The 71,580-nt window shown below is 48.1% G+C and overlaps 1 protein-coding gene across 2 annotated transcripts; it reads left to right on the forward strand.

The window, feature by feature from the left end:
• The first annotated feature begins 17,961 nt into the window (after positions 1-17,961).
• ST8SIA2 (ST8 alpha-N-acetyl-neuraminide alpha-2,8-sialyltransferase 2) lies at positions 17,962-50,236 on the forward strand. Of its 2 annotated transcripts, XM_042941079.1 has the most exons (6): positions 17,962-18,201; positions 18,321-18,383; positions 22,142-22,270; positions 26,179-26,436; positions 32,195-32,488; positions 48,135-50,233. In XM_042941079.1, the coding sequence occupies exons 1-6, from the start codon at positions 18,176-18,178 to the stop codon at positions 48,418-48,420; spliced, it is 1,056 nt and encodes a 351-aa protein (XP_042797013.1). In that variant the 5' UTR covers positions 17,962-18,175; the 3' UTR covers positions 48,421-50,233. The 2 variants fall into 2 exon arrangements, with proteins under 2 accessions (XP_042797013.1, XP_042797014.1); XM_042941080.1 differs by lacking the exons at positions 17,962-18,201; positions 18,321-18,383; positions 22,142-22,270 and adding an exon at positions 24,589-24,659 and having other exon boundaries at positions 48,135-50,236.
• Positions 50,237-71,580: the final 21,344 nt, after the last annotated feature.

Genomic DNA, 71,580 nt, shown 5'->3' on the forward strand with positions numbered 1-71,580 from the left:
CACAAAGCTGTGTGAGTAAAATGCATCCGACTCGGTGTATACAGGTGCTCACAAGCCCTCTGTTGGATGCTGGCGCCGTGCAAGGCTGAACCCAGTACAGAGAAAGGACTCAAGGCGTTTGTGGTGTGACGGGGCAGAGAATCCTTAGGGGTTGATGACAGGCGTGTCTGGAGTGAGCAACAATTTGGAGACAGGGCTTTGGTTGTGGATTCGCCACCACTGGGCCATTACCTTAACGGCAGGCCCTAAGCTTTCTGGGCCTCAGTTTCCCCATCTGTACAATGACCATTCGATGAACTCACACATCACAACTGGGTGCCTCCCTGGATGAGCTTCCCTGCTGGATGGAGTCCAGACTCCCTGGAAACAGCAAATCCTCTTGCTATGCCTCTGAATTCCTTGCCCTGAAATTTTAGAGCGGGGCAGTAATAGGTGCTGGTCTATTTTCACCCACCATCTGCTCTCCGTTAAATAGAATAAAAAGGCCACTGTCAGAGCGGGCAAGCTAACACACGGAGCACCTGCCACATGCCAGGCATTACAGTAGACACTTTCACATGTCAACAAAGCGCCTTGATAAACTTGCAAGAAAGGTGCAGTAGCACTGTTGTTTCCCACCTTCCAGCACCACTTGGAGACTCGTTCTATTACGGCAGGATTGGCGTTCCAGATAAATTATGCTCAATATTCCATGTTTCAGAAAAGCGCCTGAGTGTGTGCAATAAAATACGAAAAAGCTATTATCGAACATAGCTAGGTTGGCGGATTTGGAAAGCCTTCTTCCTTTGGTTTTCAGGAAGATTCATCGTCACCAACCAACCTCTCGGGTGTGCAACGGCAGAGCCTGTCCTCAGCGGTGAGCCCTGCCTTGTAATAAAAATGAAAGTGACATTATTATGCTAACGGTACTGATGATTCGTACTATAGGAGTTCCAAAGAGGGAGTCCCCACCAAGGGCTGGGGACAAGGTAGACATTTTCTAGAGGAGACAGGATCAGGGTGGGACTTACAGGAAGGGTCCAAGGACTTAGCTGGAAAAAAAAATGAAGGTGGTGATCCAGATGGGGAAAATGGCCCAGGGCAAAGAAGGTATGAGTGACAGCAAGGGGCTTGGCTGGAGTGAAGGCTTCTGGGTGCCTGGAGGTGGAGGGAAATATGCCAGGTCAGAGGGCTCAGAGCCAAGCTGTCTGTGCTGAGGAACTCACACTTGGTTCTTTGGGGAGTCACTTCAGCTTAAGCTGGGGTCCAAAGACCTCTAAAGAGTCCGTGATGGATCTCAAGAGATCTGTGAACCTCCTGAAATTGTAGGCATTTTTCTGGGCAAAGGATACATGTATTTTAAAGGATTCTCAAAGGGATCCACAAAACTGAAGACAAGATGCCATGGACAGTGGGGACCCCTGAAAGGTTTTGAACAGGAGTGTGCAGAGAATATGTGAGTTGCTCAGAAGGGGACAGGCTGGGGAGGCCACTCAGGTCGTCTACAGGAGCAGCTTGGAGGGTGTGGGGTGTGGTCATGTCAATGGAAAGGAAGACAGAGTTAGGGCGTCTTGGTACAGAGAAGAAGTGACAGCACTTTGGGGACCATCAGTGGTGGCCGGGACAATGGCTTGGTCTTAAACATGATGGTTTTAACAAGATGGAGTTTATCTATGTGGGAATGAAGACATTTAAAAATAACTGAATCACCAATTATTGGAGCTCAGGGACAAAAGGCCAGGTGGTCCATTCTCCTTTATGTTTCAAGTATGGCCACAAAGGCGCTGAGATGGTGAGAGATTGTCCATGGTCACCAAGATGGTGAGCAACAGGGGACCAATCCATGAGAGAATTATATTCAGGAGGGAGGTCATGGAAGATGGAGATGGAAATTGGAAGCCATTTGTAGGGAGACATTGACTGAAGCCACGAGTAGAGATGAAATTCCTAAAGTAGCAGAGACCCTAGGATTAAGCCTTGGCCATTGCCCTCATTTAGAGGGTGGGAAGGAGAGGCCAAGACAGCAAAGGCCATGGAGAAGGATGGCCAGAAAGATGGGAGGGGAACCAAAGGAAAGGCAGTGAGCACGAGAGGTGAGTGCTCCTGGCAGGAGGACCACAGGAATTAGTGTCTCGGCTGTTGTCAGGCCCCTGGTGACCTGTGAGACAATGATGAGGTGGAAGGAGAGTTCGAATCACGGGAATCTACCCCCAAAACCAACAGCACACTGTACGCACTGTATGTCAGCCAATTTGACAATAAATTATATTCCAAACAAAACAAAACAAAAAGAGGTCCCTGATCAAAGGAGCAGTGATCACAGTCTGGCCGCGCCAGAGGTTTGAGAAGGAAGGAGAAGCAGGTCAGGGGCGGGGAGACCAGGCAGGAGGACACTATTTTACAAAGGGAAGAATGCGTTTGTAAAAATAAGGCAGAGAAACCAGGAGTGGAAGGAGAAATGGGAGGTTCTACGATAAAGCCACAATGTTGAGGTGAAAACAGGCCCAGTATCAGAGGTGGGGAGGAGGAGGGGAGTGGGAATGAAGGTTCAGAGACCATATTCTGGAGTGGGGAGGGTCCAGAAACATGAATTTTAAAGGAGAGAAGGGGCGCCTGGGCAGCTCAGTCGGTTAAGCGTCCGACTTCGGCTCAGGTCATGATCTCACGGTTCGCGAGTTTGAGCCCCGCGTCGGGCTCTGTGCTGATGGCTCAGAGCCTGGGGCCTGCTTCGGATTCTGTGTCTCCCTCTCTCTCTGCCCCTCCCCCACTCGCACTCTGCCTCTCTCTCTCTCTCTCTCAAAAATAAATAAAGATTTAAAAAAAATTAAAGGAGGGAAGATTCGGGATCCACTGACCCATCAGAAGCTTCTTGCCTGCATGCTCTGGCCTCAGCTGACCCCTCTGCCTGGGGCTCTTCCCACAGTCCTTGGCAAGGCTGGCTCCTCATCAGATTCTAGGATTCTGACAAAATGCGGCTCCTTCAATAGCTCTTCCCCGACCAGTGCCAAGTCTCCCCCCAGTCCACAGGCTCACCACTCCCCCTGTTTTGTTCTCAGGGCCACTCTTCCTTTGCTGGGACATTTGCTTTCCTCGGGTGTGTATGTGTGCACTTCCCGTCTCCAAATGGAGATGCTAAGCACCTTCAAACGGGGAGCTCCCTGTCTATCCCCACTGTGCCCCCAGGGCCCAGCTCAGGAGCCTGTCACATAGTAGGTGCTCAGTAAGTGCGTGCTCATTGGCACAAAATGACAGGAAGGCAGAGGAATTCAGCCGTGACCAACCTCTCCTCTCTGAAAAGTTTTAACGAGAACAATAATAAAATAAAACAAAGCATCTGCCAAGCTGTTTGTATGTATTCACCATCTCAGTGACTCTTCAGAGTTTACTCCCTTGAAGGAGTGAGGAGGCTCAGTTTTAAATACTCTGCTTGTGAAGGCGAAGCTAGGGAATCACCCTAAAGCCTGTGTTCTTTTGCTATTCATTTTTTGACAGCATTGGATCAAAGACGCCTTTCTGTCAAAAAAAAAAAAAAAAAAAAAATGCCAGGCGGCGGTAGGTGCCCTGTCCCCACTCCTCCCCATTCCGAACATGCCATGCAAAACCCTTCACATGCCGGGGTGTTTTACCAGAGCATGAAAAGGGTTACATTCCCCACCCACTTGTCAGTCCGCTCTGGTCACATGGAGAGGAATTCTCTTTGCCTGTGGATTATTCTCAACTCCAGGGAGGGGCAGACTAGCCCCTCCCCCTCCACTTCACCCTAGCTTCTTCCCTGGCATATTCCATGGGAATTTGGTGGCAGGAGAAGTGGGGAGAGGGTAGTGCTCTCAAGCAGCCCCAGCACAAAGCCCAAAATTGTACCTTGAACCACTGTTCCCAGAGCACCATGCAGAGCCACCAGCCCAGACGCTGGAGGCAGACAGGCCTGTGACTGTGATGCTCCCAGGCCCCAATCTCCCCCTCTGGGAGTCTGGACTGAAGCTCAGGGCAAGAGGAAAAGCAAAGGAGGGGCTAGTTTCCAGTCCAGCGTTGCACCTTTCATTTGTGCATATTCACAACAGACACCAGACACAGCCTGAACTCCCTGAAAAGCTGCTAGAAACATTCCATGCATGAGGGCCAAAGCCTTCTAGAATGAAAGGGGAGGAATCCAGTCGGATGGACAGTCCCAGACCCCTGCGCGCACACCCGTTATAGGACTTGGCTTCATGCTTCCTCCTCTCCACTCTGCCCGGTGACGTTTTTTGGGCATCTGTCTGCAGTCAGGTGTAGTGTCCCAGGTACAACGACTGCCTGGCCCTGCTCTCTGGATTCTCTTCTGGGTTTGTTCCAGTCACCCTAAGCCCCAGTTTGGACTCCACTCAGGCTTTGCCAGGCTTTACCTGCCCCCTCACCCCAACCCTTTACACCACGTTCCTGATTTGGAGACAATCTGTCAGACAAAGCCGGGTTCAGATCCTGCCTCCAGCCCCTCCTTGCTGTAAATCCTTGGATTCAATGCTTACCATCTCTAACTGAATGGGAATACTAAAAATGTCCAGCTCACGGGGCTGTGATAGAGATGGAAGGAGAAAATCCTCAGCGAGGGCATGGCCTGTGAGTGCTGCATGCTAGGTGCCCAGCAGTAGTAACTCTGCATGATCACTCCTCTGGGCTCTGTCCACCCACACAAAGTTCTTCTTAAGCCCCCATCCAGACACCTGTTTCTAGATCAACCTGACACCCCCTCTGTTGCCACCATCCTCCCTACGCCTATCCCTACCCCACCCCCACCTGCTACAAGCTTCAGTGATCTTTGTTGAGTGGACTCATTTTTCCATGCCCTAACTCAGCATGGCTGGAGGTCGTGTTTTCCACCCTGAGCACCATCTCTGGGCTTTTCTCTAAGGCAATCAAGACTGGGCTCACAGAGAGGACCGAAGGAGCAGAACCCCACCGCAATCCCTCCCCAGAGCCCCAGACTCCTGCAGAACACAGGGCAGGGTTGACGATGGAGGCCACGACTGTCACCTGAAGACAGTGGGGCTAAGTATCCTTCCGGAGCGTGGGCTGGCTTCCTCTTACTGTTCTATCAGTTGGCGATTCAATCAGTGAGCCTCAGGGAGCAGCCTTGCACTGTACTGTAGGAAGAACAAGGCTCCCAGATATTCCTTTCCAGCAGCTTCGTCTTCTACACGTTGCAGGGGGCAAAGGGCTGGGGTCCTGGGTGTTCCTCTTCTGTCTACGGTTGACTTGGTCAATAAGCATCTTGTCAGTTGTCCCTGAGGAGCAAGAAATTAGTACCCCCCAGCCACTCCCTGCACATCATCAGGTCCGGCAGGCTTACTCTGCCTGGCATAAGATGGGCTTCTGCATCAGGGGAGTTAATGGAGAAGGTGACGTGCACGTTGCTACCTGAGTAACAAAGAGTCGGTCCAGGGATCTCAAACTTCAGAGTCAGGTGGGACACATACATAAGTGAGGCAGCTCAGTGTAATACAATGGGGAGTGGAGAGGACTGTGGCATATCCCCCGCCCCAACTCCAGCCAGTGTGAGGCATGGCTGCTTCTCCTGTGTGTCCAGTACATGTCACTGCAGTCCCACAAAAAGACCCCACTTTATCAAGAAGGGCATCAAGACCTACAGAGGTCTAGAGCTGCAAAGGTAGAACCATCAGGAGCCAGAACCCCTAGTCCCCTAACTGATGGTCCTGGCTGGCCTCCTTCTTTCTTTTTTTTTATTTTATTTATGTATTTTGAGAGAGACAGAGTGTGCAAGTGGAGGAGGGGCATAGAGACAGGGGGAGAGAGAATCCCAAGCAGGCTCCATGCTGTCAGTGCACAGCCCGACACAGGGCTCGAACTCATGAAGCCACGAGATCACGACCCGAGCCAAAACCAAGAGTTGGACGCTTAACCAACAGAGCCACCCAGGTGCCCCGTGGCTGTCCTCCTTCTGTATGACACAAACACTCCCTGCTGTTGACCACTGGGCAGGCAGGGTGGGGACACATCTGACACCCAGAAAAAAACGTGACTTCAAAGTCCTCTGTGACACTGGTGCCCTCGGGGGGTTTCCTCGGGAAAAGGCCACAGCTGGCATTAATGGGGATGCTGTTTCTGAATGTGGCTCTATCAAGAAGTGAACAAAAGACAGGGAAGAAAGGCCGGCTTAAGGTAGAGGCCTTTCAAGTGCTGGCGAGGTGGGTTCAAGAGCAAAGCACGGCACGGTGGACGGGCATTCTGCTTCTCTTTAAAGAGCACGGATTTATCCACAGCAGGCCACATGAATGAAATGAGAAGTCTTCAGAGCTGCCAACCTCTTACCTCAGGTTTTGCAGGAGTATGTTTCCAACACAATGCGAAAGGGAAAAATGACGGCCAAGTTTAACACTGCGTCTGCAGCAGGAGGCCCAGGGACTGCCGATGATGGACGCCAAGTAACTGGCCAGGGGAGGCACTACCATCTGAGTGCGTGTGTCCTCCCCCAAATTCACAGGTCACAATCCTAACCCTCAATGTGATGCTGTTAGGAAGTGGCACCTTTGGGAGGTGATCAGGTCACAAGGGTGGGGCCCCCAGGATGGGATGAGTGCCCTCCCCGTAAACCCCATGGAGCACCCTCGCTTTCCCCACCACGCAAGGCTAGAACAAAGAAGGGGCCTCACCTAACTGTGCTGGCTCCCTGATCTCAATCTTCCAACCTCCAGGACAGTGAGCAATAAATTTCTGTTTATAAGTTCTGTTTATAAGTTCTGTTCTAGCAGCCCAAACGGACTCAGACAGTAGGATCGAATGAATTTTCATATAAAACCATTCCTGACCGTAGCTTCCAATGGCTGGATCATGTTTTGTCTTTACTGGGGCGGTGTGGGTAAAGAATCCAACTTGAGTATTTCCCCAGTTAGCTCACCAGCTGCCTCAAGACTACTTGTTGAGCTAACCTTTGCTTCCTCTTAACCCCCTGGAGCCCCCTTGACAATATATTAAATCCTTACTTGCAGCTGGTGAAGGGTGGGGGTCAGGGACTGGCTTCTGTGGTCACAGGAGATCCCAATGCCTGCTCTGTCAGTGTTTGCACTGGGCCAAATCTTTTGGGGCCCAGTGGATCTTATTTTTAAAACCAAAATATGGAAATTAATATGTCTCTTGTACCCAGCCTGGCACATGGTGGGCTCAGGCAGATGAGGTTACTAATATTTTGCACTGATCTCTTGGAATCTGCATCCCCGTCCCAGGAATATGTTTGTTTTTTTTTTAAGTTTATTTACTTATTTTGAGAGAGACAGCGTGAGCAGGAGAGGGGCAAAGAGACAGGGAGAGAGAATCCCAAGCAGGATCTACCCTGTCAGCGCTGAGTCCAACACAGGGCGCAAACCCATGAACCATGAGATCAGGACCTGAGCCGAAACCAAGAGTCAGACACTTAACCAACTGAGCCACCTAGGCGCCCCAGGAATATGTTTTATTTATGTGTCCACCTGGGACAGGGATTATCACCTGGATTGGAGAAAGCATCACTCTTAGGAAGTAAATTTTGGTGGGAAAAGAGACTTTTTCATTTGGGAAAAAAAAAAACATATTCTGCTATACTGTGTATTTGAAAATTTTACATAACTCATATTTTGTGAGAAAAACCATAGAAAACACTGCTGGACAAAACCTTGCTGAGTTTGAATATAGAGAAAAATCAAGACTTTTAATTGGGGGCACCCTGTCAGGGGAGCAGTGAGAATCAAGGAGGGATTTTACGTCAGTGTAAAGTGGAACCTTAAAGTGTTCAGAGGACATGATTTAATATAATAATGGATTTTCTGAGCCAGAAGGAATCTTAACGATGCCCTGAGGACTCTAACCCATCTCTTCATTGAGGATCATTCATCATGTCATTATCTAGTAGCATATTTCCTCCAGAGGGAGAAGGTCTGTCCCATGGCCAGACCCAGGAAGCCCTGACTTTACCTCTTTACCTCTCCAGGAAGGACGCGGCCACTGGCGTCACACAATGACGGGGTTCAAATAAGACGGGGAATGAGTAACGTCCATTGCGAGATATTCACACAAGAGCTCTTCTGATGGTGTGATGAGGACGTAGACCAGATGGGAATGATGCCAGGAGGGGATGGAATGAGGAACACAGATGGTTAGCATAGACAGTGCATTAAGAAGTTTGCAAAGTGCTGGCAAGACACAGAGAAAGAACTGAGGGGAAATGTCAAATTAAGGTTGGGGTGTTTATTTCAGAAAAGCAAACATAAGTATATAAATGCTAGTGGGTATGAGCCAGTAACTTGGCAGAGTAATCAGGAGCTGGGCTCCTGAGCCAGTCTACTGGGATCAAATCCTGGTGTCCCTACTTTGTCCCAGTGCTACCCTAAAAAAAGTATTTCAACTTCTCTGTGCCTGGGTGTCATCTTATATAGAATGGATAAGATAAATATCAGAAGTATTACAGAGCTGAAAGGAGGCTGTTGAATATAAGGAAGGGAAAAGAAATAGTAGAACAAGAGTCTCAAAAGGCAGGAAGCAATGCAATTCAGAGCCCAGGTGGAAGCAGTGGGTTTGGATAAGAGATCAGCGAGCTTCTCTGTTTTAACAAAGGAAGGGAGGGGGCAGGCTCCTTCTATTTACAAATATTCATTGGGCCCTGATGACGTCCTGGCACTGTGCCCAACACTGGGGGCGCAGCAGTCAACAAGACAGACACAACACTTCCATCACAAAGCTTACATTCCAGGGGCAGAAGCAGACAGGGCGCTTAATACACAAACATGCTGATAAGAAGACAAAAGGAGATAAGAGTGAGAAGGGCCAAAATGGGGGAGGGGGGTGGGAAGAGCAGAGCAGATGCTATTTTATGGGATGGATGGAGAGGTCTCTCTGAGAAGGTGACATATGAGCCAAGGTTTGAACTAGCAGGGAGAGAGCCATGGAGATATCTGTAAAAAGAGTGTTCTAGGGAGAGGGCACAGCCAGTGCAAAGGCCCTGGGACTGTAGCACCCCTGGGGGAACATGGGTAGGTGGGCAGTAGTATTGGAGGTGAGGCTGGGATTTCCCTTCTTCTTCCCCAAGCCATGCTTCTGGGAGGCTGAATCCTCTTCTCTACAGCAGAGGGACACTTTTAGCTTTTCTGACTCATCTATTCATTCAGCAGCACTCTCCAGAGCATGTTTCATGTGCAGGAGAAACACACCCCACCCCTCGCAATATGGAGATGAGCAGGACCCTGTCCTATGCTTGGCCGCGTTCTGGCAAAGCCACATGCTAGGCGACACTGCAAGTGGTAGGGAACACTTGGGTGCAGATACAACCAGGACACTGAGTAGGACCAGTGCACTGGCTCGCTGTAAAGTGGGGTCTTCAGAATGGGGACAGGAGTCCGGGGGACTTAGAAAAGCCTCCATAGCCATGAGCAACTTACAAAAGTCTTCTCTGCCAACAGCTTTACTATTTCCAGCTCAAGCAACACAATAAATATGTCTCCTCTCTGACTTACAGCTGCTTTGGTTTCTGGGTTTTTTAGTGCTCAGGATTTTGGAATGAAGCATTCTCTTAGAAGTCTTTCTATTATAAAGTCCATCGCCTTTATAACATGGGTGTGTTTGGACCATCGATGAGTCCCACACGGATTGGTAATCGGTGCCTCAGTGTACTCTGAAAGGGATCTGGTTTGGATGATAAGTCATATGGCCCCCCTCTCCCCCACCCCATTACAAGGGACAGTTCGACGATGAGAAAGGATCAGGAATAAACATGGTACAAAATGTTTGGCGTCCGAGTGACTTGTTTACTTGAATTTTGATGTGCAGATGCCTCGCCGCACCTTTATATAAAGATGAGGGAAATTGGCTGGCACATAATCAAAGCCCTAAGTTCACACAGATGTTTTCTGAAGTTGAGCAAAGGGAAGAGCCATGAGCTGGTTGCTTTTTGTACACCGACAGAAGCTGAGTAACAAGCAAAAGTTTGCTGAAATCAAAGCAAATGGATAAAATTTAATAATTTAATCATAAGCTAATATGTAAAGTGAGGACAGCAGAGAAGGGAGCTGAGTAGCCAACAGGGAGAGCGCAGGGGCATAAGAGAGACACCCACAGGGGTGTAAGAGCGACACCTGCGAGCTTGCTGACATAACCCTCCTCCCTGGCATCTACAGCAGATATCTCAATCGCCATGGCAACACCATGATCAAGGTGGAACCCCACACAGGTGTCTTCAGAGCTCTGTGCCCAGGGTGTTTCAGTATCTGTGAGGTTCAAGAGCTTCTGTACAGTAAGACTTGCTGTACAGGAAAAGGTGTCTCAGAGACTGTTGGGCACATCAGTAAAATTTTAGGCTTACCTGATGAGCAAGAAGCTGAGTTTATGGAACCAGAGGGGAGGGACAAACTGGTGACAGACATGGGTGGCATGGAAAATAAGTCTAAATTTGATGGAAATACCATACCCAAAGCGTCACCTGCTGCCTATAAAGTCAGAGCTGCTGTGACCTTTACCGTGACACGCAGTCCTGGCTGGCAATCCAGAAGTGATTGGTCAGTTCCTGCTTTCTATGTGATCCACGGTAGTTGTCATGGTGGGGAAGAGCTGGCAGTGCAGGAGGACACAGTCCTCCTGGTTGGAGCTGTGCCCAATCAGAAGGACATCATCAAAAACAAATATGGCAAAGACATCTCCCATGTGCAGGATGAGGGGCATTTTGCTCTTGACTTCCTAGAGCAGAGGTCAGCAAAGTATGGCTCACAGGCCATAATCCAGCCAACTACCTGTTATCACGTGGCCCTCAAGCCAAGAATATTTGGACATTTTTTAAAAGCCAGGGTAAAAAAAAATCAAAGGAAGTCTAACACTAATATCAAGTGCTTTATAATATTCTGCAGTGTTCTAAAGCCTTGCATTCATTAGCACATGCAATCTTTACAAAAACCCCATGAAGTAGGTAGTGTTACTCATTTTGTAGACGGGGAACCCAACGGAAGCTTCTAGATAGGTTAAATAATAGTCAAAGGTCGCACCACTAACGATTAGTCCAGCTAGAAGTCAGACCCAGGGAGTCATCCCAGAGCCTGTGTTCTCAACCCGCATCCCCATACAGAGTAAGGGTAGGTAGAGTAGAAGTCTGAGAGATTCGAGTCTCATGTTCCAGTGGGTTCATGGGAGGGAAGATAACAGTGTGGTGGAGAAGCAAGAGAAGGTTTTGTGGAGGAATGATACAGGAAGACTATTAACTCTGAACCTCAATTAGGCAAATTCTAATCTCCCCCAAAAAGAACTATATTCTTCTCATTGACAGACCTATACCAAAAAAAAAAAAAAAAAAAAAAAAAAAAAAAAAAAAAAAGTAATTACTTTTTCTATTTCATCAATGAGAAATATGTGGACATTTGTTTTTTTCTCTTGTTTAAGTTCTTCAATTTTCCCTCTTGGACCACAAAGCCTAAAATATTTTCTGTCTGACCCTTCAAAGGAAAAGTTCGCTGACTCATATCCTGGAGAATATAGAACCTTGGAGCTGCAATGAAATGTGACTAGAAAGGCTGGCTCCATTGGGGCACCTGGGTGGTCCAAGCAGTTAAGCATCTGACTCTTGATCTCAGCGTTGTGAATTCAGGCCCCACATTATGAAGGGAAAGAAAGGGAAGGGGAGGGGAGGGGAGGGGAGGGGAGGGGAGGGGAGAGAGGGGGAGAGAGGGAGAGAGAGAGAGAGGGAGAGAGGGAGAGAGAAAGAGAAAGAAAGAAAGAAAGAAGAAAAGAAAAAAGAAAAGAAAGAAGGAAGGAAAGAAGAAAGAAAGAAAAGAGAGAAAGATAGAAAGAAAGAGAAAGAGAAAGAAAGAAAGAAAGAAAGAAAGAAAGAAAGAAAGAAAGAAAGAAAAGGGGGCTACATTTACATGGTGGTGAATGATGTGAATGCAATAGCCTCTAGTTCTTAGAGTTTGGAAAGTATGACCTTTAACTTCAGGTTTCTTGATGACCCCAGCCATTGCCTAACTCCTGACTAGCTGGTGACTGGGTGCAAGTACTTCATCAAGGACTACCCAGTGGTGTCTACTGAAGATGCCTTAGACCAAGATGACCAGAAAGCTTGCAGGTAGTATACAGGTTGTAGGGGATGGTCTCACAGCAACCAACCCAAAACGGATTACTAAGCCTATGGACAAGAAGGCCTGCAACTACCTTCTGCTTAGAGTGAATCAGAGACCAGTGACAGAGAATCTTCAGGAATGCAAATTGGCTTAGTCCAAAGGATGGGGTGCCATGTTTCCCACTGTGCTAGGGCAACTGAAGATACTTTTATTGCCAGACTCATAGTGATGATCTGCACTGGATCAACAAGGCCGGGCCCCTTGCCCATCTGAGCACTTGGCCAAGTACAACGAGCTCCATGGAGGAGGAGATGGACAGCAAAGCTTAATTTTCTGGCAACAAAGTCAGGAAGCTCCTGGGCAAGAGAGCCCCCGAGCCATTCAAACACTGGTCAACCGGTAGAACCTCTGCTCCTATTCTAATCACAGGTGCTCAAGGATCAAGACATGAACGCTTTGGAGGGGTCTTTTCTTCTCTGGTCTCGATAACGTTCTGCCTCCTTACAACTGCCACATCAAAAGCCAGGCTTCTGATACATGCAAGTACATGGAGGAATCTTGAAAACATTATACTAATTGAAAGAAGCCAGATACAAAGGACAAATATTATATGATTCCATGCATATAAAATATCTAGAATGGACAAATTCACAAAGATAGGAAGTAGAGGGGCGCCTGGGTGGCTCAGTCGGTTAAGCGACTCACTTCAGCTCAGGTCATGATCTCACAGTTTGTGAGTTCGAGCCCCATGTCGGGCTCTGTGCTGACAGTTCAGAGCCTGAAGCCTGCTTCAGGTTCTGTGTCCACCTCTGTCTCTGTTCCTCCCCTGCTTGCGCTCTGTTTCTCTTTCTCTCTCTCTCTCTCTCTCTCTCTCTCTCTCTCTCTCTCTCTCTCTCTCTCAAAAATAAATAAACATTAAAAGAATGTTTGGGGGGGAAAAAAGGAAGTAGAACAGAGGTTGCCAAGGGCTGGGAGGAGGAGGGATTGGGGAGATATTGTTTAATGGGTACAGAGTTTCTGTTTGAGGTGATAAAAAAACAAACAAACAAAAACCTGTTTCTGTGTGAGGAGAAAAATAGTGCTGATGGCTACAGGATTTTGTGAATATACTAAGGCCACTGAATTGTACACTTTAAAAGGGTTAAAATGGGAGTTTTATGGGAGCACATTTTAGCACAATAAAAATATTTTTTAAGAAACCTGCTCTTGAACTCTGTAGGGAAGCCCTAGCTCGGTCCATGTGATTGATCCCAAATGATTCATCCCTTTCCTGACTGTCCTCCCAACCATGCGTCTGTGGAGCCATATACTTATAGTGTGTCCCTTGGATGTCAACAAGTAGGAACCCCAAGTGGTTTTAAGGAAAAATTAAAAAACAACAACAACAACACATTTAATATCCTCCCAAAACTCTGAAGGAAGAACCATCTGCAAATTCATGAATTATGCTTTAGTTTAATCTTTTATTCTCAAGACTAGTCAATTGCTTAAGTTGGGTCTAGACTCTTAATTAAAGCTGACAGTTTGTTTACTGAGCCTGACTCTCCAGTGAAAAACAGAGAACACAGGAGATTCTCACACAGCTACAAGACCCCAACGTGCCGGGTGTTACCTTACCCATAAACAACTGGGCTTGGGTGAAGAGGCAACACAGAAGTGCAGTGTTCAGGTTTGCTAATTGCTTTTCACTAAAAACAGAGCTAACTGTGCATGATGTATTTTTTTTAATATGCCATTTTTATGTATTGTCTTAGTTGACCACATACACTGTACTCAGAGGAAGTATTAGGTCAGTGGTGGAAGGGAGATCACTGTGCTAAACTGTTAAGCTTTAAAGCAGTCAATCTCTATTGTCGCTGTGGCTGAGAATATTTAGCAGGGTCAAATGAACAGTGCTTATTACTAGTATTATACCTTGTTTTATAGGGTTCTTTATGTGTGCGGAGTGCTTTCCCATATATTTTCTCCTTTGCATGATCTAAGCGCCTTTGTTTCTATGACTTAAGCACACTGTGAATTATCTTTAGCAAACCTTTCCCACTTGATCACCTTCTTATGTCACTCACCCAAGCAGATATCAGCATTCCCCTAGCATAAGGAAGGTAAGCTTATTTTAATAACATTGAAGGCAAAACCTAATGAGGAAAAAAAAAAATCCCTTCTTAATTCATGTGATTCTTGTTGAGCCAAAAATCTGCAGTCTGTTTCTTTGAATGTCTGTCTGCCCCATTCTATGGACATGTGAGAGGTAAAACTATGTCTGGTACAGGTGGAAATAATATGCAGGAACACAGTGTGCACACTGAAGAGAAGGCTTTGGAAGAAAAGTCCCACTAAATCTTGAAGTCAGATTTGATTCACTGAGCCCCAGTTGGGTAAGGCTGTGAAGGTGAACAAGGCAGGATCCCCCCGTTTTAATATAGGTTTTATTATTATTTAGATATGGTCAGGCCAACAGATCAGGGGACAACTGCCATTAAAAAGATACTGGTTATACTCCTAGACCCCAAGAGGAGAGGACATGGTGCACCATGCAGGGCCACATGGACGAGTGCCAGGTCACTCAGGAGGCAGGAAAATGGGGAAAACTGTGGACAAGAGCCTTTACTGTCATTCTCACCAGAAGGAAGAGTGAGGCAGGGCAAGCAGGCTGAGGGTTGGCTAATTTGAATAATTTCAGCAAGCTCTGGGACATAAGGGCTGTCCTTAGAATCTGACACCTAGCTCTGGGGTAATTAGGGCAGGGGAATAGTAGCCCAGAGTATGAGACTCCAGTAAGGGAGGTGGCAGGGGTGTGGGCTCCAGATTGGTTGGTTTGCACTCCCGGGTGAGTTGTTTACTGTCCCTAGGAATTGGCTAACCCTGGGAGGGGCAGTCCCTCCAGAGTCCACAAGACCTCAGACATCAAAGCATCAGAATAGAGAAAATAAAAGATGTGGTTAATGCATGCCCTCCAGGGGCTTACATTCTAGTGTGGTGAGCAGCCAAGAAAGCTGCAACTAGGACCAAATCTCTAGTCCCTGATTTCAACTCTAAGAAGAGGAGTTTAGATGATACAAATGAGATTTTTTTTTAAAGCCTCCCATCTGTGAGTCCATGATATAATTAAATACGGAACTAAGGTGACAAATGCTATAAGAGAATTGAATGCTCTGGGAGAAGGAAAAGATGGTGGAGAAATGAAAATGGAGATGGTTCAGAAGGAAGGCGCAGGCATTGGCTTGGGGTTTAGCATGGGAAGGTGATGTGGATGGGCTGGCTGGTGGGGGATTCATCTTCCCAGGGGCACCAGGCAGAAAACAGGAGTTAGAGCAGAGATCCTGAAATGGAGACAATTTGGCCCCACGGCCCCAGGGGACATTTGGTGATGTCCAGAGACATTTGGGGTTGTCACAGCTTAAGGGGTAGGGAGGGAGGCCTGCTACTTGCCGAAAGTGATGGAGGCCAGGATGCTGCTAAACACCCTACCCCAGAACCCGCCAACAAAGAAATATCCCAACCAAATGTCAACAGTGCTAAAGCTAGGAAGACCTGAGGTAGAGGAAGGCTTGGTAGAAAGAATGCATGGAGGTGTGGTGCCACGTTGGCAAATCTGGGTGCCACTCAGCACCTGGCCTGGAGGCAGGTGAAGAGAAAGACCAGGGGCAGCTGTTGTCTGGCATATGGTCCTCTCTAAACTCGGGTCACATTAAACCAGAGGGTTCATACAGACAGTGCTCTCTCACCTGGTGCCTGCTTCCATTTCATGAAAGACACTGTGCATGGAGTTTGTTGAGGACTGTTTTTTGTACAAGCAGAGTTTTACATTTTTATGAAGTCAAATCTGTCTTGTATTTCCTCTCATGATTTCTTCTTACCCTTCTGAATGTAAAAAGTCCTTCATATACACTCTTCATACCTCAACAAGTATATGATAAATATTCTCTTCCATTTTCTTACCAATTTCTTATGGGATACCCTCCTTAAATATGTAACTATTCAATTCAGTCTTTCCCAGAGGGTGCTATAAGTATTCTTGGGGATAATATAAGATGCTTCTAGGAATTCCATTGATAAATACTTTTGTGTTAATGATTTTGTGTTGTCAAATAGATATATAACCATCATATCAAACCTGTATTTTCACAGATGGCATTGCCTAGGATAAGGAGTTTTTAAAGATGAGTCCATTTTAAAACTTAAGTAGATAATGGTGTGAGTGATAAACAAAATCCAGCAAACTGGTGATAGGGGTATGAGAATGGCTGAAGTTTAGGAAACACTAGTTAAATCACTTGAAATTTATTTCACGGTGTAGAATAGAGCAACACTCAACTGACTTCCCTCCACCTCACCTCCTGGTTGTTAACCAACTACTCTGAACCATTTATTGAATTTCTCATTGATCATGATTTTTTAAAGTCGTAAATCAATTCTTATATGTAGCCTTTTTGGATGATCTTTTTTGTTCCATTAACATTTCACTAGTCTTGAGCTATTACCACAGTTTGAATTACTGCATTTGACTTAATATCTGGCCATGCAGGTCTCCTCTCCCCACAAGGAGTACTGATTTTGAGGACAGGGGTCAGGGTGGGGGTGTGAAAGGTCAGTGACATGTGGACAGCAGTACACCCAGGAAAGCCCTTGGGGTTTGACCTGAGTAGCTATAGTTACAGGGCCAGAGCCCTGAGTTACAAGGACCAAAGATCTGTCATCCCAGGGAGAAACCAGGAGGAATAAAAAGGAAATATGAGACATTGATTTAAAATGTGAAGAACAAATGATATTCCATGTAATCAAGAACCAGACAGGAAGTGATGAAATCTGAGATCCGAGGGAAGAGCTGGGAGGAGGCTCTGGGTAGGACATAGCATGCTTCCTCTTGTCTGGCTGGCTGTGAAGTAGGAGGACATTGCCATTGCCAAATAATGCTAAAAAGACATTTCAGTCCATCAGGAAAAGCCATGTATGTTTTCACAGACACACACACACACACACACACACACACACACACACACACAGACTTATACCTATAGATATGCTAACCCTAAAGAAAGTAGACAGAAAAATTCAGATGTAAAGCCAGCATAGAGATAGGCATTAACATCCCCTGAAGAGTTCTCATCAAATCATAGGATCCCTCGAAACACAGAGCTTTGCTAGTAATTTAATCATTTCTTTGGATTGTACCAACACCCTGACCAAAAAGCTAGATGGAATTTTAAAAAAATGAGAAAAGTATGAAGAAATAGCTCTTCAAACCACATAGCCTATATAGATCAGTGGGGAAAAATTGTTCAATTTAATAAAAATAACTCATCTCACAACTTTTTAAAAACACACACAGAGCGCAAAGTGGACTAGGTACCGGGGATGGATGGATTCATCTGTTCCCTGGCCCATTATGATCGCAAAGCGGGGTGAAACTTCATGGCCTGAGAGTCCCCTGAGAATGGAATTTTCCAGAACCGAAGGGATCATGGGGCTAGAAAGGGCCTTAGAAAGCTTTTATTCCAAAACTTGATATGCCAGAAGCAGCAAAGGACTCCATTATTCCCCCAGCTCCTGCTCCCCCCACAAAGTGACACCACTTAGTATTTTTTCTGCCACCAAAAAGCAAATCATTATTACATTCGGTTGGAGGCAATGACTGAGTCGATCACTGCTGCCTCTGTTGAACTTCCGGTGTCTCAGTTTTGGAAAGAATGCGATGGACCACATCCTAACACATGTGAGTGAGAGCAAGAGAAGACTAGGGGCAGAGGCTGAATCATGCTAGCGTGAATGCCAAGCCATGCTGAGTCATACTAGAGCAATGCTGAGTCATGATGAGTCATGCTAGAAAGATGCTGAGTCATGATGAGTCATGCTAGAAAGATGCTGAGTCATGATGAGTCATGCTAGAACAGATCCTGAGTCATACTAGAGCACATGCTGAGTCATGACGAGTCATGATAGACCACATGCTGAGGTGTACCTGTCCTGTGGGATTAACTACCGGAGATTAATCTCAGAGGAGTTTGTCTCAAGAGTCAAATGAGAGTCTCAAGTGGAAATCTTTGTGCGGATTCAAACAGTGTTCAAGTGGGAGGCAGGGAGGATCCGGGAGGCCTCGTTCCCTGAAAAATGCTTGGGTCTGTAGCTGGGCCAGGATGTTACCCATTCTGGAGAAGCCAAAGTAAGATCTCCTTCTCCCTCTGTAGTTCTCCAGGCGGGCTGCAGGATCTCCTGGTGATTGAAGAGGGCTTTACAAAGAAGAGCTGGGTTTATAAATAATGCATTTCCTTTGTCTTGCAGGGATTCTGGAGGCAGAGGTACAATCAGATCAGCTGTGAACAGCTTACATAGCAAATCTAATAGGTTTGTAAATTAGATTTTGTGTTCATTTGTTTTTGCTGTAAGGCAGCTATTAATCTGCTTCTCCTCTTTGCTGGATGGTGCCCTTCTTCCTTAGCAAATAGATCTGTTTTGTTTCACTTTGGCTTTGCATTTCCCTAATCACTTTTGGGGAGGAGCTGTCGATAGAAGAGCCCATGAAATGGCCCAAGGTCTAGAGGCTTCAGAGGTGGAAAACTGAGATGGGTAAGCGCTGCTTTCTGGAAAAGAGCCCACACTCTTTGGAGCACTTGAGCCGTCAATGTGCTTATTCAGAAACTTGGCATTTTTGCTGAACAGTAGAGGCTCTGAAGAGAATCCGGACTTTCACTCCATTTCATTGTGGTAGGTGGCTTGTCCAAGAGATTAAGACAGAAAATAAAACATTCGGGAACTTCACAAAGATCTCTTAAAATTTTTAGGGAGCCCACCCAGTAATGTTAACCTTGATTATTGAATGCACAATCTAAACTCTCAAAAAAGCATTTTCTCCTGTGATGATCCCTGGCCAGGGGCAGCTGGGTATGGAGGCGTGAGCACATGTTTTGTAAGCCAACAGACTCACACCTGCCACTGGCTATGGTTGGACCATGCCTCTGAGTCCTCATTCTCCATTAATGACAACTGCTCCATAGCTCTGACTTACAGTCTTAGGAGCTCCAGCTAAAGGAATGGTAGAAGGGAGAAAAGAATGCCAAGTTACTTAACATAGACAACCACTACTGAAAATGAAGGTCTTGCTTTACTTCCTGGTGGTCAGTCTTGGAATGAGAGACCTAAATTATTTAGAGCAGGGTCTGTTATTTGCTCTTCCGTAAATTTTTTTAGGTCTCTTGACCCTATTAGACCTATCAGTTGTGTCCCTCCCTGACCCCACATGATTCAGGAAACTGACCCTCTCTCCCTGATGTCATTGCTTCTGGATATCTAATGACCCCTTAACCACCTGGGAGCTACAGATGAAGCTTATACTGTGCCTGGTAAAACGCAGAAATAAAAAAGGAGGCCATGCGACCCTAAGTTCCTCTCTCTTCTACTGTGGAAAGATGTCCCCCATTGGAGAAAAAAGATCTCGCCCCCCGAGGGGGAACCCTGTGCCCCATGGTAACTTCAGGGTGGAAGAACCTTTCTTGAAATAGCGTGAGAAGCGGGAAGAAAAGTCTTGGGAGCCAAGCAGACCTGGATTCAGTCCCCATGCTTGTTAACTGGGGCTGTGGGCAAATGATCTCTCCCCTCTGAGCCTCAGTTTCCTCACTCAATTAGAACAACCCACCAATCCAGGTGTGTTGGTGCAACATACAGCACGTAAACCAGTGAGCTGAAGTGGCTCCTGGGGTCACCTAGTCCATCCCCTCGATGTTATAGAGAAGAAGGCAGAGGCTACAGACCCGAGGTGACTTGACCAAGTTCCCCAGCTCAATAGCCACAGAGCCAGGTTTAGTCCAGGAAGACCATGGCCGGTGGTGGTAGATGATGTCCCCTCTGAAGTTTCACTTGGAAATGGAGACAGAAACAGAACATTACCCCCAGCCACGCCAGTGTTTATCTCCTTCCCTTTATTGCCTCCACCACACTGTGTCCCAGAGAAGCCTGGAAACTCCTTCTGGAGTGTTCCAAGCAAATCCCCAGGGCAAGCAGCCATGACAGATCCCTCTGCAGATCCCTCTTGCCTGAGATAGCCTGGGGTCACCCAATGTGCCCCAGTTTCTGAGGAGCTTCACCTTAGACTGAATCCACTTTAGGCCACAGATACCAGGTTCTAGTCACCTGTTACTGACGAGAACATCAGCTAGCCTCTTAAGAAGACAACTCCCCATCACAAGTAGTCAAGTGTTTCTATCATAGATACCGTCTGATGTAAGCTGCAGTGAAGCTTGGGCTCTTGGGGTGTGACAGCTAAAGCTGTGGTCCCAAGTGTCATTGCTCCTGCCTGTGCCCCATGCAGAAGTAGGCTGTACCAAAGGTTGACAGCCACAAGCAGCTCCTGCTGGAACCTCATGAGAGTGCAGTCAGTGACAGGTGCAGGTGACACCATGGTCCTCACTGAATTCCAGAACCTTAGAGGTGGATATCTTCCTCTTCCACACCTTCTTTCTATAAGTGGGCAAACTGAAGCTCAGAGAGGTAAAGTGGTTTACCCACAGTCACACAGCCTGTGAAATCTTTTCACTACACCTTCTGCTCCCTTTCATGAAAACAGCAAAATTTCCAAGGGTCCGGTCTTTGGTTCCCTTTTCTAGTCCTCTGCAAAAGTTACATATGTTTGAATCCAGGGCCAGCTGTATCATCCAGAGGAGTCAGGAATATAGAGAAATGGAGGTGTGTGGAGAGAACGTGCAGAGAAAATTTGCACCCCCAACTTCTCTACCTACAAAAAGAAAAATAGAGCATTGACTGTATACCTCCTTAAAAGGCCTGCAGCTCTTTTTAACTTAGGTGCTCTGAGATAAACGCCGAGGACATAGATGTTTGGTTTGAATTCTTTTTTTTTTTTTTTAATTTATTTATTTTGAGAGAGAGCGTGCACGAGCACAAGTGCAAGTGAGGCAGGGCAGAAAGAGAGGGAGGGAAGGAGAGAGAGACAGAGAGAGAGAGAGAGAGAGAGCAGGTGAGGGGCAGATAGGGAGGAAGAGAGAGAATCCCAGGCAGAGTCTGGGCTGTCAGCATGGAGCCCAACATGAGGCTCAATCCCACAACCGTGAGATCATGACGTGAACTAAAATCAAGAGTCGGACGCCTAACGGACTGAGCCACCCAGGCACCCCTGGTTTGAATTTTTTAGAGCTCCAAAATTTGGCATCACAAACCCACTTATTCTAAGTGGGAGAATCCACTTAAGTGGGAGAATCCACAGCAAAGGAAATTCTGCATCTGTACATATCCGACAGAGGCAGGCTGGCTACCACACTGCCTTTAGAGATGTAATTGTAACCTAGTTTCTTAGAAACCTACTAGCATAGATTGCAACCCTCAGAATTCAAGTGGGCCCGAAATGCCTGGCGTTCCAGCATCAGGCGGAAAGACCGTGCGCAGCCAGAATTGTGATGTGCCCTGAGGCAGGCAGGGCCAACCAGCCCCTTCACACATCCAGGCTCCCCCCAGGGTGAAATTCAAACTCAAATTCAACAAATGGTTATTTATTGAGCACCTGCTATGTTAGACCATGGGGAATAAAGAAATGAATGAGGGAGTTCCCCTGCTCACAGCCTAGTGGGAGAGACAGACCCAACACCGATAACTCTGGAACAAGGCGGATGTGTGAGGTGGCATCTGAGAGTACAAATGAGGCAGTGATAAGGGGGAGGTGGGGGAAGCCACAGGCTGCATCTCATTCCCCTGGCATGAGCTTTTGTTTTCTCTTTATTAAGTTTGCAGACCGTCGTATAACACCCAGCTGCTAATGCAACTGCGGAGTTTCACAAAAGTAACTCGAGAGAAGACGTATTACCATTCTGACAGTGACAGCTAGATCTCCCTGGGAGGAGACGGTGGGGCGGAGGGTGGGGAGAAAGATAGTTTTAATACCCCCTCCCTGTCTCCAAAGCATAAGGAGCTTATACCTAAGGGAGAGAGCTCGGGCATTCCAGAGGATAAATAGACTTTCTTCTCTTCTCAGGTAATAACCTCAATTTTGCTCTCCCGAAGTTTACATCCAAGCCCGTGCAAAAACAAAACTATTAGACTTGTCGTCGGCATGCTAACACATCATGTCTACCCTCTTCCTCTTTTTCCCCCCCATCCAGAGCTGAAGTTGTAATAAATGGTTCCTCGTCGCCAGCTGTTGTTGACAGAAGTAATGAAAGCATTAAGCACAACATCCAGCCCGCCTCGGCCAAGTGGAGGCACAACCAGACGCTGTCTCTAAGGATCAGGTAGTGGTAATTACCAATAGGACAAGAGACAGACCTGGCCTTCTTCAGCACAAGCCAGCAAATTGCCACTCTCCATCATCTAAAGAAGTCAGGATAGAAATAAAATGTTTACCTCCCACCGAGGCAGGTGTCATCTGTAAGCGATCAATTGGAAATAAAAACCCGAGACAAGCCGAGCCGGCCAGCACGTGTATGCAGCGACCGGGGCCTGAGAGGGGGCAGGAGCACCCAGCTAGGGTCCTGGGTCTGGAAGGAGTGAGGCTCTTGGGGCAGCAGGAGCCTGGGGGCTAGAGACCACAGGCGGCTTCTCCCGGAGGATCCAAAGGCAGGAGTCCTTCTCTGGCAGGATATGTCTCCTGCTTGGGCCAGTCTGGCACCCGTGGCCCCCTTTCTGTGCATGACCCAGAGTGACGCGACACCTGTTTGCCAAGGGAGAAGGCTGCTTAGCCAGAGAGCAGCTCTTGTCCAGCACTTGGACCGCGTGACTTTGATGTAGCCATGACTGACCCAGTAGAGGGTGGTCAGTATAACCCCAGCATCGTGCCGGGGGCCCAGGGTGCTAACGTGAATCAGACATGCTAGCAGGGAGACACAAATGTCAGACAGGAGGGGGCCACGTGACGTACACAGATGGTGTGGCTTCTCATCAATAGGTGGAAATACAGAGATCGTGCTGAGAAGAGAGCACACTTCATTTTGTAAGGGAGCTGAGAGGGATAGCAGAGAAAGGAGCAATGTGTTTTGAGCGGTAATTAGGGGTTTGCCAGGCATGCCAAGCTGTGTCCCGCTTGCACACAGGCTGACTTCCGCTATTCGCGCTCAGTGCCTCTGGAGCTCTAAGTGGGAGGTAGGGGATACGGGTGGTGAGGTGGGCACAGTCACCTGGACCAGACGGGGAAAGCCTCAACTATGGTGGCCAACCTTCCCAGGCCTTCCACCATGGGGAGGGAGAACAGGGGGCCCAGCTACCCAAAGTGTCACCACACAGAGCAGAGAGGGGGGGCCCCTTCCAGGTAGGCTCATTGTCAAAATGGAAATGCCCCCACCCCGTAGCTCTCAAGGTTTTGTGTGGGGACATGAGAGGGTGTCGGGGCTGGAGAGGCCTGAGACCCAGATGGCAGCTGAGAAGCCATCTGAAGGAACGGACTTCTGCTGCCCCCAATCTGCCACCCTCACCAGTGCCCCTCCTGGGGCCCCCTGGGTGGACCAGCTGCAGGCCTTCCTCACTCGCCCTTGGATCAGTCAGTGAGAACAGCTGTGGCAGTAACCAGTTCCCACCCACTTGGGGGCTTCAAACAATGGGAATGTATTCTCTCTGAGCTCTGGGGCTAGAGTTCCAAATGCTCCCTCTGCAGGCCCTGGGGAGATCCTTCTTTGTCCCTTCCAGATGCTGGGGGGGTGGGGCAGGTGAAGGTTCCAGCCCTTTCTCACCCTGTGGCCTCATCACTCCAATCCCTGCCTCCATGTCACATGGTCTTCTTCTCTGTGTCTGCGTATTTCCCTAGCCTGCCTCTCGTACAGACACTTATCACTGGATTTAGGGCCAGGTTATCCAGGACTATCTCAAGATCCTTAATTTCATTACATCTGCAAAGATGCTCTTTGCAAATAAAGCCACATCACAGGTTCTGAGGGTTAGGGATCAGAAATATATTTAGCAGGTGGGCACTGTTCACCCACTGCACCACCTATGAGTGAAATCCTTTCCCTGGCCCTTTCTCGGCCACTGTGTAGAGAAATGGACACTACACACACACACACACACACACACACACACACACACACTCACTTTCAGAGAAGACCAGACCATGGGAGCCTACACACAGCCACCCTGGCAGGAGCAATGTGCCTTCACCAAGGGGGAAAAGAATTTCCTTTAACTTCCTTCAATTAATCACCAAAATTATTCTTAATAAAAGATGCTGGGAGTGATTTGGAATGATGTTTAATAATTGATAGTAATTTCTCATAATTAGTTATAAATTAATTCACTCACAGAGGTGTTTATTTATGGACTTTCTGGGGGGCTCTCCTTAGTTTTAAATACTATGGGGTAAGTGCCTGCAGAGGCTGTAGCAATTTCCATACTGTGTCAGTTTGCCAAATTGTATAATCCCTGGTAAAGGGCAGGGTGGTAAATAAAATTAACGCTTCTGTTTCCTATCAAGAGATACAAATTATTCAGCAAAGGGTGTCTCCCCTGCATGATGGCAAGAGTTCCCAGTCATTCGTCAGGAAAGACTAGCAGAGAGGTGGTGCCCTGCCAAGCATTCTAGTTACTCCTTGGCTATTCCAGAGGCTCCCAACCCTGGGCACATGCTGGAGTCACCTGCTGAGCTTTGGGAAGCATGCTGGGACCTGGGCCACTCTTGGAGTTGGGATTTCTCAGGTGGGATCCCAGAACTTCTGAATTCTTTATAGTCCCCTGAGTGACTGAGTGGGCACCCTCCTGGGATGCACTGCAGGTTGTAAATATCTCACATCTCACAGGCTCTCAGGCATCAGTGTTACCATCTGCACAATGGGGCAACCATCTTGCAAATTCTCACCTTTGCCAAGTGCAGGAAGGTTCTATCCCTCCAGTGTTCTGTGGAAAAGAAGACTGCCATCATTGTATCTATTCTAGATAGGGGTTTGCTGTAGGAAATGAAGTGCATTTAGGCTAGTGTGGGTACCAAGTTTCTTTCTATTACTTGAATCATTTCTTTTTTTTAATGTTTATTTTTGAAAGAGAGAGAGAGACAGAGAGACAGAGAGCACAAGCAGGGGAGGGGCAGAGAGAGGGAGACAAAGAATCTGAAGCAGGCTCTAGGCTCTGAGCTGTCAGCCCAACGTGGGGCTCAAACTCACAAACCATGAGATCATGACCTGAGCTGAAGCCAGACAATTAACCGACAGAGCCACGCAGGTACCCCGACTTGAATCATTTCTAAAGATCTTTTGGGAGATTTAGACAGTTCTTCATGTCACTGCAGCCGCCCCCCCCCCCCCCCGCCCCCGACTAGGATCCCCTACCTTGGCCTGAGTGGTTGGAGTAAATCTCCCCAGGTGATTCTAAGAGGACATCTATCCTTTTTCTGACCATCCCCCGTTCCAACTGTGTACTTTACCAGATGATTCTAGAACTTTCATCCTAGAGCCTAGAGAGCTGTCATTTGCTCACCTTTGTTCTGAAACAGCACAAAGGAACTTGCTCGGAGGGACCAGACAGGTATCAATATTTACAAACTCCAAACTAGACAGCAGTGGGTTCAGGCAGCACACTGCATGGAATGGACCGGCTCAGGGACACCAGGCGGCATGCTCAGTCTCTCAAAGGGAGAGCAGTTGACGCACCTCACAGTATCCATTCCCATTCACCCCATAGGAAACCCTTTGCGCAGAGAAGAAAACAGACCACTGAGGAGGGAGGGACAGGTGCCATCCTGGTTCAGGACCTCCCGTCAGATGATGGCCCCGAATCCTACTGAGAGGAGAGCGTGATGTATGCTGACCGCTGTCTGGGTTTATCCGAGACACGGGTTCCCTGCCACGTGGGATTTTCAGTGATAAACGCAGGTCCTGGGCAAACCAGAGCAGTAGGTCACCCTTCCTTCCAGGGCCTTCTGTGATGAGCTCACAGTGTGTCCTAATAGAGTCATTTCTCTGGGCAGTTATCACCTCTCACAGGAAGAGGGCGTAACCACAGCAACCAGACTGGCCACGCCCGTTGTTGCCTCTGGGTCATTTCTGATACTCCCCACCTGGAACCCATTCTCAGAGGGCCTCCGAACTCAGCTTCACCCGGGGGCTGGCTGCAGCAGGCCACAGGGTGACACAGGACTGGGAAAGCCGGGTTGCAGGGCAGAGGGCAACTGGCAACAGGACAACAGGAAGACCTTTTCTTCATGTGTATTTGGTGTTTGCAGGAAGCAGATCTTGAAGTTCTTGGACGCTGAAAAGGACATTTCTGTCCTCAAGGGGACCCTGAAGCCCGGAGACATTATTCATTACATCTTCGACCGTGACAGCACAATGAACGTGTCCCAGAACCTCTACGATCTGCTCCCCAGAACGTCTCCACTGAAGAACAAGCACTTCCAGACTTGTGCCATCGTGGGCAACTCGGGGGTCTTGCTGAACAGCGGCTGCGGGCAGGAGATTGACACACACAGCTTTGTCATAAGGTAACGGCTGCAGGGGCTCTGGGCCCAGAGCGACAGGCAGGTTGAAGTTGAGCCTGGCCACTTGTCCCAGTGTCTCTGCAACCAGAGACACTGTTTGGGTTTGTCCCCATTCTCAACCTTGTGCATTAGAATTTCTTCAGGTGCCTTTAAAAGTCCTGGTGTCCAGACTGCACCCCAGTCCGATTAAATGAACCTGAGGGGTCAGGGGCATGTGGCCCAGAATGCTTTTGGTGAACAGCCAAGGTTGAGAATCTCTAATCTGACACAGAGGTAGGCAGACTATGGCCCACAGCCTGCTTTTGTCAATAAAGTTTTACTGGAACACAGTCATGCCCATTCATTTTCATATCCTCAATGGCTGCTTTCTCTCTGCAAAGTAAAGTTAGATTAGTTGGGCAGGGTTGAAGAGTTGCAACAGAGAGAGCATATACCAGAAGCCTTTATATCAGGTCCTTACAGAAAAAGTTTGCTGAGCCTTAGATAAAGCCCGGGCTGACCAGTTAGTTGGTTCAAGTTTGCAAACCTCTTTTAAGTATTCGTGAAGGTGGTGCTCCGCTCGTAACTATTATCCTGCAGTCAAAATCTGGAAAGTGAAGGGGCGACAGAGAAACTTGGGCTTGAACTTGACCATCATTCTGCTGAAATATCAGCTCTCATTGTTCAGGCTCCAGGGACACATTTGGACACAGTTGCCAATGGCCCTGATACCTGACCCCCAACCCAGACAGACTTGGAAACAAGGCCTTGCTGTCCTCTGGTCAGAAGTAGGGCACACAGAGCCTCGAGTTTCGTCCCCAAACAGTGCCCCAGCCCTGGCAGAAGTGCATACGGCATCTCACGTTTCCATCGGGGCTGTCCTGATGCAAAGAGAGCCTTGTCCTGAGGCTTTGGGAAATGGCCTTTATCACAGAATTCCCTGGGCCTCGGGACATGGGATTTTAGAAGGTGTGTTTACTCCTGTGTCCACTCTCATGGAAGAGCCACCGCAACCTAGCAGCCGAACTTGTGTTAGTGTCCCAGGCTTTGTCTGTGCCTGGCATAGCCAGTGGCTCAGTCCTTCCGGTCTAAAGACTCAGGGACAGAGGGGGAGAAGAAGGCGGGCAGAAAGCGGAGCAAATGTCTGACAGAAGCCAAAGGAGGGTCGGGGGGAGGGAAGGGGACAGAGGTGTTAAAGGTGCAGGCGGAGGGTAAAAGCAGGGGTGCCAGGCAGCATGGAGGGAGGCCTTTCTGATTTGGTGTCACACATATAAGCCATGCCTTTGTCACTAGTTTTGATGACGAGGTTTCCCTCTCTGAACTAGCCCTGCCCTAGCAATTTCCAAAGGCAACAGCTGATTCCAGCCAGAACTTTCCCTTGTGGGCACTGACACAGCAAGATGAGCAGTGTGGCGTCAGAGTCCCATCTTGGCTCTGTGGCTCATTTTTGTCACACGACTCGGGAGTGTGTCACTGCCCTTTCTGGACCTCTGTTTCACCCTCTGTAAATGGAGCGGGTTGGACTGGTTGTCTTTGAGGTCCTTCCGTTAGGAATACCGGCTGTGCTCTGGGCCAGACCCGGCAAACTTTGACCTTCACAGGAGCCCCCTGAGCTTATCCAAGGGCAGAGTCATCCAGTCTGGGGCGGGGCCTAAGACCATGCATATCTAATGCCCTCCCTGCTGCTGTGCGGGCTGTACTTGGAAAGCCATGCTTTGCCTCTCCCGGGGGTCCTGTCCACACCTGTCTACACGTGCTTAGAAAAGGGGGAGCTGAAGCACCAAGGAGAGAGCGCCTCAGAACAACGCACGGTTGTCCTTCGAGCTTTACACTCTGCACGTGGCTCTCACACACCTGTGTGTTTGGGGGGTGGATTTGAGTGGTCTTTTAGGACAACATCACAAAGCTGTTCCGGGTACAGACCCCTGCTGGTGCCGAGTGGCAGCACTGGCTCCTCCGCCCCAGCGGGGCCATTCCTCTGGGCTCTTCCCATCTGGAGGATCATCTGTGTCCTCCCCTGGGGGGATCCCACAGGCCAAAGGCCCCATAAAGAGTAAATGGGGTGTGATGCTGTGGCCACTGCCTGAGTTGGCATGTGTGAGTGTGCCTGGGCCATGTCTCCCACAACAAAGCACAAGTGTTCATCTCCCCGCTGCCTTTCCCTCGGGGTGCAGGGAGGTCACCCCACAATTCCGCACCATCTCTCCTGTACCATTTGCCTCTGCAAATGAGAGCTCTCCGTGGACCCTGTGTCTCCACCCCACCTGCCTCACACTGACCATGAGCTCCCCTAAAGCGGACTGCTTGTGTCCATCGCTGAACGCCAGCCCAAGCCTGTGCCTGGCATAGATGAGGGGCTCGGGGCTCAGGCTCGGAGCAGCTTCGCTGAGAGAACAGGTGCCCGGAGGGTTCTGATGGGATGTTCTTAGTCTCCATCAATTGAAGTCTTCAATCACTTTGCCTTGCTCTGTGTCATTTGGGCCCCTCTTCTGCATGGGAGACAACAAGACCTTGCCCCCTCTCAGAAAACTCAACACTGAACCATGGGAAGACACCCCCATGCAAAATGCAATGAGGTTGCAAAATACTCAGCCTCCTGGGGGACCTGAGGGCAGGCTTCTGGAAGAAGGTGGCTGAGTTTAGCACATGAAAATGGTGAGCATGAGGATGTAGTGTGAGGAAAGCCATGGAAGCAAGAAGCTAGACTCATGGATCATGGAAGCTGGTGCCTGAGTGAGCCTACGTTGTCTCGGGTGTGGCTGGGAAATGGGGCCAGACAGGAGGGCTGGTCCCCACAGGGTCCCCATGAGCCTGCAATGGCAGGTTGAAGAGACTACCTAACTCAGGGTCATATATGTACAGAGTATATTCCCAGATGTTTAGGGATCAAAACTTCACTGTTTGCTCACATTCACATGTGTGCGCATGGACACACACACACACACACTTTCAGTAGGGAGAGTCTTACGAACAAACGCCCTTTCACAGATAAATCCCCATCATTATCATCATGCTCATTAGTTACTTAGCATACACCAGGTGCAAATCTATGCACTTCATGTTTATTAACTTATTTTATTCTTGCAACAACCCTGTCAGGAATGTTCTATCTTGCGCTGGCTTTTGCAGGGAGGAAATTGAGGCTGAGAGAACCAGAGGTCCATGGCACACTCGGGCCAGGCTCAGGCTGTGGGCCTCACCCTGTGCCTGTGGACATGCCTGTTTCTGGAATGGATGGACTCTTGTCCGGCCCACCCACAGCCCACCCAGAATTTGCTTTGGGAGGCCGGGCCTGCTGTGGGATAAGATAGAGCTGAGCAGACTTACTCTAATGTCTCCATCATCCTCACTCAAGAAGTGGCCCTGAGACATGGTCATGGGAAAATCCTGGCCTTTGCAGCCTTCCCCTGCCTGGAATACCTTCCATTAGCCGGGTCCCATGTTGAATGAGGTTGGGAGCCTGCCCCAGGGAGGTTGAAGCCCCAGGGCTCCCCAGAGTCTATCGCACCTTACTTGGACGATATCCCGAGTGACCAGTATTGTAGCTGGGTAAGGACTTCCGTGGTTTCTCTCCCCTAACCACCCCAGAAGCCTCCTGGGGTCAGGCTCCACATCAGTTCCTCCTTTGCCTCTCCCACAGCCCTCACTGGCCCACGATAGACTCAGTACACCTGAACTGCACTGAGGCCCCTGCTCTCGGGGCCTGGTGGTTGGCCTGGAAGAGGCCCCAGGCCTTCAGGAAGCCCTTAGAAGCCTGGTTCAGCTGGTCTATAGGACAATAGGGGTAACTGTCTCTAACTGGTGGACATGATGAGATGCTCTGTTCCTCTAAGGTCTGCAGCAGGGGCCCCTGAAGGTGTCTCAAGTCAGTTCTGCCCCCTTGCAATGTGTAACCACAGTCAGCGATAGCAAGGCCAGGGTGGGAATGGGGAGAGCGGGCATTTTAGGGGGTCTAGTCTGAGCAGCAAACAGGATTTTGAGCCCGACACACCAGTGACTGAATCCTGGAGATTCCCTTACTAGCTCTGGGACTCTGGGCAAGTTACTTGGCACATTCTGGGCCTTGGTTTCCACATCCATAAAGTGAGGGTGATTAATACTGAGCCAGAATAAGATGAGCAGACCTGTGTTAAAGGACCAGGGGCTGGCACACACCCGGAGCCCCAGGATGTTAGTTTTCTTTCTGATGATCCTACTTTTTCTCCCCAATCGTTGAAGGAAGAAAGTCCTGGCTTGAAAGGAGGGTAAGTGGTGTCTCTCTGGATCTCATCATTTGGCAATGACCTGTGACCCTGGTCTTCATGTCTCCAGCCTCTGTTCTATAAATACTCACTCTAATTTCTCAGACTTAACTCCACTGGTCAAAGGGCTCCTCCACCAACAAATCTTCCAGGCAGATGGCAGCAAGGTCTCCCCAGCAGTGCCCTTGGCCACCCTAGTCTGATCAGCTTGCATCACAGGCAAGAAGCCCCAGTGTGCACATGCAGGCTGGACCCGTGAAGGTGGGAGAGTTCCCCGCAAAGCAGGCCTCTGGTGAGATATCAGAGGCCACCCACCCAGAGTCCCAGGCTTGTTCAGCAAGAGATTGCAATGGCCTTTTAGTTTGTCCTCCTAGATACAATTCCATCCACTCTAAATACCTGTACAACTTCATCTTATTGTTGTCTAGCTATTGCCTAAAATGCAAATCTGTTACTGCCCTGCTCGGGAATCTTCAGTGACTCCCTATTGCCTTTGGAGCCACATCCCTGACATATAGGCCCTGCTGACCTCTCTAGATTCATCTCTTCCACACAATATGCCCCAGAAGGCATATCGCTTGCCTTCCCTTAATACCCACACTGCTCCACACCTCTATGCCCTTACATACATTTCTTGTGCCTACAATGCCAGAGCCTGATGTTTCCCAAACTGCCTGGTTATAAGAATCACCTGAAGAGCTTGTAAAAATAAGTATCAATTCCTAGGCTCACCTGCTGAACCTGGATGCCCAGGTGAGAGACACAGTGAATCTGTATTTTTAACTACTGCCTGAAGTGATTCCTCTGCTCAGGCAAGCTGGAAAAACACTCTTCTAACTGCCTCATCCACAAATGGACTAATGCTCACCCATCCTTCTAGATTTCTCTCAGTGGTCACCACCTCTGGGAACACGACCAAACATTCCTCCTTCCCATACTAATATGGGAATATTAACAGGCCAATAGTTTGCATTTACTGAGATCTTGGTGTGGTCCAACAGGGTCCTAAGTACTCGATATGCAATGACTCCTTTAATCCCTGGCATGGGGTGCTGTTACAATCTCTATCATAGCTAAAGAAACCATTGGGCATATTCCTTAGCTGTAGGGAAAGCTCTTAGGAAGCACAGAGAGGTTGAGCAGGTTGCCCAGAATCACACAGGTAAGAAGTAGGAGTGAGCCTTCAGAGCCCTCACTGTTACCTAACGTGGCCAGGTCACACCTGCAATAGCATGGTCATCTTGTGAGCTGAGGGTGGCTTACTTGCCTCCTTCCTCTGCTACATCCTCAACTCCAGAAGGCAGGCACTGTACAGCCCCAGGGACCAGCAAAGTTGTATGTGTGTGGTAAGAGCCTAGCAAATACGTGTGGCAGGGAAGAAGGAGCACGGGTGACAGGAGGGGCGGGTGGGTGCTGGAAGATGCCCTGGGTCTTTGGGGATGAGGAAGAGGTGAGGGGAGGCAAAGGTTGGACAAAATGAAATACAAGCAACAGCGTCTCATCTTGCCCCAAAAGGACCATGATGCTTTTCTCCCTGGCAGGTGCAACCTGGCCCCCGTACAGGAATATGCCCGGGATGTGGGGCTCAAGACAGACCTGGTGACCATGAACCCCTCCGTCATCCAACGGGCCTTTGAGGACTTGGTCAACGCCACTTGGCGGGAGAAGTTGCTGCAGCGACTGCACAGTCTCAACGGCAGCATCCTGTGGATTCCCGCCTTCATGGCCAGGGGCGGCAAGGAGCGCGTTGAGTGGGTCAACGAGCTCATCCTGAAGCACCGCGTCAACGTGCGAACTGCATACCCCTCTCTGCGCCTGCTGCACGCCGTCCGCGGGTGAGCGGCCTCTCCCTGGGGGTGGGGGCCGTCACCGAGTATGACAGGTGCTTGGTGGGCAATACTCCTTTCCCAGATGCATTTCCATTCCAGCTTACCCCCCTCACTGGTTGTATGACCTCAGCACGTCCCCGGCCTTTCTGAGCCTTCCCACCTGGAGGAAGGAGGGGCGCTGGCAGGTGGGTTCCATCTGGCATGCCAGTTTTGACCAATCGGTAGTTGCCAGCCTGGAGAGCTGTGTTGAGAACAGTCCTCCCCTTGCTGCTGCACGAGTGATAAACCATGAAGGGCAAGGATGGAAGGAGGAACATGTGTTGGAAGCTCTTGCAATAGTTTGGGTTGGGGCTGACTGTGGCTTTGACTGGGACAGTGGTGGCAGATAGGCAACAGTTGGCTCAGATTTGCTGAATACTTTGGAGGAGAGGCAGCAGGATTTTCTGGTGGGTTCTGCTTAAGGACCTCCAGGGTGTGAGAAAGAGAAACATCCAGGATGGCAGTTAGGATTAGAGCTTGAGCAGGTGGATGGACAGTGGCACCATTTTCTGTGAGTGGAAAGCTGGGGAGAACCCCATGCATGCCTGGGGGTATTGAGGAAGAAGGATTTAGGGCATATTAAGCTTGAGATGCCTGTTACAAACATGCCCCTGCACACTCCTGACCTTGCAGCTTGGGTCAGGCCCTACAACCAGATGCCCATCCAGTCACATGGCAGGGGGTTCACTGTCCTGCTCTGGGCATAAGCGAGCCCCTTGTACAGACCCCCTGTGAAATTGAAATGCTCTTTACTGGGGCCTGAGCATAACTCAGTGTGACCCTGGGAAACTCTCTAGCCAATCAAAGGACTCTTGCTGTCCTCACCAAGGTGACCCCTGAGGCACCCAAGCCTGCGACCAGCTCTGGTCTCTTTAGGGTGGGTGTCAACACAGAAACCCATTGCCCCCCAAAAAGGCCTAAAGAGACATTCAGGAAGAGGCAGCCATGCTCGTGGCTGATGGAGCACAGTGACTCCTGATGGACACAGGGCTCACTGGGGCCACATCCCTTATCCTGGAGGCTCACCTGTCAGGCCTTCCTTCAGCATCCACTTCACCCCTGTCACAGCATGGGTCTTGCCCCCAGAAACCCCCATCTCTTGGATTTAGGTTCCAGGCCTTAAATGTTGCCTCTTCCTGGAAGGAAGAAATTCTTTGCATGGTTTGGAGGTCAGACGGGATAAGAAAAGAAGAAGGACTGCCCCTTGGTAAAGAGAAACAGTCCCTTAGACAGGGAAAGGGCCACTACCTGGAAGAGACGTACACAGCCAGAGCTATTTCCAGCTATAATTGACTCACTTTCATCTGTCAAAATAGCATTAAGCACCAGTAATAAGCCCTTTAAACAAACAGGGTGTTAATCCTGGGATGGCAACATTTTCTCTTGCAGCAACTCCCGGGAGGAAATCCTGCAGGAGAGAGAACAGGGCAGCCTTCTGCTTTTAGCAAGGGAAAGAGGTGGGGGGCGGGGGGCGGAGAGGGCTTCAGGGGCCTTGGAATGGATTTCTGCCAATGAGCCTCTCCCTCTGTGGGGTCTGGGGTCCAAGAGGGCGTTACAGGAAAGGTGGGCAGCATCTGTAGTGAGAGGGAGGGCTTGCCTTGGACTTGGTGGGAATTTACCTGGGGTTTGCTTCAAGAGGAGGAGTGGGCTGGTGGGGGCGGGGGGCACGTGGAAAAAAGCCACAGGAGAAAAGACCGAGGGATCACAGAAAAGATGGCTGAGGAGGAACCTGGCCCAGAGGCAGACCCGTCTAGCATGAAAATTATGGGCTTTGGAGTTAGGGAGCCTTGGCTTCAAATCCCGGCTCCGCTACTCATGCGGTTGAAGAGGCCCATTGTCTGCCTGAGCCCTGTTTTTTCTGTCCCTTCGCTGAGGAACACTTCCTACATCTGAGTGTGTGTCCTGTGCTGACGAAGGAGACACACAGTCAGTCAACCATAGCTCCTGCCACCATGCCAGCTGCCACCAACCACCCACCAAGGGATTAGACTTGACCTATAGACTTAAGAGGTAGAAGTTAGGGGGCGCCTGGGTGGCTCAGTCGGTTAAGCATTCAACTTTGGCTCAGGTCATGATCTCACAGTTCCTGAGTTTGAGCCCTGCATCGGGCTCTGTGATGTCAGTGCAGAGCCTGCTTCAGATCCTCTGTCCCCCTCTGTCTCTGCCCCTCCCCTGCTCATTCTCTCTCTCTCTCTCTCTCTCAAATAAGCAAACTTAAAAAAAAAAAAAAAAAAAAAAAAAAAGACCATATTTAAAAGGAAGAAGTAGAAGTAGGACCAGAAGGTGAAACCACAGGAAGGAGCCATATTAGGCTCAATTTTGATAAAGGACCCTGTAGTAGAGTGATGGATGAAGTCAGAGTCACCTGTCGGGAGTTCTTCACCTCAAAGTTCCAGTATAAACTAGTTCACAGGATAATCTTGTTCCTTATTTAAAACTCTGTAATTAAATTCTGTTTATGAGGTGGGAGGGGATAAACATTTTCGTTGTGATAAAATATATACTACATAATATTTACTACTTTAACCAGTTTTAACCGGGCAGCTCAGTAGCGTTAAGTATATTGACACTGTTGGGAAACAGATCTCCAGAAGTTTTTCATCTTGCAAATCTGACACTCTGTACCTATGAAACAACAAGTCCCCTTTTCTCCAATCCCTCCAGCCCCTGGCACCACTTTCTACTTCACTTGCCATGAATTTGGCTACTTTATATACTTCCTACAAGTAGATTCGCACAGCAGTTGCCTTTCTGTGACTGACTCATTTTCACTTAATATAATGTTCTCAAGGTTCATCCATACTGTAGCATATGTCAGAATGTGCTTCCTTTTGAAGACCGAGTAATATTGTTTGTCCATTCACCCATCAAAGGACATTCAATTTTCTTTCACCTCTTGACAATTGTGAGTAGTGCTATTATGAACATAGGTGTGCTCTCTCTTCAAGACCCTGCTTTCTTTTTTTTTTTTAATGTTTGTTTTGTTTATTCTTGAAAGAGAGAGAGAGAGCAGGGGAGGGGCAGAGAGTGAGGGAGACAGAGAATCTGAAGCAGGCTCTATGCTGTCAGCACACAACCCAGCTCAGAGCTTGATCCCACAAACTGGGAGATTGTGACCTGAGTCAAAGTCAGTTGCTGAACCAACTGAGCCACTCAGGCGCCCCAAGACCCTGCTTTTGATTCTTTTGGCTACATACCCAAGTAGAATTGCTGGATCATATGGTAGTTCTGTTTTTAATTTTTTAAAGAACCTCCACACTGTTCTCCATAGTAGCTGCACCATTTTACAATCCACCAGCAGTGCCCAAGGGTCTCGGTTTCTCCACATTTTCACTGACATTTGTCATTGAATTTTCCCACATCCCTGATAACACTTGTTATGTTTGTTTGTTTTTTATATAGTAGCCCATGTTAGCTGCTTTTAAGTATACAATTCTATTATAAGAAAGTTGCTATTCGAGGAAAACATAGGGGAAAATCCTTATGACCTTAGGTTAAGCCACGGCTTCTTAAGAATGACACCAAAAACACAGGCAACAAAAGAAAAAACAGGTAAAATGGACTTCATCAAAATTAAAACTTCTTCTGCACCAAAAAGCTAATATATTAAAAGAGTGAAAAAAAATTCACCCACAGAATGGGAGAAAATATTTGCAAATCACATATCTGATAAGGGATTAGTATCTGGAGTACATATGGAACTCCTACAACTCAGCAACATAAATAAATCAAACAGCCCAATTTAAAAATGATTTGGATAGACATTTCTACAGAGCAGATGTACAGATAGCCAAAAAGCACATGAAAAGATGTTCAACATCACTAGTCATTGGGAAAACACGAAACCACAGTGAGGTACCACTCTACACCCACTAGGATGATGGCTATCAAAAAAGTGGGAGATAGCAAGTGTCAGTGAGGATGTGAAGAAATCAGAATCCTTGTGCCCTGCTGGTGGGAATGTCAAGTGGGAATGAACTTTGAGTCATCCTAGCGTCTTCATTCTGCAAATGAGGAAGTCAATGCCCAGACGGGTTGGGTGATTTGTGGGAGACCACCCAGCCAGTGAGAGGCACAGCCAGGCACTCAAGCACATCACCCCACTCTAGCCAGTGCATGAGATGCAGCAAATTTACACCCAGCCCAGTCTGGATTGGGGGCCCAGTGAGCTCAGTGGGCCGGGCACTGCCGCACTGGGGAAGCGGTGTTAGGAGACCACAGTGGGCAGCAGCATATATGAGCACAGTGCACAGGGCAGTTCTGAGTATGGGGCAGCTTTCCCACCAGGCACAATGCACCAAAAGGTGAGAATACCTCAGGGTCCCACCAAACACCCGCTGGCACCTGAGGCTTGACACAGTCTTGTGGAACCCCCTGTTGAGGCTCTCAGTGTCGTTTGCCCCTTGACCTCACCTTGGTCTCTGCCCTCCCTCATTCATTTGGCTGTTGGGTGGCTTGCAATGCCCAGATATGTCCACATGCAAGTCACTGTGTTCCCAGGGCTGGTTTAGTGTCCGCAGTCCGTCCATTCATGGGGAAAAAATTGTGGGATGCTCTAGTAGCTGCCAATAGGCTTATTGTGAAGACCACATGAAATCATGTATATAAATCACTTCTAGAGCCAATGCTGCTTGTGTTAAGTCCATCCAGCACTAACACCTGGCACATGGTAGAGCCATGTCAAGAGACCAAATGACCATGGTTTCAGTTTCCCTGGTTCAACAATCTCCTAGTACACATTTGTGATTATTAACCTACTTCTGGTCACTAATTGTTTCAGGTGTAAGTGCCTTGAGGCCAGGGTGATGCCACTTCCCGCTGCACAGTGCTGATACTCAGAGAGCATCTGGCGACTGGTCAACAGGTCTCCAGTGACCTCAGATTTAAGAAGGACATGTAGGAAAAGAGACAAGGGCCACAAGTAACCATCCCTAACACTTCTGTGCCAGACACCATGCTAAGCATTGTGTCACGTAATGAGAGAGCTACTACAAATATCCCATTTTAAAGATAAGAAAATTGAGCCTTGGGTGGTAAGTAACTTGTATAAGGTCCCATGGCTGGCAAGAGACAGATTCAGGACTCCTCCCTTGCTCCGGATCACCGCCGCCCCCCGCCCGCCCCGGATCCATTTGCCCGCTGTTACAATAACCAGGGAATAATGACAGAGGCCCTAGAAGAATAATGTCAGGAAGGCCAAAGCCTGAGTTTGAGCTTAAGAAAATAATAAAAACAACAGAAAGGGCATCTTATGTTTCAAGTAAGGAAAACCAAAAAGATGAGGGCAGGTGGTGCAGAGGCTACAAAAGACAGAGGGAAACTGGACTCTTGATTTCTCTTCTACATCTGTCTTCTCAGCAAAGAAGAGCTGTGGATAGTGTAACAAAGCCTTTGGTATCATTACTTACAATCCCACCCAACTGCTTGAAACCAGTGGTTCTCAACATGGTCCCCAGACCAGCAATATCAGCATCACCTGGGTACCTGTTAGAAATGCAAATTCTTGGGCCCAACCGGGCTTACTGAATCAGAAACTGTAGCACTGGGGCAAGAAATCTGCATTTTAACAAACCCAGTAGGTGATTCCGATGCATGGCATAAGTTTGAGAACCTCTACTCTCAACAACACCGAGACCAATTAACATCCCGGGAGAAATCGTACACTAAGACCACTGAGAAGCTGGCTGTGATCTTCTCCAAATCATACAAAAATTGGAAAAGGACAGTCTGGAACAGCCCATCCTTGCCCCAATTTTCTAAACATGGGTGAAATATGGACTCCACTGGGCTTGTTGTCAACCCTAAGCCAGAATTTTAAAAAGGTCAGCAGTGCAATCAATGGCTCATGAACACCTGAAGAAGTAAACACCGAGAGCAGTTGTGCTCACTGGACGATGCCAGGGCACACTGTCCTGCTCTGCTTTTCCAAGGAGGATGGTAGACAGGTAGAGCCAGGATCAATACGTTGACAAAGTATTTCTTGATGGAGAAAGAACTGCGATCTGATGGATGGTTCAAGGAGCAAAAGGGAGCAAATGTTAACTCTCTTCTCAGAGAAGCCTTGTAAGATAGACACTATTTTCATCCCCATTTTCCTCACAAGGAAACAGGCTCAGAAATGCTAAGTGGATCACCCCAGGTCACTCAGATGAAGAGCGGCGGGACTAGAACCCATGTGTATAGGCTTCAGTTGTCTCTACTCTTCCACTGCCATCCCTCCTCTCATGTCCTTGACAGATAGGCTGACCACTGTCTGTTGACCGCTGACACCCAAAGACACTAATTAATTAAAGGTTGATTTCATGGGGATCTCTAAGAACATTCCACCAGCCTCCCATCCTGCCAACTATCCCCATTTTTACCAATGGCTTAGATGAAGGCATCAGTTGTCTCCTCAGCCAATGCACAGAAGACGTGACTTTTGGGACATTCCTAATATTTGGGGCTCAGAGTTGAATCCACACGTCTTTTGATGGGCTGAAACAATTAGTCTAAGAGGGAGGAATTTAATATGGATAAATGCAAGATTCTGTACTCAAGTTCTAAACAACTGTATAATCTAAAATCTTAGATCTTATACAAAATGTACAACATTTCGAGAGTCTGGGAGATCAGCAATGACCTTGGTCAAATCCCACTTGGAGATGTTTTAGGTCCCAGGCCCAGGCATGAGAAGGACCACAGTGGCAGAGAAGTTCGAAAGTTGAAAGCTTTAGACAGAGAAGTCTCCAAAGAGCATGAGAACAATCTTTCTCCGATTAACAAGTATTTATAGGCTCCCAGAAGGCTCCAGGCCTGTCCTGGGGGAACACAAAAGTCAATGAAGCAAGGATTTTGCCCTTGAGGGGCTCAAGGATTTGGCCTGTGAGGCTCCAGGTGTAGAACTAGGGTTGAGAAGGGATATACAGGGAGTCAGGTTTCATCTGGACACTGGGAAGAACATTCCAACAAATAAAGGTCATCTGAAATGAGCTTGGTTGCCTCTTGTTCAGGCGGCAGTGAATGCCTCTTGGTGGGCCATGACTTGGGAAACCTGCATTAGGCAGAGTTAGTGTATTAGTTTGTGAGGACTGCTATAACAAAGGACCACAGGCCGAGTGACCTAAATTGACAACAGGAAATTATTGTCTCACAGATATGGAAACTGGAAGTCCTTCCAAGAGCTCTGAGGGAAGAATCTGTTCCAGGCCTCTCTCTTGTGGAGGACCAGCTCCATCGTTCTCCCTGTGTGCCTGTGTATCTCCAAATCCCCCCTGCGTATTATGACATCCATTGCATTGGAATAAGGGCCACCCTAATTACCTCATTTTAACTTCATTACCTCTGTAAAGACCCTGATCTCCAGATGAGATTCTGAGGTTGACTTCCACAGACGAGTTTTGAGGGAACATCTTTCAGCCCACAACAATTGGGCTATATGGTCACCTTTTCCACTCAGAGAGTCTTTGATTCATTGCACCTGTGCCAGGAGAGTCTCTAACCACTGGCTACTCTGCAGATGCTTGCCCATCTGAGGTAGTTCTTGGGCAGGGGCTTTGCAGGGAGGGGGCAGCCTGGTGCTAAGAAAGCCTGCCCTTGACTCTTCATACTGGCCCTGCCCCTGACTGAACAGCTCTTCCAGAGGGCTTCTGGCTCTGCCACACTGCAGGATGGCACAGTGCCCCGGCTGGCTGCTGGCAAGGGAGATGAGCAACCCAGCGGAAGGACACCCAGGCAGCTGAACGTGGCTGCAGGATGGGGAACACTCTGGTCCGCAGCTGGTAGTGAATGGCTCAGATTCAATGACAACAATTCGGAAGGCTGTGACCCACTGAGAGGGTGGCCCTCGGGCAGGAAAGCAGCCTGCTGCCTGGCCCGTTTAGCTGCCCAACCGTGGGCCTGGTGCAGAGGAAGCCTGTGAATTGGTGCTTAATTGGGCACCAAAAGTGCTGAACGTAGGCCGTAGGATGGCAGTGATCCAGCGGGCGTCCCAGCCAGGGCTGGAGCAGCAGATCTGCAGAGCGGGCACTGCTGCCTGGCAGCCTGGAGAAGCCTGAGGTTGGATGGGTGAGAGAGCAAGCCTGGTGCAGAGAATAAGAGGCAAGACCAGGGCAGTTGGGAGGTGGCCCCTCCCACACATGCCCATCTCAGTCCAAAGAACGTGTCCCTAGGGCCAGTCCAGGAGCCGGGTTCCAGTCTCCTCCAGGGACGTGGAGTGTATATTCCATGACGGCGTTACATGGAGGAAAGGAGAGAGGTCTGCGGTATTAAGTCATTTTTCATAGCCTGTCTCTCTATTTTTTAAATAGCAAATGCACATAGTAAAAAGAAAAATCCAAACAGTCTAAAAGGATTTAAAGTGAAAAGCAAGCAAGCCTTCCTCCACAGAGGCAGCCTGTTAAACTGGTTTTCTGTGTATACTCCTCCAGAAATAGCCACTTTTAAACATAAGGGAGCGTGTTTTAAGCACCGTACCTTGATATATTCTGGAAATCATTCCACATCAGTACACAGCACCTAGCTCTCCTTTACAGTGTCTGGGCAATAATTTCTGTGAGCAGAAGCCATTGGTGGTCACCGTGGGTTTTTCCAATCTTGTCCTAGTATAATCACTGCGACAGTGATCATCTTATACTGACACCTGCACACATACATGCATGTATAGGCTTGCTCGTCAGATGTGCCATCGCTAAAAAGAGATGAATGTGGGTATTGTTAGTTTGTATAGAGGTTACCAAATTGCCCTCACTAGAGGTAGGTACCAATTTACACTCCCACCTACGATTATTGAAAATTCCTGTTTTTCCATAACCTTGCCAACGTGGTATATTATCAACATTTGTTGTTTCCAATCCAGCGGAAAATGGCATCTGACTGTTGTGTGAAATGGGATTCCTTTAGTTATGAATGAGGTTAATTATTATTTTTTTTTCCTGTCTGGAGTGGCGTCAGTTTAACCTCCAGGATCCAGCCACAAGTTTTCAGCCCCCAAGAGGTGGTCTTTCTGTCCCTGCTGGGCCAAAGGGTGATCCCTGTGCATGAGCGACAGTCTCTTGACTCCCCAAGGGGCCCTCCCTGTAGCAGGAGGAAGCCCTGAAGGGATCAGCATCGTGATTTTTCCTCATGTTTTTTGGCATCATACCGTTAGCGTGCCTCTCTCATGTGCAGGCCTCGTGGCTGCCTAGAAGGGTCTATGGTAAGGCCAGCCTCCTTCACTTCTCTGACCAGTGCCCCCACAGGGAATCACTGGCCTCTGCTTGCTCGTTTCCACTCATTGCTTCATTGAATAAAGATTTGTGATTCACCCACTCTGTGCATGAGCTATGCTAGGATCTGGGGTCATAAAGAAGCAGGAAGTCAGTCCACTTGCTCACAGAATTTTTAATTGTAGGGGAGGAGAAAGACAAGTAAATGAATAATTATAGCATAGGGTGATAAGTGCTCTGCTAGGGAAAGAACAGCACATAGGCACAGACCCATCTGGGGAGGTCCGGGAAGTGACATCGAAGCTGAGACCATACGAAGGAATTGCCAGCCAGGAGAACTGGGAGGTGGTGATGTCCTGCTAGAAACCAAGAAGTACCTTGTAGCCATGTGGCTGTGTATGCCAGGCGGTAGGAGGGATTTCAGGCCCAGCTCACAAGGGCTTCGCAAGCCTGGCTGAGGCCACTGGACATTCTCCCGGGGACTCCAAGAGTCACTGGGGAGTTTTTGGTGGCATGGTCTTACTTGAGGTTAACCTTGCTGACTCGACTGAAGAGCATTGGTTTGGGTAAGCACGGAGGCCTGAGGACCAGGAATGGGCCTCAACCATCCACGGGACTTAGCTCTGCACTGCCCCCCTTCCAGATTTTGAGACAAAATCCCCAGCTCTCCATCGTCACAAAGCTGGGCAGCCTCATCCTGAGATGTTCCCCAGGATACCAGAGCCCTACGCAGAGGGCTGTGGTCAGAAAAGACAGCTGTGGGCCCTCAGATCAGGGCCGAGACTGTTGATGTGGATAATGGGAGACCAGGAGTCTGAGGGTCTTGTCCCCTACTTTGCTGCTGACCTTGCACAAAGCGACACCAAGTGTCCCATGGTAACTACCTGTAAGGCATTCCTGCTCCTAAGGACAACATGAGCTATGTCCCACAAAGTGCTTTTAGTGTCTTAGAGAAAGCCCTTTTGGCGTCTTTTTCCAACAGTGGCAACCATTGCGCTTGCCACATCCCGAGCCCAGGGAGCCAGGAAGAAGGACAAATGTGCTTTGGAGATGATTTTGGCAATCCTCATCTATTGCTGTCCATGCTCATAAAATACGGCGCTTAATCGTCTTGGCAATTGGGGTAACCAATTTGAAAAATAATTACTGCCTTCTTTGAGATTACTTTGCCTTCTAATTAAAATCTCAAGACTGGGATATTAAAGGTGCATTGTCAATACAACATCCCGGATGCACCCAGCTAACCTCATTTGGGAAGGCAAAATTAATTAGTTTGTGTTTTAACACCCAGCTGTTATCCTAAGGAAGGAAATAGTGTACAAGTCGGCCACACACACAGTCTCTAAATTGGCCAGAGCGACTGAGGAGATAGAAAGGAAATCAAGGGTGATTTGTTCCCACATGACTCAGTCAGCTTCTATTACAAGTTGCTCATTAAACGGCACCCCCGTGTCCCTGTCAGACATCGCTCAGGAGTGTTCTTGTTTACCCATGGCTGCAGGATGGGAATTAAGTGGGTCCCTCTGTGCCCCTGAGCTCTCGATTCAATCTGGAGCCTCCTTTGCTGTTAACACCTTCCCCAGTGATTGACTCTCGGTGGAAAGGCTGGCAGCAGATCCGAGAGGGCAGGCATCTCCGGCCCCGGACCCGCCAGCCACAGGTACAAGGCCGTGTGCGCTGCTGGGCGTCCCCCTTTCTGCTTTTTGACTTCTTTGTATTTTCCAGTTCCATTTGAGTCAAACGTTTGCTGAGCACAATGGAAGCCAGGATAATAGTGGTTGTAGGCTGTGCTACAGTAACAACCCCCAGACCCTTCATGGTTTAGCACAACTGAAGCTCATTGCTCATTCGGGCAAGGTGTGGTGCAGGTCGGCTCCCAGCCTCTTCCAGCCAGTGATTCAGGGATCTAGGATTCTTCCTTCTTAGGCTGACACCGTCTTTATGAGAGGCTTTGAGGTTCTCCAAGGCAGAAGAGAAGAAGGCCAGCTCTTAAGAAACATTGGCCCTGGGGCGCCTGGGTGGCTTAGTCGGTTGAGTGTCTGACATCAGCTCAGGTCATGATCTCGCAGTTTGTGAGTTCGAGTTCCACTTCGGGCTCTGTGCTGACAGCTCAGAGCCTGGAGCCTGCTTCAGATTCTGTGTCTCCCTCTCTGTCTGTCCCTCCACTGCTCGCACTCTGTTTGTCTCTCTCAAAAATAAATAAATATTTTTTAAAAATTAAAAAAAAAGAAACATTGGCCCCCAAGGGACACATTTCTTGTCACAGCCTATTGGCAAAAACTGGTCACATGACTCCTGTCCAATTGCAAGGGATACTGGGAGATGTAGGAGGGCATATGGAGTGTTTGTTGAGTGCTGCTGTCCTCACCACAGTGCCCTGGCTGCCCCGTGCAATGAGCCAGGTGCCTCTGAAGCTCCTACCAGGAGTATAAGGCACGACCCCTGCTCTCAAGGAAATTCCAGCACTGTTTGGGGGGGGAGACCAACCCATACACTAGCGAATTATCAGGCCAGATTGATAAGCACCACAGGAGAAGCAGGAGCAATGTTCATAATAGGTGGAAGTGATTACCTCAGTAGGAACTGGGAAGGAATGGAACAAAAAGAACATTTCCAGGAAGATGTGATTCATGTGGTTAGTTTGGGGGAGGGGGGCGGCGAGGGGAGGGGAAAGACAGTGTTCACCAAGGAGACGTGGGGATGAAAGTCACATCTGCAAGGGAGGGCAGAGCATGTGTCTGTGTAACCTCAGACCTCCTCCTGATCAAACTCTTCCCTCCCCGTCTCTGAGCACAGCACTGATGTCCTGAAAAGAAATTCATATCCAAAAGCCTTCTCAGGCGAAAGGTCTTACAATCAGAAAATAAACAAACCACAAATCCCTTAATCTGGCATGTGGCCGGTGTTAGGGCTTCAATTTGCTCAGGGAGCAAATGGAGCTATGCTCTCGTGCAGGGACACTGCGGTGGCCCGCACACCCCTGGGTAGGGTCAACAGCCTCTGTGGCCAGCTCGGTCCTGGCCTCGACCCTCTCAGAATCACCCTAGGGCGGAAGAGGCCCAAAAACCAGGAGTGGGGAGGCAGCGTTTTATCTAAGCTCTATCTAACCTTTTCTCAGGCACATCTAGGACTGCTGCGTTTTCCCCTGGAACCTGAAAGAAGAGGTCAAGTTCAATCTAGGAGACCCATCGATTACCCACAGATACAGTCTGTTGACTCACCCAATAGGGCCTCACATGATGTTTTTAATTTATTTTATTTTTTTTTGAGAGAGAGAAAGAGTGTATGTGAGCAGGGGAGGGGCAGAGAGAGGAGACACAGAACCTGAACCAGGTTCCAGGCTCTGAGCAATCAGTGCTTAGACAGACACGAGGCTCGAACCCACGGACTGTGAGATCAGGACCCGAACCGAAGTTGAATGCTTAACTGAACCACCCAGGAGCCCCTGTTTGTTTGTTTGTTTTAATTAGTTGCCAACATTTAAAAGCTTCGAGAAATTGCATAAAAATCCAGATCTCTGATACTCTTGGGAAAAAAAATCAGAAAATTCGGCAGCACCATACTGGACAATGGTAAAACTGAGTGCCCTATTAGATGCCACAGTCCCATCACTGGCAAGCCTGAGGGTGGGCACTGGTTTTCTCTACACACATCCCAGCTCCCAGCTCACTGTGTCACATCCCCTGCCAGGCTGCCGGGCTAGATGAGTTCTCTGGGCTCAATCGTCTTTAAAACTCCACGATTATTCCTTTTAGACTCACTCGTTGCCCATCTTTTCTCTAAATATACCTTCCTCTTAGTAGAACCACCTACCAGTGAGAGCAGGGCTTTGTAGCCTTGGCTGCACATTTGAACTACTGGAGAAGGTTTTAAAATTCCCAGTGTCCAGTCTGCACCTAGAGGTTGCATTCAGGTTCAGTGCTCTTAAAGCTCCAGGCCATTCAGTGGACAGCCGAGGTCGAAAACCATCGAGTTAGAACCGAAAATGCAACAGGCTAGCACAGGAGTGGGAGAGCTCCCTGTTATCAGAGGTAGTTAAGCCAAGGTGAATGACCGCTTTGTTAAAGATGTGTGGGGCGATCCAAACATCAGCTGCTACTCTGCTGGGATTCTTCTCCTCCTTGTACTCTCCCTGCTTTTGCCCCCGCTCCCCCGGGCCCTTCCAAGCTCAGCTCAGCCCCGTTGAACATACAAGGAAGGACACCTTCTCTGGTGAGCCCCGACCTCAGCACCAAGCGCCCACTCTGAGCCGGCTCCATGACCCCCACGTATCAGCTGGGAGTAAGCTTCTCAGCCGTGCAGGGAAGAAATGATGAAGGTCTGCACGATGTCCACACAGGTTTTCCCCCTATTTTTTCCCAGTTGTGTTTGTGGTTAGTGGAGCCATTGTCTTGCTCTCTGCCTGTGTCCCCTTCTTCTGATTCTGGGTTGAAAAATTCAGCCACAGGGAAGTTGCTTGGCCCAGACAGGATGAAACAAGAGACCCAAGCACAGTGGTCTTCAAGTGACAGGCTCATGAGATAACAGCAGTTGCCTGTACCTGCCTCCCCCCGGAGCACACGGTGCTCCAGAGAATCATGTTTGCTCTGATTCTGGCCACCTGGGACCACAGCCTCCACCAGCAAACTCTAAGGGGAGATTCAAATCACCCACCCTGACAGGATGGACCAAGGGAGGTGGGGGGGGTGTCCTGGAAATAGGTTTCATTATAGCAAATATTCCTGATATACTGAAATTATATGGGTTATTAGGAATCTGTAAGCTTGTCTGAGCCAACGGCTAATACCTCCTCCCCCCCCCACAAAAAAAAAAAAAAAAGGATTTTAAGGTTAACTTTCTGGAATGTCTTGGGGTTTCCCTTTGGGGGCTGCAGGAAGAACCACTTGCAAAAGACAGGGCATACCTGAGCTTCAAGAAAATCTTCCCCCTGCTCGCCCAGCTTTTAGCTAAAAACCACTGTGACTAATGAAGCAGTTTCAACTTCCAGCAACATGTAAATGTTCTGCCTGGCATACTTTTACTTCTGGCGTGAATTCAGTTGGTGTGTGTGACTATACAGTCACACGTATCACTGTGCTCAGGTGTCATCAGAAGCCGCACTGTGGCTGGGGAGTGCATGTGTCTCACAATGGCAGGTGGAGCACATGGGGTGAGGCCCCGAGAGTGTGAGGTCAGAAAAATACAGTCAGTGTCTGGCGTGGACACATGGTCGTGTGGAGTCGGTGGTAAGGAATTCTGTCTTTCCACCGAAGCATATGTACTACATGTAAAGGGATTCAGCCTAGGGTAAAGAGAAACTTTTACAAGAAAGAGGTTATACCACACACCCCAGTGAGTTTGAAAACCAAGCAGAAGAACCACAGTGGAGGGGCGCCTGGGTGGCTCAGTCGGTTAAGCATCCTGACTTCGGCTCAGGTCATGATCTCAGGTCTGTGAGTTCGAGCCCTGCATCGGGCTCTGTGCTGACAGCTCAGGGCCTGGAGCCTGCTTCGGTTTCTGTGTGTCTCTCTCTGCTCCACCCCTGCTCATACTCTGTCTCTCTCTCAAAAATAAGATTTAAAAAAATTTTTTAATTGTCCCCTTCCTGGAACCCTTTTGTACTATTGGTGGGAATGCAAACTGGTGCAGCCACTCTGGAAAACAGTGTGGAGGCTCCTCAAAAAATTAAAAATAAAACTGTCCTATTACCCAGCAATTGCACTACTAGGAATTTATCCAAAGGATACAAAAATGCTGATTCTAAGGGGCACATGCACCCCAATGTTTATAACAGCATTTTCAACAATAGCCAAATTATGGAACTATCCAAATGTCCATCGACTCATGGATGGATAAAGATGTGGTGTATATATACAATGGAATACTACTCAGTGATGAAAAAGAATGAAATCTTGCCATTTGCAACAATGTGGATGGAACTGGAGGGTATTATGCTAAACGAAATAAGTCAGTCAAAGAAAGACAGGTATCACATGATTTCAATCATATGTGGAATTTGAGAAACTTAACAGGTGATCATATGGGAAGGGAAGGAAAAATAAGATAAAAACAGAAAGGGAGGCAAACCACATGAGATTCTTAAATACAGAGAACAAACTGAGGGTTGATGGGGGTGGGAAAAATAGGTGATGAGCATTGAGGAGGACACTTGTTGGGATGAGCACTGGGTGTCATATGTAAGAGATGAATCGCTGGGATCTACTCCTGAAGCTAAGACTACACTGAATGTTAACTAACTTGAGAAGGAAGGAAGGAAGGAAGGAAGGAAGGAAGGAAGGAAGGAAGGAAGGAAGGAAAAAGGAAGGAAGGAAATCTAACATTTCAAACCTTAAAAAAATAAAGAAAGAAATTGTTCCCTTCCTGGAAAAGTGATTCACAAGCTCACGTTTCTTTTTTGTTCCTCTTCTCACTTTTTCTTTTTTTTTCAGATACTGGCTGACCAACAAAGTCCACATCAAAAGACCCACCACCGGTCTCTTGATGTACACCCTGGCCACACGTTTCTGCAACCAGATCTACCTCTATGGCTTCTGGCCCTTTCCACTAGATCAGAACCAGAACCCCGTCAAGTACCACTATTACGACAGCCTCAAGTACGGCTACAACTCCCAGGCCAGCCCCCACACCATGCCTTTGGAGTTCAAGGCCCTCAAGAGCCTGCATGAGCAGGGGGCTTTGAAACTGACTGTTGGCCAGTGTGACGGGGCCACGTAAGCTGGGCACCTCGTGGGACTCAGTGGCTCACATTTCCTGCCAGCTACACCACAGGCAGATGGGAGTCGGGGTGGTACAAATTATACAACAAGCAGGCTAGTGGTTTTCTTTGTTCAAGTGTAAAACAGTGACCAGAATATATATATCTATACCTGCATATATATATTGACCTGAGTATTTATAACTGTGCGGTGTTCATCTAGCATTAGGCAGATAAGCCACAGGAAGAAGGTGTGGAGAACCCACCCAAACCAGATGGAGACTCGGTCCATCTTTAAGGGCAGAAGGACTTGACATGAAAAAGAAGCCAGTCCCATGACTTTGGATGACAAACTGCTTCCTGGATTGGAGAGATCTTTGGGCTCATGGATGGATGGAGAGCCACCTGTTGGCAGCTGCCCCAAGCCTCCGAGATATGTGGATCCTGGGTGAGCCAAGACCCAGAAGGGACATCTTGACCCAAGTCTAAAATGGTGCTGTTCACAGAGGAGAAGGAGGTTGAGGGGTCCAGCCTGACAGAGGAGTATAGGGACACTGGGAAGCAGAGGCCGCTTCAGAGCCGTGGGCCTTGTTCCACAAACTTGGAGTTTAACTCTCCCAGGGATGATCCCCGGTGGACCCACCTGTCCCAGCCAGGCTTCCACAGCTGTGGAGGGAAGGCTAGAGAAGAAACTATGGTCAGTGCATATTCTGGCTTTGCAAGAACCACCGAGGACCTGGACAGAGCAGGCAGATGACGCTAAAGAGCCTTGCGTTTTTCAAAATTTGAGACCTCCTGCTCAGGGGAGCACTCCGCCCCACAGTAAGGCAGAAGCGTGTCCAGAATGTGGTGGTTTGGCGGGTGTTCTTTAAAGCAACTAGAGTCCACCAAGGAGCAAGGGGCCCTGGGGTTCCACCCTCTGGGTTAGCCCCCTTCCTGCTCTGTTAGAATGTCACTGGAGGGACCGGACTGTCCCCTTCTGCCACCGGGGAAGCCATGGCAAAAGCTTGAAAGGGCACCATCAAGATAAATGTCACCCTTTTTAAAATATACATGATTGCCTTTCTGGGTGCCTCACAGAGCCCCAGAGCGTGAGACCTGAAAAAATGTTAAGCACCCAGCTTCATTTCTCTGTAACTGCTCTGTTTGCTTTCTGCATCATGCACTCGGGGGGCCTGTGCAGCCAGACTGCCTGTGTCAATGTCACTTCCTTATCATCTTCCTATCCTGATGGTCACATTAGCCGGCGCTGAGCTCCAACACTGAGGCTTTCAAGTCTGCAGGGAGCGGTTCCAATGTCCACCTCGACCCCCACCGGCCCACCCTCCCCCACGGAGGCAGTGATTTTAGAATTTCACGAAGATCCTTCTTGCCCCCTATTAAGATTAATAGTTAAGACTTTTTTTTTTTTTTAACCCAAAGCCAAATGCAGTATCCAAATACTGGACACAATCTCCCTGGGGAAATCTGGGCTCCATGCCAATCACTTAGGGGCTAGAATCAGAGGTCACATATAGACAAGCATCAGCCGGCTTGATTAGTTAGATGTATTCCCTCACCTGATAAATAACAGTGTTTTCAAACATATTTGAAAGATAAGTAAAAAACCATTATCTTGAAGGTGAAGGGAGTTAAGAAAAGTAACCCAGATCTGCTCCCAAGCGCATGAGACCGGACATGATTAATCAGCGGCAATTCAGAACAGGACGTTGGCTCTAAATTCATGACTGAGGGGAAGAAGAGGCTGTGGGAAGGGTACGCAGAACCATCAACCCCCACACGTGGATACCCCAGCTCCAAACCGCGACTACGATTGCCACCCTGCATCTCTGTGTTTCTTCCCTTGTTGTTCTTGCCGTTGATGCTTGAAGTCTGAGATTTGGGATTTGCATTATAAAATGAATATTTTAAAAAGCAACAGCCCTAACAGCCTCTGTGGGAACTGAGTGGTTGGACTCCCTCACAAGAAATGGAAGTAATTAGTATCATATTTTACACTTCTCCAGAGCCTTTCATCTTGAGGATCTCAAAGGCCCTGGAAGACATTTAATGTCTGAAGCTGGCAATGCCCTGGGGAACAGGTAGAATTGCCTGGGTCTCGGTGGATTAACTAAGGCTTTGGACTCCAGAACGTTCCAGTGGTGAGTCCTAGGGAAGCTGGGATGCCAGGTCCTGGGGTTGGCCCCGCGCTCTGTGTACCGGCCAGAGCTCCGTGGAAGAGATGATTTTCCTTCTGTCCCATATTGAGCATTGTCCCCCATTGTCCCATAGTGTCCCATTGTCGTGGCTCCTTTAAACTGACAGTGGCGGCTGTTGAAGTAGAAGGAGCCCTGAGAACCTGTCCTCAGCTTCTCCCCAGAGAAGGGCTGGGGAGCCAGGACCATCCACACCCTTCTGTTCCCCAGCTCACAGGTCCTGCGCCACCAGAATGCTCTGGCCACTGATGGCAGAAGCTCCAGGGGCCTGGGCTCCCCCACCGGCTCCCGCTCCTCCAGCTGGGCGCACAGTCAGGAGGCAGCCTGCCCCCTCTGCCCATTCAGAGAAGTTCAGTTTGACTGAGGCGACACCGTAGCCTCTGGCACAGGCCAGCTAGCCTGGGTGGCCCCGAGTCCCAGCCTGCATCCGTCCCTACCACCTGGTCCACCACCTTGTGACGACAGTGGGCATGGCCATCCTCGGAGCAGGAGACCCTTCCAGTCACCTCCTGTTGACCGTTAGTCCCCAGTACTCTGCCATCACCCACCCTGGAGCCCCCGAGACCCCCATGCCCCTCAAGTCCCCAGATGACCACCGCCCTCCAGCAGCCACCTCCTTGGCCGATGGAGCCATCCAAAACACCATCTCTCCTCCAGATCTCCTGCTCTCTTTCCTCCCCGCTCCCCTCCTTCCTCCCATTTCTGGGAGGAAGAGACATCTGTCCTCTGACCAGTGACATTTTCCCCAGCCACTCCTCTGCCACCTCTGTCCTCACTTCCCCCAGCACACACCACCCATCCCGGCTTCTGCGGCCTCTTCCCTCCCTTCCCATCACGACCAGCCTTGGGAAGCGGTCTCTGGTGCTTGAGCTGAGGTCCCCCCAACCTGGCCTCCATGCTCCAGAGACCTGCAACTCAGCACCCTCCACGTGGCCACACCAAAAGACCCCTTGTCATCCCCAAGCTCCCCACATGGCTTGGTTCCACAGTGACCCTTCCTGGATACCCCTGTCCCCTTGGTGCCCAGGATGCCATGCTCTCCTCCCTTCCCAATGTCTCATCATGTATTTATGTATTTATTTATTTATGTATTTATGATTTATTTATTGCCACCCTTACCTGGATCCAAAAAGGACCCGAGGAGGGTCAGACCATCATTTCCTTCTCTCCACCTTGCCCCACCACATGGACACTCTGTACATGGGCGCCTTCCGTGGCATCCCCACACTACCCCTTGGTGGCGCCATAGACCTCATGCACCCAAAGGCAAGTTCATCATGTCTGCCCCCCCTTCTGCCACAATCCTCTCTCTTCATGAGAAAAGCCCCACAACCTTCTCAACTACCCAAGTCTGAGACCCAAAAGTCATCTTCGACTCTTCTCCAGGGGTCCCCTTGTCACCCCTCCCCACCAGCTCTGTCCTTGCCTCCCCGTGGCTCACACAATTGCAGCAGCATGCTCCCTTGCCCTCACTCTGGGAACGTTGGCACACCCCCGGCGTCCTGCACCTGCATGGCGATTTTTATCTCCAGCCATTCACAAAACTTTAAACATTCCCCTGACCCACAAAATAAAGTACAAGTCTTCACCCTGACACTGTAGACCACCCAGTAACACCCCAGTCCTTCTTTACACCTTGCACTGGTCCATCTAGAATTGTTGCTACTTCTGGAAGGGGTGCCCGGGTTTCCTGTCTCTGTGCCTTTGGTCTTGCTGTTCTTCTTCTGTTCCCTTCAAGGCCCATTCAGAAACTACATCTTCCATGAAGCCCTCCCTGATCTACCAACCACTGGGATCTCTCCCTCCGCTGGACCACCATAGCACTTTATTTGTACCTTTCTCATGGCACTTACCATACTCTGCCTTGTATTATAGTTATTGTGCACTTGTCCTATGACCGTTCTTAGATTGTAAGCTCGCCAAGGGCAGGGACTGTGTTTTTCTCATCTGTGTCCATCACAGCACCAGGAGAGGTGCATAGCACACAGCAGTTGCTCAATAAATGTTTGTTGGATTAAATCCTGAATGCCTGTGGAGGGCTGTATAATTAATGAAGTCATTTTGCATCTGTAATGTCATAAGAACCTCCAAAAAAATCATATGAACTGGGCAGATGCAGAAATCATTATTCCTATTGGATGGGTCATAAAACTGAGGCAAGAAACTGCATGAAGCCCCATAGCTCACTGGCAGAATTTGCACTCAGGTCTTACCCCCTTATGGAATCTTCTGTTAATCCTTGTGGCTGGGTCACTGCAAACAGGAAACTGACCTTAAGCACAGTCCTGGCTGCCACAGGTCTGGGCATTGCCTTCACAGAGTCAGACATGAACATGAATCTCAACACAAACCCCAGATTTTGCACCCACAAAGGCAAAGCCTCCCTCCTTTTGGGGGGAGGACAAAAGCCATTCAGGTTTTACCAGGTCCCTGCGGGACCTCATAAATCATTCCCGCTGTTGTTGTCACAGGGTACGAAGCCATCCGTCCAGATGGCAAAGAGACCAACAGCTCCAAGGGGCCGCCGTTTGATAAATCTCTTCATGCCTAATTAAAGCCCCCCTTCCAGAATGAACGGAACAGGGACATTTGTTGATGCCAGTCAGATGGGACTCCAGACGTGTGTGCTGCCTCATGAATGCCCTTAATAGCATCCCCAATGACACTGACAGCCTGCCCTAGCCCGCCTGTCTCTCACCAGCACTGCTGGATGGAATCATCTCTTCCCGTCTCCATCCGCCTCCTTCTGCTTCCCCTAAGCAGGGCTCTTCCCTCTGGCATCCACCAAGAGCAGGGTGAGCCTGGGGAGCCAGGTTGCAGCTCTTCTCGGGTATCTGAGCCCTGACTGGGGCAATGTGGGGGGGATGGCAGAAAGGGAGGAGGGTGGGGAGCAACCTATGCCATTTCTCTGGGAAGCAAAATCCCAAGGGATTCTGCTCCAGTGGCAGGTTATCCACAGCAACAGGCAGGCAGCGGAAGGAGGTCTATCCGGAAGCAATTACCGCCCTTGGGCTTCATGGTGAGGGCAGGAGTTTCACCATTAGTGGTCCTGGTGGTGAGGCCGTATTCTACATACTACACATCGAGCCATCTATCCCCAAATCATCCAGTTTCCAGAATCATCCCCGTTGTGTATATCCAGAACCCAACAGAACCACCCAATGAGGACACTAAGGGTCCCCTGTGACTGTTCTTAGTCTTCCTCTCCATTTCCTCAGCTATCCCTCCCCTCCTGAGAACCTGGGGTGAGAAATGGGTCTCCCAGGGGATCCAAGCGCTACGTCAGGAAAGACCCAAATGCTCCAGCCATGATGTTCTAATATTAAAGAGGTTTCTCCAAAACTGACCCAGCACCAGCTGTGAGCAGCCAGAACTTGGGGAATTAATATAAAATGAGAGCCCACAGCCAAGCAGTGGGGAAGCTGCTCAGTGGCCGCGCGGACCCTGGCAGGGCAGACTCCGTGGCCAAACATGGAGGTGAGTCAAGTCGGGGTTGGCTCCACAAAACACCTCTTCGATTTGGTTTAAAGCACCTTCATGTTCTAAAACGAGGTGATCACAGGGGAGTGCCAGAGAGAGTCTGTGAAGAGACGACTGGCAATGAGAATAATTAGCCCTTCATGGAAGGTAGACGTTGCAAAGGAGACCACTCTGGGGCAAGCTGCTTTGCTCAAGGAAAGCCAGCATTGTGCATTCCCCTTGCAAGGGCCTGGGGTTGACAAGAATGTACTTCACTGTAGTAACAACTGTGGCTGCCGCTTGAGCTCAGGAGCAACCCATCTCCCCGCAAGAGCTCTGGGACCCGCACCTGCACCAGATGATCGTAGAAGCCTGCACTCAGAGCAGCAAGACACAGTCAAGATGAAGCCAGTCGACTTGGGCGCCATCTCTTCTGTAAACTGGAGAAGATGCCTACCTACCTCTTTCACCGAGTCATTGTGAAAATGCATATAAAGAACCGGGTAGAGGGGCACCTGGGGGGGCTCAGACAGTTGAGCGTCTGACTCTTGTTTTTGGCTCAGGTCGTGATCTCACGGTTTATGAGTTTGAGCCCCCCCGCACTGACAGTGCTGAGCCTGCTTGGGATTCTCTCTCTGTGTCTGTCTGTCTCTCTCTCTCTCTCTCTCCCTCCCTCTCTCCCTCCCTCCCTCTCTCTCTCCCTCTCTCCCTCTCTCAAAGATAAAGAAATAAACTTTCAAAAAAAAGAACGGGGTGGAGAGAGAAGCTGGGTGAGGGGAGTGGGGAGGTTCAGTGCCATAAAGCAAATGAAATGGGTGCAGCTATGAGTTTGTAGGAATCTCCCCATGTCATTGCCCTGCTCAAACAAGAGCTAGTTTCCTTAGCTCTTGGGAAAAAAAATGCTGACGTTTCCGAGACTGCAAAATTCCACGGCTTACTGGGGCTTGAAACCCCCTCCCCTTTGGCTCATGCCATTCCAGGCACACAGCTTTTTCGGCTTCTCCTAAAACTTACCGGCCTCATTCCAGTCTCAGGGACTTTGCACTTACGGTTCCCTCTACCTGGATCACAGCTTCCCCTGCCCCTTGCAAGCTGCCACCTCCTCATGTTTCGAGTTGCAAATTGAACTTCACCTCCTGGGGAGTCCATCCCTGGTCTCCCACAGCTAATTGCTCTCTATTACCTATCACATTATCCTGCTAGGTAGCCTCTATAAACTCTCTGAATTGTCTCATTTATCTTGTAGTTCTCAGCTCCAAGAAACGTCATAAAAGGTCCCAATGCCCAGGCCACACTCTGGATAAGTTTCATCAGTTTCTCCGGAAACTCATCGGGGACGTCAGTATTTTTTAAAAGCTCCTTCTGGTGCACAGCCAGGATTAAGAAACAATGGCATTTGCTCCCTTGTTTGTTGCCTGCCTGCCTGCCTTTCTAGAATGTTCAGTGGGAACTCGTTTCTGACAGCAATGTCTTGTGCCCCGGGAGGGAGAAATGTCCACCCTTCATCATTGTTGTTAATGTGTCTGCCCCGGGTGCTGGCAACAGGCTGGCAATGTGACCAGTTCTCTGGCACTCTTAGGAGGCACAAACCAGCTTTGCACTCTCAGGAGCGACACTTTGTCCCCTGCAGCCGCGTAGGTGGCTGGGTAGCAGCTGGGCAGGTGGCCAGCATTTTATCCCGTTAGCCGAGTTGGGAGTGGAGTTTTTCCGGTGCCCTTTTCACCTACTCAGAGAACTTCACGACTCCTGCCCTACCCGGGATCCCAGCTCGTTTCTGGTCTGAGCAGGCTTGAGAACCCCAGCCCCATCCCACTGCAGAAGCTAGGGGCACTTTCAAATGGCTGGTACCTCAGCCCTGCACCCAGCAGGATTCTGATACAGTTGGTTCTGAGATGAGACCTTGGCGTCTCTAGAAGGCCCCCAGGGGGCACTGAGGTGCACCCCCACGGGAAGGGCTGACCCAGACCCAGCTCAGGAATCCCTGCACCAGTTCATGGCAACTTCCCTCAGGCCGCTGGTTGGAGGTCGTTCCTTTGTTTCTGGCTTCTGGAGCTTTCCTTCCTTGATGTCAAGCTTGGTTCCGTTGCATCTGCTGGGTTCTGTCGATGCTGCTGCTGATGAAACACCTCCAGGGTTTGAGATCTCTGTATGCTTGCAGCAGGAGGAAAGGCCTGGCCTCACCTGCCTCCCCTTCCCAAACGTAAAGCTCTGTGAGGCCCGGGGCCTGCCTGGCATGTTCACTGAAGCATCCCCAGCACTGGAACTATGCCTGGCACAGAGAAGGCACTTAACAAAGTCTTGTGGCCTGAATGAACAAACGGGCCCGGACTGCAGGGAGTGAGTGCTTTAAGGAAGATTTGCACCCCGTTGACCCCCAGAGTGGGAAGGACTCCTATCTTAATGGGAAGAACACCGGGGCCTCCTGAAGAGGAACAGAGATTGCACCCATTTCTCCTTGTGGGCCCTGCATGCTGGGCCCTGTGCTTTCTGTAACACTTATCTTTACAACAGCCGTGTGAGCTTCATGCCCCCATTTTATAGATTAGATCACCAAGGTCTCAGAGGCTAAAAACTTGTGCAAGATGCCAAAGCTCATGAGCAGATGGTTTGATGCCAAAGCCAACACTTAGCACAAGCCCCTCGAACCCTCTACTCTCTAGACACAAGCTGAGCCCGCATACAGGAAGGGGCTCAGGAGCACCCAGACCCCTCCCGGCCTACTGCTTGCATTGGCTCTTCCCATGGGCACAGCTGCTATAGACCCAGAACACACTTGCACAACAATGTCAACTGTTAAAAGTACTTCCTTAAACATTAAAATAAAAAAAAAAAAAAAAATTAAAGGGGCACCTGGGTGGCTCAGTTGATTAAGCATCCGACTTCGGCTCAGGTCATGATCTCACGGTTCATGGGTTCGAGCCCCACGTCGGGCTCTGTGCTGTCAGCTCGGAGCCTGGAGCCTGCTTCGGATCCTGTGCCTCCCTCTCTCTCTGCCCCTCCCCCAGTTGTGCTCTGTCTCTCTCTCTCAAAAATAAATAAGCGTTTAAAAAATTAAAAAAAGAAAAACTACCTCCTTGCCAGCTGGTTACGAGCAACCATGCTGAGCCCCCCCGAGTGCGCCACGCTCCAGCACCATGAGCAGAGTCCACTCTGACTGGCCAGGGCCCCTCACCATTCCCCACATCATCCCCTGCTCCCAGACCCTCCAGGCAAGAGAGCGGTTGGAGCAATCTGGATCACAGGGCAGGACACCGCAGCCTCCTCTCTCCTTGGTGTTTCTGTGGCAGACAGGCCTGCAGAGGTGGCTGGCTTTCCCCCCTCTTGTTTCCCGTGGACACACCCTCGACCCAGAGCAGATGTTCTGTGCAGCTCATGTGAGCGTGGGTGGTGAATTCAAGTGCAGAAGCATCAAGAGACCTAAGAAGCAGGAGAGGCGTCTTAGGGCAATCAGCCAGGACTGGTGGTAAGAAATGATTGCCTTCACGAGTATATGTGAGGCGCAAGTGGAGGGTGGGAGGTGGGCCAGGAACAGAGGGGTGGCAGGGGACCAGAAAAGCCAGGCAAGGTTCACTGACCACTAACTGAATGCTTTACGTGGACTAACTCCTCACAGTGGTCCTTGCAGGTGGACATTATCATCATTCCCACCTCACAGATGAGGACACTGAGGCAAAGGGTTTATTAATTTGCCAGGGGTCAAAATTCCAGGAAGTGACTGAGTCGGGGTTTGAACTGAAGTCCACAGATTCCAAAGTGGTGCGGGAAGCCCCTCACCATCACCTTGGTCAGCATATCTCAGTGGCCTGGGGGGCTGCATTCCTCACTGCTGGATGACCAGCCTTTTCCCACAGGTGCTGTTCCCACACCAGTCGCAGCCACCAGCCCCCGCTGACCCCCAGCTGTCACCACCAGGCCCACCGAGTGGAAACGCTCATTAGCACGGTGACAGTGACAGGCTCTGTCTGCACAGGGCCCTGCGGATGCAGCTGTTGCTTTTTGAACTTGGCGAGGGAGCGGGGACTGGACATTTCCCTCTGCACACGCCGAGCCACTTGGCCCGTGTCCGGGGATGACATGGGGGGACAGCCAAGCCACAGGCTGCTAGGAAAATGTGGAAGCGCCCTCTGTCAGAGGCTAGCCTGGAAAGGGACAGTGGACAGAGGTGAGAGGGTAAAGAGCAGGAACAGAAGAGACAGAGCATGGAAAAGGTCATGGAGCTTTCCTGTGAACTCTGCCAGATGTCACCAGCTGTCCTGCCAAGACCCTTGCTCTAACAGCCTGCCTCAAAACAACCATTCATACGAGGCTGAGTTACAGCACACAAGGGACCTCCAGACCTGCTTTGCAGCACTGGGGAACTGGGGCACCCCAGATGACCCAGCCCCAACCTTTCCTCCACAGCGTCCTGTCTGAGCTGCTGGGTCCAGCAACTTCATCCCCTGTCTGTGTTTCCCCATCAGCAAACTGGGAAAATGAAAATTTGCTTGGTTTAGATGCCCTTGTGACTAAGTCTGACCAGGCACCTTGAGCCCTCCCCCACCCCACCTCGAAAAGCCAGCGAGGCCTTCTCCAGGGCACTCAGGCCACTCAGGTGAAGCCTAGCCTGTGATGAGTTCTGCTTGGTCCCCGCCTGGCTCAGCCTCTCTGCTAAGCTGTTGCAGAAGTGAGTGGCAGGGCCTGGCGTGAATGGATGAACGATGCTTCCCAGTTTCCTGAAACCACTTCTCTCCAGCTCCTCAACAGATGGGCTCCCCAGTCTTGGTTTCCATACCTGAACAAAAGAGGTCCATTCCTCTGCCTTCCTCTACCTGAGAGCCACAGCTGGGATCATAGTAGTGCAGCAGATTACCATGGGTTTTGAATGCCAGTCAGAATCCCTAAATTCCCTCCCCACTGCACACCAGAAGAGGGCTTTGTCTAAGTGGCTTTGTGTCCCTGCAACACCCCGAGTCATGTAGTCTTAGGACCTGCCATTTGTTGAGTATCTACCGTTTGCTCATTGCCGCATCGGGCACTTTGCCCTCTGGGGTCAACAGTACTATCCCCATTTTATGGATGAGAAAGCCAAGGCCCATGCCAGTCAGATGGCTAGTATGGCAGCGCTGGGATCTAACTCAGAGGGAGAATTCCTTCTATGAATCTCTCCCTCCCTAATCTATGCAGCAGGTGGAGTCTGCTCATTCATTCATGCATGCATGCATGCATGCATCACTCATTCATTCATCTTTTCACCCACTCAAGAAACACTGGGGAGTTCCTCTGGGTGTCAGGGCACAAGAAGAGCCCGTGCTCACTCCTGAGGGGCTCACAGTCCAGTGTTGGGCATGGCAGAGGGAGGGCAGACACACAGCACAGCACTGTAAGGGTACATGTGAGGGGAATGAGCAGATTGCCCAGGGAGAGCAGAAAGAAAGGAGGGAGGAACCTGGCTGGCAGGAAGGCACAACAAAGAGAAGGGCCCTTGGAGGGGCAGCTCTCAAATGAGGAGTGCTTGAATTCTTACAGTAAGTGACTGTTCCCCTTGTTGCCAGTTTTCCAGCCCGCACATGTCGGCTCCTTCCTCTCCTGTTTGTCCATTCTCTTTGATGACCTTCACTACGGAGGGGCAGTGGAACTCTAAAACATGCCCTAGGGACTGAGTTTGCATGCCTGTGAAGACAACTCTCCTTTCCTCTACAGACACAGGACCCCAGTGGGGGCTGGGACCCTCTGGATCCTACCTCCCCACACCCTGGAAGCTTGGTGACCCTCTGGCTCTGGGAGTTGGGGGGTGTAGTCCATATACACAGCACACGGCCCCCACCAGTGAGCTCACCAGTAGGAGCAGGGCAAGGAGAGGGCCCCAAGTGGTGCCTGTGTCTGCTTGTAGTTGTTCATTCATTATCAGACACACTGAGAGCCAGCAATGAACTAGCTTTCTCTGGGCACTGTGGGAGACACAGAACCTGCCCCCAGAAGCTCAGGTCTGATGGGAGGGACAGTTCTGCACAACCAATGGCAGAATGAAATACAAGGGAAACGCCAGTCCAAGCAACTGGAGAGATTCAGGGCAGGCTTCGCAGAGGGAAGGATAGATGAGCTGAGGCTTGAGGAATGAGTAGGATTTTGGTAGTTGGATGTTGACTTTCTTGATTGGCCCTCTGGGATGGTTCCACCCTCCTTGGCAGCAGTGAGGAGCAGGGGAAGGTTCGGGCAGCGGACTGCCACACTCCCGCCAATCCCCACCAATTTACGAAAGCCACCAAGGGAATAAACCTTGCCACTGGCCTCCCCGCTACATTGAAATGCTGCCCCAGGTGAGGTTACCTGGATTCATGAGACCCTTGATCTGTGGATAATGGTCTCTGCCATTGCAGAGGGAGAGAAGGCAAGCAGGTGCCCACCCAAAGTGCTACAGTTTCCCAAGAGTGCTGTAAACTATGCAGACCACTGAGGCACTGATCTGCTTCCTCCTGCTCTTTCTCAAGGAACATAGGGGCCTCTAGCTTCTCACCAATGGGAGTCAAGCAGATAGAAAGGAGGAGCTAAGGATAAAAGTAGTGGCAACTCCATGGATCACTGAGCTGGGTGAGCAGGATCCTGCACTTTTTTCTTCAGCCCTGGAGGAAAAAAAGACCTGTCCTGGATCTGAGGAGCAGCCTCAGCACCTAATGATGTCATCAGTCGGGATCCCACCAAGCTAACCAGAATCTCCAGGAGACATGCCATCCTATTCCTGCCTGAGAGCATAAAGGATATGTGACAAGGTCCTAAATCTGAGCCCCCACCTACAAGAGGAAGAGGTGGATGGCAGGAATAAATGGGGCATGGTAAATAGTGGGGTGCCTCAAAATTTGCCTGCTTGGTTAAAAAGAAAGGAGAAATTAACAAGATGACCTACCCTGAATTATATCTGGAGGTGGTGGTGGAGGACGGAAGAGAAGCCCATTCTACAAAGTGGCACCTTTTCCCAAAATATTTAAGGTACTAAGACTGATGAAAAGGAGGAGGAGCAAGGTGAGTCAAGACGCAGAGACACATGGCTAAGTGGTGGCGCTTTGCTGGTGCTTACAACCTCACACCCAACAACGCAGATGCCAAAAGAGCTCATCCCTGCTTGCATTTCCAAAGGGAGACACGAGCTACACTTCTGTCTATAACAGATGGTGACTTTGAACTCAGCCTATTTAAAAACAGCATGCACAATGTGGGGTCTAGCCTTTCTCAAGAGCTGGGGCACAGAAGGTAGCCCTGCCTACTTTTGACTCGGGCATTATCTTTGCCAATCACGAGAGAGAATTTTAAGGACAATGGGACTTCCATTATGGAATTATAAAGAGGCTTCCCAGGGAAGCACTAAGTCATAGACTAGATTCAAACCCGATTTTTCCTCCTGCATGTGCCAGTGACAGGAAGCTGGCCTAGATGGCTCTATAATTCCAGCTCATGTTTCCTATGCTGAACACAGGGCAGCTGCCACCAGAACTTAACTCAGAAGGGCCTTAGCTGTACATCAAGGGACCGGAGAATATCAAATATTCACATGTCAATCTGTAGATAGGGGATGGGCTCAGGATGACTCATATGTACCCAGAGTAGGTTTAAAAGCAGAGTTGATTAGCTGAGTCTCAACCATATTCTAAACAAACTCCAAGCACAAAGCATGTGTTTATCCTCCCTTTGAAAAGCACAAACAATGACCCATTTCTACTGGAGAGTCTATTTCAGGCTGTACCTTCAATATAGTGTCTCTGTGTCCCACAGACACCGCCCCTCCCCTTGAAATCTCCTTTCATTCTGCCATATTCTACAAGAGAAAAAAAAAGATAAATTACGATGTGTTTCTGGAAATAAGGTCTTTTATAACTCCCTATAAAGAGAACAAAGTGGGCTCTCATCAAGCTTTCCATAAACCATTAAATAAACTCTTAAAACATTAAGAGACACTACGCGTCTTCCAAGTTGAAAAAGCCCATGATAAAGCCACAATATGCTACCCTGAAGGTTTATGGTACCTGAGTCACAGCACAACAGTTTTAGGGCTTGAGGGCATATGTGGTGGATGAATTTGTGCTCCAGGTAATGAAAAAGAAAACTCTCTCTCCACATTCAGTGGTCCTACTCTACCAAGCTCCTTTGAATTAACTATGGTTTGTCACCTACAAAAATACTCCAAAGCTAAGATACCTACTTACCACTCTTACTACAGAGAAGGAAGGCAGGGTGAGTAAAGTGCCCTGTTTTGCTTCCTGAATGGGAGTAGGACAGAGCTGTCCCAAGTTCCGATAAAAACAATTTTAAATGATAAGATGTATGTAAGATTCCAGGAATTGTCATTTAACAAGAAAGGGAGATTTCTAAAAATTGTGAGAACAGGTCTTCTGCATAAAGATGGGGATTGAACGCATCCATTTACCTCTATGGACTTTAGAAATCCTATTAAAATGATTTTTAAAAAGGATACAAATCCGGGCGCCTGGGTGGCTCAATCGGTTGAATGTCTGACTCCAGATCAGGTCATGATCTCATGGTTCATGAGTTCGAGCCCTGTGTCGGCCTCTGTGCCGACAGCTTGAAGCCTGGAGCCTGTTTCAGATTGTGTGTCTCCCTCTCTCTCTGCCTCTCCCCCACTCGTGCTCTGTCTCTCTGTCTCTCTGTCTCTCTGTCTCTCTCTCTCTGAAAAATAAATAAACACTAAAAAATTTTTTTTAAAAAAGGATGCAAATCTTCTGGCACATAAATCATGGGAAAGAAAACGAGAAATTTGGAAGATGAAAAGCACAGGGATTAATACAGACTGACCTGACTACGTTGTAAGCTGGCATAGGAAAGGTGGCACCAGGTGCCTGTGAATGTGGGGTGAAGATGAGGCTAAAAACAGGAAAAATGGTTAAGAGACATTACAGTAGTGAATAAACCCTCTGATTCCCTCTGCCCTCTGGGAAACTAGATGACAGCTCCTCACACATGTACCACTGGAGAGGATAAAACCAAAGAACTGTGGATACCAGGCAAAGGTACGGGACAGAGGGACTGAGTGATTCTGGGCATATTAAATGTTGAGATTTCCCCTCAACAAACCCCATTTTAGCCTTCTTCCTCCTTCCAGAGCATTGGATATGGGGAGTCACTCTATAGGTAAGAGATTAGAAGAACTTCTTTTGGAATCTATCTCAAGAGAAAAACACAGAAAGATATTAACACTGGGGTCCAGCCAGATCACTGTACAAGAGCCCACAGTTAAAAAGCTTGTGGCAGAGGCAGTGCTGGTCAACAAGCATTCCATCTGCTCTCCCACATTTTCCAGCCCACTTGCAGTGAGGCAGAACCTAATTCTAACTAGATATGGCCAATTGACTTTAGGCAGAAGTGGCATAATACTTCTGGAGTAAGACATATAAGAACCAGCACAAACACACACACACACACAGAGCCATCTGGTTGACTATTCCTGTACTGTGCCCAAATAGACAACATGACCCAGATGAAACAATAGAATGATGGAAACTCCCTCAAGCAGGGACCCTGAGTGCAGAGCAGAGCTCTAAAGTAACCTTCACTAAGTATGTTCTGTTAAGTGGCTCAGAAGTGGAGACTGTTTCCAAACATAAGTCTATGGGAGCTCCCCTCTACTTGCTGAATGGTATACTACCCAATTCATAAATTACTTAACAAAGCCAATTAGATCTTCAAATTAAAAGAAGAAAAGCATAAGTGTAGTCTCTCATGACTAACACAAATACACACACATATACACATACACTGACACATGAGTTTTCAAATGCTATTTTCGTTCACAGTGCTAACACATGAGCATTCAAGGATCACCAGGCATCGGGTCCATCATCCTTCCAATTGTACCTCCTGGGCAAAGTTTCCAGACCAAATCTCCTCCTCACACCCATTGGACTCACAGAAAATTCACAACATTGCCTGCCAGCAGCCTCCATCCTCCCAGCTCTGGTGCCTCAATCTATAACTTCATCTTTAATCCTTAATCAATAACTCCAACATGTATCAGGTCACAGTCCACTGTGTCACCCAATTCTAAGGAAGAGCAGCATTCCAGGTGGTCCTCCAGAGGCTTTTCTTACTTGTTTTGCCTCCTCTCCCCTGTGGTGTGTGGATTGGGGTGGGGGGCGGGTCATATCACCTACCAACTCTACCCCCAAATATCCTCTTTCCAATTGCCATTTTCCACAATTATATGGCCTTGAGATGGGCAGTGGGTTAAGGATCAGGACACTGGATTTAGGTCACCCCCTTTGCAAGTCCTGAGTGGATGTGTAGCTCCTGGCTTTGGAATGCGAGAGTCATGTTCCTGGCCTGTGGCATCTCAGCGAAAAGAGAAATAGAAAGTCACATTTTCTTTATTTTTTTATTTTTCTCAATATTTATTTATTTTTGAGAGAGAGAGACAGAGTGCGAGTGGGGGAGAGGCAGAGAGAGAGAGAGGGAGACACAGAATCCGAAGCAGGCTCCAGGCTTTGAGCTGTCACGGGGCTCGAACCCACAAACCGTGAGATCATGACCTGAGCTGAAGTCGGACACTTAACTGACTGAGCCACCCACGCGCCCCAGAAAGTCGCATTTTAATGTACCGTTACAGGTCATGGTTCAGGCAGCTTGCTTGAAAGCCTGTTCTACAGGGTCAGGCAATCTCAGGGCCTAGATTTCTTAAAGCTCAATCTCCAAGGACCCAGAAAATAGACATTTGGTAACTCAAAGGCCATGATTATAGCTGACTGAAACCCAAAGAGCTACCAGAAGAGACGGGCCACACCTCAGGGATCTCAAACAAGATGAGATTCCATTATCTAACCCTTGCTTCTGGTTTACAATCTCATTAAAATCAGAATTCCAGAGTAGCTGCATCTGTGTTTCCATGACATCAAACGGTCTGTTGTTGGAACTATTCCCTGTCTGGGCAGGAAAACCTCACAGCAATGGGCAGATGGACATAGGGGTTTGTGTACAGGCATTCCTCATGTTCGAGAATGCTTTGAAGAAGTCCGAGCAGCCTTCTTCAGTCACTAAGAGGTTTCCAAATGGTGCCCAGGATCCTCAAGGTCAGTCGTTGGAACAAACTGAATCGTAGTTACAAAATGTTACTGCTGGAAAGGACCTTGGAGACATTCAATTCTAAACCAAGTTAAGTGGTGGCCATGCTCACCTCCAGGCCCCAGGCTCACAGCGAACATCTAATTCACCTCACCACCATGCACACTAAGCCTCAGCCAGTACCCACCAGTGCAAGATACCATGAGAGATGAAATCCATTTGCTATTGCCAATTCTACCTAATTCCCGTATTTTATAGGTGAGGAACGTAATCCCAGCACTCGCTCAAAGTCACACAGCCAGTCAGCAGCAACATGGGTAAACAGGAAAATGAGCCCTTCCTTCTTACTACCTTTACTCTGTCTTTCCTGTCAAGTTTCTCCAAACACTCAAGGCTTATTCTAGTTGTAGATATGATCTAGATGCCATATTTACCAGTCTCTCCTGAGCCACAGTACTTCTGCTTTTCCATTCTGAGATCACCCCAAGAAGCATCAAATTAAGTTCAAATGAGTTTGAAAGGACTAGAACAAGCTAACTCGTTATTTATAGTCTTCAGACTTTAACAAAAAGTCAAATGTTATGCTTTCAAGTGAAAAGGCCCAACATTCTTGGAAAAGTAAAAATGGAATACTTCCAAGTGCCATATTATGGATGCACTAAATTCTTAGAACTGATTGCATTTGAGGTCTTGAGTCTAGAAGGAGCCAGAGAAAACAAAAGCCATCTCTTCAGACTTTTAGCATCTTTCTGAATCTTTTCCAGATAAACTTGCCTACCTCTGTCCAGAACAGAAAATGCTTATGGGTTAGAGGTGACCGACAATGCAGACGTAGAGAAATAGTGCATTCTATTCTTGGATTGAATATCACTGTTCCATATGTGGGGGCAAGCCAAAACATATGGCGTTCCATCTGCAAGATGGGGCTGGCTGGGTCCCATGAATGGCTTTTAATGCGAGTAGATTCAGCCTGACTTGGTCTGCCTCCAAAGGAGAAGAAAAACCAGTGATTCAAATATTGTGTAAAACCATTGAAATTAATGGCACAAAACAAGACTCATTTGTATTCCGCCTAATTTAAAAGATGTCTGCTTGGTGTAAAGTAATGAATTAGTTACGGGGGTGTTTGGACTGAATGTTTGACATTCTCCTTGAAGGAATAAATGCCCTTTTTCCTTCTCTCAAGCCACTCTCTGTTATTTTGTGTTGTTTCCCCCCAGGAAATGCACTAAGCATTTTGGCTTCTGTAACAGGCCAGATTTCATGAAGTTCACCACACTAGGCACAGCTGATCCTGTTTCAACTCCCTAAGATGAGGTTGGGAGAGAGAATTCAAGTAGATGTTCTTTTAAAAACTGCCTAATGGGGAGTTGAGTGCAAGATGGCAGTGTAGGAAGATCCTGAACACACTCCTTCCCACAGACACAATAAATGTACAGCTACATATGGAATACTTTCCTCTGAAAAAGACCAGAAAACTGAGTAAACAGAGGATCCACAACAAAGGACAAAAAGGATAGCATCAAGACAGGTAGGAGAGATAGAGACACTATGTCACAAAAAAAAGCGGGGGGACCATCCCAGGCATTTCAATCCACAATTGGGAGGGATCTCAAAAATATAGAACTTTATCCTGAGGAGTAATGGGTTTATGTTCCACATCAGGCATCTCAACCCTTAGATCCTGCACAAGAGGAACAAGTCCCCTAAATGGCAGGCTTTGAAAAACACTGGGGATTATGTCCAGGGAAATCATAGAACTGTAGGGAATAAACAACCCAGTCTTAAAGGGCTCATGCACAGGAACTCACCCTAGGACTCAGCACAAAACATCAATTTGAAAAGCACCTATACCATATGTGAAAAAGACCCACTTATTAACCTTAAATCACCTGCCAAAGAGGCAAGAAACTATTAGGATTTCCTCTGGGGACAGAGACACTGGAAGGCACTATATTTGCAACTTCATTGTATTTTGCCAATGATGGCACTGGCACATGCCATTTTGAAACTATTTCCCCAACATGCTAGAGGTGGTGGGCTTACCCAGCTGAAAACACTGCCCAGTGCAACAGCAAGTCACAGATGGGCCAATTACTAGCCCTTCCTGTCCCTACACCACAGCACAACTACACACTACAGCCAAGCAGGTGCCAGTCTTACTTGCCTCTATGCCACAGATGTGGCCCCACCACAGCAGACAGGCATGTGCATCCCACATAGGGGATACCCTTTAAGTGACTAGCTCTAATAGTCAGAGGTAATTATGTTTCTGGGCTCCATGTGACATCTCCTACACAAGACCACTCCTTCAAGACTGGGAAAGGTAGTTGATTTGCCTAATACATAGAAACAAACTCAGAAAGTCAGGCAAAATGAACAGACAGAGGAATATGTTCCAAGTGAAAGACCAAGACAAAACAATGGAAAAAGAAATTAATGAAATGGACTAAGCAATCTACCTGAGGAAGAGTCAAAGTAATGATTATAAAGATGCTCACTGAACTTGAGAAAAGAATGGATGAGCCAAGTAAACCATCAATAAAGAGCTAGAAAATATAAGTTCCAAACAGAAGTTACAGAGCTGAAAATACAATAACTGAACTAACAGATACAATAGAAGGTTTCAACAGACTGGATGAGGCCAAAGGTAAGATCAACAAACTGGAAGACAAAGAAATAGAACTCATCCAGACCGAGCAGGAGGAAAAAAAAAAAAAAAAAAAAAACCTTTTAAAAAATGAATATAATTCAAGGGACCTTTGAGACAGTACTAAATGAAATAATATTTGTATTATAGGGGTCCCAAAAGGAGAAGAGAGAGGGAAAGGGCCAGAAAACTTATTTGAGAAAAATGACCCAAAACTTACCTAAAGAAGGAGACACCCCAGGTCTAGGAATCCCAGAGAGTTCCAAATAAGATGAATCTAAAAAGAGCCACACCAAGACTCTTTATAATTAAAAAGGTAAAAGTTAAAGAGAGAATCTTAAAAGCAGAAAGAAAGAAAAACTTACCACATACAAGGGAAATCACATAAGGCTATCAACAGACTTTTAAGCAGAAACTTTGTAAGCCAGAAAAGACTGTCATGACATATTCAGAGTACTAAAAGGATAAAACGTCCAATTAAGAATTCTTTACCCAGGAAGGTTATCATTCAGGAATTAAAAGAGATTATTAAGAGTTTTCCAAATAAGCAAAAGCTAAAGGAGTTCATTACCATTAAGCCAGCCTTACAAAAAATGTAAAGGGACTAAAGAAAATGGCACTAATTTATAATAAGAAAATACAAGAAAGCAAAAATCTTACCAGAAAAGGGAAAGGGAAATATATAGTAAAGGTAGTACGATCAATTACTCATAAAGCAACTAAGAAGGTTAAAAGACAAAAATAGTCAAATTAACTAAAGCTATAATAATTAGTAAAGTGATGCACAAATTAAAAGATGGGAAATGTGACATCAAAAATATAAAATGGGAGGCAATGTCAAGTTTATAATGCAATCAAATTTAAGTTGCTATCAAATCAAAACAGACCTTTATTTACTTAGGAAATTATATGTGAACCTCCCAGTAACCACAAAGCAAAAATTTATACTAAATATACAAAAGAAAATGAGAAAGTGGTCTAAGCATAACACTAAAGAAAGCCATCAAACCACGGGGGGGAAAGAAAGAGAAAAAGAAAGGAAGAGAAAAGAACTACAAAAACAGCAGAAAACAATTAACAAAATGACAATAAGCACATACTTATCAATAATCACTTCAGATGTAAACACACTAAACTCTCCAATCAAAAGACACAGAGTGGCTGAATGGATTTAAAAAAAAAAAAAAAAAAGGCAAGAACAAGACCCATCTGGGGGCATCTGGCTCAGTCAGCTGAGCATGCGACTCAATTTTGGCTCAGGTCATGATCCCAGGATCATGGGATGGAGCCCCACATGGGGCTCCATGCTGAGCATGAGCCTGCTTAATAAGATTATCTCTCTTTCCCTCTGCCCCTCTCCCCTGCTCACACTCTCTCTCCCTCTCTCTAAAATAAAATTTTAAAATGTTTTATTAAAAAACAACAAAATCAACATACAGAAATCTGTTGAGTTTCTGTACACTAATAGCAAATTATCAGAAAGAGAAATTAAGAAAACAATCCCATTTGCAACTGCATCAAAAAGAATAAAATACCTAGGAACAAATTTAACTAAGAGAGTGAAAGACCTCTACACTGAAAACTATAAAACACTGATAAAGAAATTGAAGAAGACACAAATAAATGAAAAGATATTTCCTGCTCACATATTAGAAGAATATTGTTATAATGTTCATACTACCCAAAAAAGTCTATAGATTCAGTGCAATACCTATCAAAATTCCAATGGCATTTTTCACAGAACTAGAACAAATAATTCTAAAGTTTGCATGGAACCATAAAAGATCCCGAATAGGCAGAGCAAACTTAAGAAAGAAGAAAAGAGCTGGAGGCATCATGCACCCTGATTTCAAACTATGTTATAAAGCTATAATAATCAATGGGGCACCTGGGCTCAGTTGGTTAAGTATCTGACTCTTGACCTCGGCTCAGGTCATGATCTCACAATTCATGAGACTGTCCATGCTGACAGCTCGGAGCCTGCTTGGGATTCTCTCTCCCTGTCTCTCTGCCCTGCCCATACTCACACACACACGTGTTCTCTCTCCCTTTCACTTTCAAAGTAAATAATATAAGCACTTTTTAAAAAAACAGTGCTACAATAATCAAAACAGACACACAGAACAATGCAACAGAATTGAGAGCCCAGAATTAAACCCACACATATATGAGCAATTAATTTATGACAAGGAGCCAAGAATATACAATGGAGAAAGGACAGTCTTTCAATAAATGATGTTTGAAAAACTGGGCACCCACACACAAAAGAATGAAACTGTATCATTATTGCATGCAATACACAAAAATAAACTCAAAAATGTATTCAAGACTTGAATGTAAAATCTAAAACCATAAAATTCCTAGAAGAAAATATAGGTAATAAGCTCCTTAGCATTGGTCTTAGTGGTATTTTTATAGATGTGACTCCAAAGAGAAGGGAAACAAAAGCAAGAATAAGCGAATGGGATTCCATCAATTAAAAAGCTGCACAGTGAGAAAAAAAAACATCAAAATGAAACGGCAATCTACTGAATGGGAGAAAATTTTTGCAAGTCATATATATGACAAAGGATTATGTATCCAAAATACATAAAGAACCCATACAACTCAACAACAACAACAATCAACCCAATTTAAAAAAGGGCAGAGAGGGGCGCCTGGGTGGCTCAGTCGGTTAAGCGTCCAACTTCAGCTCAGGTCATGATCTCATGGTTTGTGGGTTCGAGCCCCGCGTCGGGCTCCATGCTGACAGCTAAGAGCCTGGAGCCTGCTTCGGATTCTGTGTCTCCCTCTCTCTCTGCACCTACCCCACTCACACTCTATCTCTGTCTCTCAAAAATGAATAAACGTTAAAAAAAAATTTAAATAAAAAAAAAAAGGGAAGAGAACCTAAATAAGCATTTTTCCAAAGAAGACATACAACAGCCACAAGAAAAGACATTTAACATCATTAATTATTACAGAAATGCATATCAAAACCATAATGAGTTATTACCTTACACTGGTTACAATGGCTACTGTCAACAACAGAAGAAATAACAAGTGTTGGAGAAGATGTGGAGAACAGGAAACCCTCATACGTGCTGGTGGGAATATAAACTGGTACAGACACTATGAAAAACAGTATGGAGATTCCTCAAAAAATTATGAATACAACTACAATATGATCCAGCTATTCCATTTCTGGGTATTTCTCCAAAGAATACAAAAACACTCATTCAAAAATATATAGGCACCACCACTCATGGCAGCATTATTTACAATATCCAGGAGAAATGGTAACAATCCCAATGTCCACCAATGGATGCACGGATAAAGAAGATGTGGTATATACACATTTCATATATACAATAGGATACTAATCAGCCATAAAAAAAAAGAATGAGATCTTGCCATTTGCAACAATATGGATGGACCTAGAGGGCATTATTCTGAGTGAAACAAGTCCGATAGAGAAAGACAAATATCGTATGGTATCACTCAAATGTGGAATCTAAAAAACAAAACAAATGAACAAACAAAATAACTCAAACTCATAGAGACAGAGAACAGATTGGTGGTTACTAGAGGGGACTGGGGTGGGAGGGTGGGAGTGAAATAGGTGGTGAGTGTCCATAGCAGATGGACAGTAACTAGACTTTTAATGGTGACCACTTTGTAGTATTACTGATGTCAAATTATAATGTCGTACACCTGAAATTTATATAATGTTGTATACCAATTTTACTTCAATGTAAACAAAAATGCATCATGGGGTCTTCTTGGTCATGCCCCTCCAGCAAAACTCCATGGGCTGCTTATCCTCAAGGGACCAGTGGGCAGACTTGCCCTTCCTA

The sequence above is a fragment of the Panthera leo genome, chromosome B3 (genome assembly GCF_018350215.1).
Source record: "Panthera leo isolate Ple1 chromosome B3, P.leo_Ple1_pat1.1, whole genome shotgun sequence".
NCBI lineage: Eukaryota > Metazoa > Chordata > Mammalia > Carnivora > Felidae > Panthera > Panthera leo.

Bases quoted from the DNA above. Each gene is read 5' to 3' on its own strand.
- ST8SIA2 (XM_042941079.1), top strand. From the start codon at position 18,176: ATGTTACCCATTCTGGAGAAGCCAAA. The intron at 18,202-18,320 runs GTAAGATCTCCT...TTTGTCTTGCAG, and splicing joins CCCATTCTGGAGAAGCCAAA to GGATTCTGGAGGCAGAGGTA. The intron at 22,271-26,178 runs GTAGTGGTAATT...TGGTGTTTGCAG, and splicing joins ACGCTGTCTCTAAGGATCAG to GAAGCAGATCTTGAAGTTCT.